This window comes from Schistocerca nitens, chromosome 2, assembly GCF_023898315.1.
Source record: "Schistocerca nitens isolate TAMUIC-IGC-003100 chromosome 2, iqSchNite1.1, whole genome shotgun sequence".
Classification (NCBI taxonomy): Eukaryota; Metazoa; Arthropoda; class Insecta; order Orthoptera; family Acrididae; genus Schistocerca; species Schistocerca nitens.
The window spans coordinates 913,169,076-913,241,164 of record NC_064615.1 but is presented as its reverse complement, the minus strand read 5'-3'; the positions used below and the strand labels follow the sequence as shown (position 1 = coordinate 913,241,164).

At 40.0% G+C, this 72,089-nt stretch overlaps 1 protein-coding gene across 1 annotated transcript; it reads right to left on the bottom strand.

Annotated features, from left to right (window-relative positions):
- Window positions 1-13,004: 13,004 nt before the first annotated feature.
- LOC126234708 (glutathione S-transferase 1-like) lies at window positions 13,005-42,384 on the bottom strand. Its single transcript, XM_049943454.1, has 6 exons — window positions 42,337-42,384; window positions 34,817-34,968; window positions 29,995-30,053; window positions 28,624-28,762; window positions 14,873-15,034; window positions 13,005-13,212 (listed from the first exon to the last, which is right to left on the bottom strand). Exons 2-6 carry the CDS (start codon window positions 34,958-34,960, stop codon window positions 13,072-13,074), a joined length of 645 nt encoding a protein of 214 aa, XP_049799411.1. The 5' UTR covers window positions 34,961-34,968; window positions 42,337-42,384; the 3' UTR covers window positions 13,005-13,071.
- Window positions 42,385-72,089: the final 29,705 nt, after the last annotated feature.

Here is a 72,089-nt window from a genome sequence, read left to right as displayed (position 1 = left end):
CAACTAGACCCAAAAGGAAGCAGAATGCAGCAAAGTACAAAACTACTGCCCGTTACACAAGGCCTCGCCATGTAATCCATGTGTGGACCTGCCCCCTCGTCGTTTATTGGGTGCCGAAAGGATGCTGCTTTCGCAGGCAGCTATAGAACAGTTCAAGCAAATCACATTAATAGTTTGTACTACAATATTTAACTTTCAATTTACAATAGTGTCGCAAGCGATGGGCGACTTGCAAACAAAGTCCTTTGCTGTATACAAGGTCCATGTAAGCAATTGATATGGATCACTAATAACCCCTATCGTGGTTCTCTCTGCTAGGCCGGGTCTAGTACTGAGTTAATACTGTGCAGCCGAGTCTGGCAGGAGCGGCGCTTATATTCTCTTCGTATAGAGGCCGCTCCTGTCGTGGTGCGGTCCTTGTCAGTGTGTTACTGGCTGACGTCGTCTCACAGCCTTCTTTGCTGGTGCCGTCGCTTATCGTTACTCCGGAACAGTCCGCAATATAGGAGGCGCACAACGGTTCGCCAAGCAGGCTCGCTTCCTCCAACGGTAATGTAGCTGACAGTTGAAACTCTTACCAGTCTGAAGGTGTCAATAACACTCTACAGGCCACGCCGCCACCATCCAGGTTTGTTCAGCCCGACATGTCATCGGTGAACCCAGAGCTCCAACTATCCAAGCCGCAGACAGTAAGTCACCTCCCGCCTGACTCGAACACACCCCAATATAGCGCGTCCTCTGCTGCCTATGTACTTACTTGTCGCTTTACGTTATTATGTGACCAACATTTCGTTAACAGTCATAGTAATTTTGATATTTACGTGGGAGTAAGACACTTGACGAAATTCGAAGACGTTTGCAATGAAAAATAGGTGTTGCTATGAGTTTGGCTTTGGTATACTGTATATTACATAACATGTTGCTTTGTGTGAAATTTAGCTAACGTATTGAATTCCTCTTTAGACTATGATGAAGGTCTCTATCTGCCACCAATTTCTAGAAAATTGATCTGATGTAGCACACTCATTTGCGATTTCACCACGCCAGCGATAAAGCTAGAGAGAAATATTCACAACATTCCTCATATTTCATAAACGGTCTGAGATATCGAAATGAGTTATTCGCAAATGATAGCACACGAAGAGGAGATTATTTTACCATATGGTTATCATGGATAACTTCATTATCTATCATGTTATTCCACTAACAACAGATGTTTTCAATGAAAGAATTCTGTTTTTGAGGGTTATCGAAATCTGGTGAAACGAGATATGCTTTGGATTTTAGAACAACACAACTGAAGACATTACACAGTTATTTTGTACTGAAGATGAGCTTTTTCATAAGATACTGACCTTACTTTTCCTCAGTTCCTCACTTAATAATCCACCACTGTTTCAGAATTTTCTCAGAGTTGCATTTGCACAACATTTTAGTGAGGTGAGACTATGTAAATGCTGCTGTATTTTGGAAAAAGAAGCAGGAGAAATGTGTAGTTTTTACTCAAAATTCGCCACTCATGATCGCTTCTTAAAGATATAAATGGCTAACAAAATTAAACTAAACTGAACTCCACCTGAACAGTGTGAAAGCCCAACGATACCGAGGGCCGCCGTGTCATCCTCAACCCACAGGCGTCATTGGATGCAGATATGGAGGGGCATGTGGTCAGCACACCGCTCTCCCGGCCGTATGTCAGTTTAAGTGGCCGGGACCGCTACTTCTCAATCAAGTAGCTCCTCAGTTTGCCACACAAGGACTCAGTGCACCCCGCTTGCCAACACAGTCCTGCAGACCGGATGGTCACCCACCCCAAGTGCCAGCCCAGACCGACAGCACTTAGCTTCGGCGATCTGACAGGAACCGACGTCACCACTGTGGCAAGGCCGTTGGCATGAATGACTAAAAAGCCAGGCAAAAACAAATCGCTGCATTTTCGGAAGAATGCTTTTTAGATATTAACCAAAGCAGAGGTGACACACTTTTTTGATTGATCACCATGCAAGTGGAGGGGCCTCGCTTAAAATTTACAAAAACTGTGAGTGTAGGCTTCAGTTTAGAACGGCACTTCCCCTCCAGCGTTCGGCATTTCCTCTACAGCTTCTTCCCACAACCCCCACCAACTACCTGTATTCCGACACGTGTCCTGTCATCTGCACATCTAGAGGCCACAGTATTCTCTGCGGACTCCATAATCGATTACCTAGCATTAAGGATGTCGTACGCGCACACGGCACAGTTAGTTTGCACTATGTTTCAGATGACTGGTGTCTTTGCGGCTACAAAGGTGATAGAATAATAATGTGTAAATATGAATTGACGTATTTGTTATTTAGTTTTCCATCACAGTTGAGTGTGATTTTAAAAGGTGTAAATGTGGTGGAGAACTAAATAAATAAACTGAGTTACTGGTCCTTTATGCCAACGCAGTCTAGCAATTACTCAAATAGTTTATATTTTCTGTTGCCGAAATGGTATCAACGTAAACCAGAAATAATGCAACAATGGACGCATGTGGAAACCATATTGTACCGCCATGAATGGAATAGCCTGCCATAATTTTAGTTTCCTATGTATGACATCTTTCCAGAAGTACTATTATCTAGCGCAAAAACGATTGCTTTAGGCGGTTTGGAAAAAATGATGACCATTGTGGTGATAACAAGAGTGAGTGTTAGGCAGCTTATAAGTAAAAACCACAATACGTTCACCCGCCTCATTAACCACTTCTGGTCACATGTGAAATTTTCCTGTTCTGTAATACACCTAAAAGATGGAGCTTAATATCTGTAGGTTCTCCGAGACACGATTCGTATTCAAGGGCGTTAGATCCAATGGGTACTGTTGTGAAGATGACCTAATTTTGTAAACGTTCTGTGAAGTACAAAAATCTAGCTACTCTGTGCACCTTGCACCTACATCTGTTCGTATAGATTAATTCACAATGCTCTAACACAGGATGGTGAGACCAGATCAGATTAAATAGACCAGATGAATTGTAATGGTACTGAGTCTCCCACAGGGAAGATTTGTCTAGTAAAATGGTGTACTCATTAACCATTTCTGTAGAGTTACAAAACGAATGTACACACATCCAACTTTATACAATTCCGAGAGAGATAGATCACACGAATTTCCTCACTTAGTGTACCTGCCAACAGGGGCAACGGCTAGACCAACATCAGAAATTAAAAGGTCTTTTCTGAACGTTATCGTGGTATTGCGTTGCGTAACGGCATTTTTTCCGCGGGGGGGGATTGAATTTTCCGATATTCCTATTCCCTGCTTTGCTTATAACAAAATGACATCCTGGATAGGGTATATAAAACATAAATTGCTGTGTTTAGTAGGGAAATAAGGCGTTTTTCTAAGTTCTTAAATTGCAGTCGCCCAGCTTAGGCAGAAATCATAGAATTTTTTTTATCTTGCCCAGCTACACTACGTTATGAATAACTAACACATTACGTTGAATTGTTTTTTATAATGAGCTAAAAGTACGCAATTGACACCAAAATTAAAAAGGCGCAATGAGACAAGCCATTGTTGTTGTTGTTGTGGTCCTCACTCCTGAGACTGGTTTGATGCAGCTCTCCATACTACTCTATCCTGTGCAAGCTTCTTCATCTCCCAGTACCTACTGCAGCCTACATCCTTCTGAATCTGCTTAGTGTATTCATCTCTTGGTCTCCCTCTATGATTTTTACCCTCCACGCTGCCCTCCAATACTAAATTGGTGATCCCTTGATGCCTCAGAACATGTCCTACCAACCGATCCCTTCTTCTGGTCAAGTTGTGCCACAAACTTCTCTTCTCCCCAATCCTATTCAATACTTCCTCATTAGTTATGTGATCTACCCATCTAATCTTCAGCATTCTTCTGTAGCACCACATTTCGAAAGCTTCTATTCACTTCTTGTCCAAACTATTTATCGTCCATGTTTCACTTCCATACATGGCTACACTCCATACAAATACTTTCAGAAATGACTTCCTGACACTTAAATCTATACTCGATGTTAACAAATTTCTCTTCTTCAGAAACGCTTTCCTTGCCATTGCCAGTCTACATTTTATATCCTCTCTACTTCGACCATCATCAGTTATTTTGCTCCCCAAATAGCAAAACTCCTTTACTACTTTAAGTGTCTCATTTCCTAATCTAATTCCCTCAGCATCACCCGACTTAATTCGACTACATTCCATTATCCTCGTTTTGCTTTTGTTGATGTTCATCTTATATCCTCCTTTCAAGACGCTATCCATTCCATTCAACTGCGCTTCCAAGTCCTTTGCTGTGTCTGACAGAATTACAAGGTCATCGGCGAACCTCAAAGTTTTTATTTCTTCTCCATGGATTTTAATACCTACTCCGAATTTTTCTTTTGTTTCCTTTACTGCTTGCTCAATATACAGATTGAATAACATCGGGGAGAGGCTACAACCCTGTCTTACTCCCTTCCCAACAACTGCTTCCCTTTCATGTCCCTCGACTCTTATAACTGCCATCTGGTTTCTGTACAAATTGTAAATAGCCTTTCGCTCCCTGTATTTTACCCCTGCCACCTTTAGAATGTGAAAGAGAGTATTCCAGTCAACATTTCTACACTACGTTATGAATAACTAACACATTACGTTGAATTGTTTTTCATAATGAGCTAAAAGTACGCAATTGACACCAAAATTAAAAAGGCGCAATGAGACAAGCCATAAAAGCTTCAAAAATTATCTCTCAAGACTCAGAACACGATCGCTACGACGACAGTAAGTTTCAAAATTTGCATGTGTAAAGTTTCTTGCCTCAATACATGTTTGTAGGAAATCACGGATTATACCTAACTTTCGATAAATTTTATTGTCTGAGCATAACTGTGTTGCAGATATTACGCTGTATGTACTATACAGGAGATTCAATAACATGTGAGACAACACTCTGGAATGAACAGAGGACTTAAAAAGAAGCAAAAAAGTCATGTGCAACATGGTGACTTTTTTAATTTCTTAGCTACAGACAATTTTTTTTTTTTTGTTACTCATGTTGTTTGTTTTGGGAAGTGTTAACTCAAAGCCTTCTTACATTTATTTTAGTTGTCATGGTATTAGTCAATAAACAAACGGTTTAATATGCTGCTCACAATCAGTAGTGGACGTTTACTCTACAGTTATTCTACTGTTGTTTAGTGTGTACGAAACGTTCTCCTCCGCCACTGGCCATTCTACGTTTCTGGTTCAAATGTATTATAATCAGCACATGACGGACATAAAACTGAATGCGTTTGAAGACAGAGGTTTGTATGCTAAAATATATCTTAACAGACATTTGCGAATAAGAAGTCCTTTCAAAGAATAGATGAGCATATTTTGGAGACAGGCTCTTTTGATAAAAAGTTCCTTTCATTGTGCAAGAGAAAATATTGTTAGAACACTTGATTTAGAAGGACGGGTGCTTCATCATATTGAGGACAATGGCAACAGTATCAGAGAAATAGCAGACACTGAGACTGTGAGTCATGTGATAGTGTGGAAAGCGTTACGGGATCAGTTCCTTTATCCATATCATTTTTAGGGTGTGCAAGGGCTTTTGGAAACAGATTTTCAATTCAGAAGAAACATTTTGTACTTTGTTGCTGCGGATACACCCTCAGGACCAACATTCTCTATTTACCATAATGTTCACCGATTAAGCTAAATTTATCAAGAATGAAGTGCAAGATTTTGACAACGCTCTTGTATAGGCGGATTAGAATCGTTTTGCAGTTTTGGAAACAAGACATCAGTTTAGCATTAATGTATGGCCTGGCATAATATAAGACAGATTAATTGGATCGTTCAGTTTCAATGGAACATTGATTCGAGCATCATACAGAGAATTTTTAACGGAACATTTAATGGTATTGCTGGCAGGCGTTCCAGTACACTTACGTCAGAAGATGTGACTCTTGTACGATGAGTCACTACCTTATTTTGCTCTCCAAACAAGAGCAATTAGATCGTGTGGCAGCAACATCTTGGCCTGCTCCATCTCCTGAAAAGTGTACTGGATTTTTATTTTTGGGGCACTTAAAGGACACAGAGTTTTCAAGATCTGCTTAGAAGGTCGATATTCTTCACCGGCACATTCTAGAAGGATTTCATCACGTGCAGTAGACACGTGAGATATGGACACGAGCACCACAATCCATGATGAGGCGTTTAGATGCTTCTATTTGAGCTAATTGCAATGATTTGGCGAATTTCATTTAGCCATTAGAAGACTGCTTTTAAAAACAAAAATATCTGTAGATCCAAGCTAGAAATCTGAAAACATGAAGCTAGAAACTAAGCTAACATGCAACAAATAGCGTCTGTAACAAAGAAAATAAAAAAAATGACAATATGTGTAGCTGAACAGTTTTCTTCTTTTTAAGCTTTCTATCGATTTTCCTGAATTTTCCCAGGTACCAGTTAGCACTCTGTATACAGTGCTACCCAGGATAACTGGTCAGTATTCAGGGACGTGACAGAGCCTGTCCTTCGAAGTAAAAGTCTAGTAAACGTGGACTCTAAGATGCATACCTTACCTTAAGATCTATGAGCACTTATTCATATTCACCACTGTGAAACACTTTTCACTAAACAAGTGCCTATAGCTCTTAAGATATGCACTTTAGAGCCCATATTTCCTGGACATTTTTTTCTTATTTTGGTCCACAGTACCGCCTCCCAAAATTTAGATGGCAAGGAAATTTCCGTAGAACAGGTCTGTTTCACATTATCGACGATGAAGAAGAGCTGACAGCTCTTAACGTATGCATTTTAGAGCCCATGTTTACTAGACTTATTTGCCTTGAATGATCATTCCTGTCACATCCGTGAATACTGATCATTCCCCCTGGGACACGCTGTATGTATGGCGGAGATAGACGGCAGCAGAGAAAAACTAAACGTACTCGTAAGCTGCAACAGACGTAAAAATAATATTGATAGTAGCAATAACGAAGTATCCACAAATTACAGACATACGGAATTTCAACCATTTATTCATTTGAAATTTCCTGGTGGAATTAAAACGGTGTACTGGGCCGAGACTCGAACTCGGGACCTTTGCCTTTCAAGGCAAAGGTCCCGAGTTCGAGTCGCGGTCGGGCACACAGTTTTAATCTGCCAGGAAGTTTCATATCAGCGCACACTCCGTTGCAGAGTGAAAATCTCATTCTGGATTTATTCTTTCACTTATGTGATGTAGAGAATTTATTGTGGCCTTTAACGTACATATTTCAGTCTCTTCAATGATTAAGCAAAAGCCAGCATACCAATTTAATATTTCGTAGGAACGTACTGTAAAATTTTGTATAGCCACATTTTTTGCTTCCTTTATTTATTCCATGAATTTATGTCTGTGAACACGAAAACAAAATGTTGTTTGAGTCGTAATACAATTTTCAATGTAACTGTAAGTAACCTCTGAGTATTCTTGAAATTTTATCCCAGTAGGAAACATATTTTATATGTAAAAAAATACTGTGAGTGCGGAAGTGGCAGTCGATGAGCTGATAGTTCGTGGTGGGATTCGAGGGTGCTTGAATTAAGAGTTGAAACGTTGAAGATCAATTAGTTTATGGGAAGAAAAACGGTTTTATCAGCGGTGGGATGAGGATAAGATGGTAAGATCTCGATGATAGTGTATTGAAACGCAGAACACATGTAGAGACGAGCGGAATTTAGAGGCATCTGGAAAACGATTGCTTCACTATTGCTGCAGTAATTTACCAATATTTCTGAAAGAAGTTTATTTTTTCCGAAGATCGAAGCAGAAGAGGCAAGTACAAGTGGGAAAGACCTAAGAAGACTTAAAAGTGAGAAGATTTATTTCAAGATCATCGCAGAAGACGCTGGGAAGAAGACGAAAGCAAAGATTCATCGAACAACCTAGAACCAGGAGCAGTGGCTTTAATAAAAGCAAATACACTGTGACTCCTGAAGGAAGCTAACCGAGAATGACACTTCCAGTATCAAGAGACAGTTAATGCCTTATCTACTGAAGCAACAATCATGTCTACCTTGGTCCCTGTAGACATTCATTACCCTATTACGTCCTTCCTTGCAACCAGATCTTCCTCACTGTAGTCTACTTAAATTTTACTTGCTCAGAACTCGATATACCAGAAGATATCATTTTTGTATACCAATAAATACTTTTTGTATCTGCACTAGCACTACTACTATTACAGTCATCGCCATTATTATCGTTACTATTATTATTATTAGCTTATGCGCAGTAACAGTTATCGTAATGGTAGTAGTACCGCTAATATTAACTTTTTTACTTCTTAGTCAGTGCTATGTATTCACTTTACCTCTTCATACATTAAAAATGGTTTGCAATTCTGTGACTGCTATTTTTATTACTATTTTTCATATTAAAATTCTTATTATTTCTGTTGTAGCATGAAAAATACTATATCTGTGAAACCCTGGACCGACGTAAGAGAGAAGATGAAGCCCATAATCCGATCAGGTTAAAATACCCCGTCACTACTCGTAAACAGAAGTTTTTACAGTGTATATACGATCACAAAGTATGTGTCGGAGCAGCCGCTGGAAATTGATTTTAAATTTTGGTAATTAATTTTCTAATCAACCATCTTGCCACCGCTATTCTGCTGTGGTCCAGTAGCCATCGCAACAGCAACAAGGAACATCCTTCACTGCAGCGCATTTCCAGGTGAGCCACATCTGCGATTCAGCAATTACCATTCAGACGGAATCGTCGTTGTTATGTAGTGTGAAAAGCAGAATTTTGACAAACTGTCAAATTAAAGTGAACAAAGGCCATGCAGCACTGTTAGTTTTTCCTTAATAAAATGATTGACAGTATTCCACAGCACATAAAATACATTAGCATCACTAGAATTCTCTCTCTCGCAGTTGGAACTCTCAGTAATGCACTATAAGAATGTTTATGTAAAATTTGTGGTTGTATACGGTGTAACTTTTGTTGTATACTGCGTAAACCCAACGAACTACACAGCATCATTGTTTATTACGAAAACGAGATAAATTGTACGATTTTGTATGAAAGATTGCTATGGAATGACAGAAGCGTTGATTTCAGTTGTCATGCAAGTGCACCGTAGCCCTTCACCACAGACTTTAGTGTTAAAGGTTGTATACGATGTAACTATTGTTGTATACTGCGTAAACCCAACGAACTACACAGCATCATTGTTTATTACGAAAACGAGATAAATTGTACGATTTTGTATGAAAGATTGCTGTGGAATGACAGAAGCGTTGATTTCAGTTGTCATGCAAGTGCACCGTAGCCCTTCACCACAGACTTTAGTGTTAAAGGTTGTATACGATGTAACTATTGTTGTATACTGCGTAAACCCAACGAACTACACAGCATCATTGTTTATTACGAAAACGAGATAAATTGTACGATTTTGTATGAAAGATTGCTGTGGAATGACAGAAGCGTTGATTTCAGTTGTCATGCAAGTGCACCGTAGCCTTTCACCACAGACTTTAGTGTTAAAGGTAGCAAAAGATTACTGTCACGTGACAGGAACCTTGATTTCAGGGTTCATATAGACGTCCTGTAGCCATTCACCACACCAAGTGCCTTTCTGGTACCACAATAACTTGACTCTGCACATATATACGCGATCGGTGGATTTCTGGTAGCACAATAACTTGACTCTGCACATACATACGCGATAGGCATTTACGATAGTCAACAATTTTCTATTACGTACAACCTGAATATCAAGCAACACTGAGCAGCTAATACAAGTCCATAGAGTATTTTCATTTACTTGTCCTTTGCACAACAATTGCGTCAGATGTAATTGAGATACATGTCCACATACCCATTTACAACAGGAAATAGTTAACATCTCAGTAATAAGCATTACAGCATACCTTCCGGTATACGTATCTTTTTATCTATGTACGTATATATTTTGCTTCACAGGAGTGATTGGACGTTTGTGAATGTGTTGCCTTGCTCATCTCAGTTTAGTAAAACAGGAATGCTAGCGACAAGGCGATTTCAGGGATTTATTTAGTCAGATTTGAACCATTCTGTGTTAAGCTGAGTCTGTCAAAGGAACTTGGTAGCTCATGCTAAACTTGGTCAGGAAGGTGTTGTTGCGACCATTCCATGTACTACGATGTTAAGTACTTGTGACAGCGTCATGCTATCAGAGCGTTACAGACAATGTGAGGCGAAACATTTGGTTCCTTCATTCTAACTAGTTACCGCAAGAGGCACTGTACTTTACGGCAGTGAATTAATACTTAATTAAAATGTAGTACAACTCTCTTAACTGATAAAGTACCCATAGTAGTAGTGATAGCTAGGGTTGGTCGGAGGAATAACAGAGAAGTAATGTGATATCGTGGCAGGAAGTTACTGATATCCGGCAGTTCTCCCGTGTTTTTATGGAACAACAGAGAAGTAAATTAGAACCGATATCAGTCCTTGTGTGTAAAGTGTAAATTTTGTAGGAAAAGATCTACTAATGTTCATTGCAGCTTGGACAGCCGGAGAGGCGAAAACATATCGAGTACCTAAGGGCTACATTAATTAATATCTAGATGCAGAACCTTGTTGAGAGTCCATGGCAACCAGTTCAGTTCTTTGGTGAAGTGCCTACCGTAACTCAACGATGCGGACAGTCGTACCATAGGTGCAGTCACGTTTTTTGAAATTGTCATCTTCTGCACACTAAAGCTACGTACAGTATCAATTTGCTGCATAAATGTAGTGGTCACGAGAATCTACAGTCGCAAGGAGACTGGGCTCCAGAGTGTCACATGGCGTTACCGAAATGGAAGACCACCATTTTTGGCATATGGCTCAGGCGCATCGTACTGCATCTGCAGCAGCAATATGAGCAGTAGTTGTCGCCACAGTTACAAATAGGTTACTTGAAGGACAGCTCCAAGCTGGACGCCCTGTAGCGTGCATTCTACTGACTCCAAACCACCGCCATTTGCGGCTTTAATGGTGGCAAGCGAGGCTCACTGGAGGACAGGGTAGAGGTCAGTGAAAGTTGGATCTGCAGCGTCAGTGGTGGCCGTGTGTTGGTTAGAAGGAGGCTTGTTGAAGGCCTGCAACAACCCTATCCGCATGCTACACCTGGAGTTCTGGTCTGGGATGCTATTTCTTATGCAGCAGAGCACTCTCGTGCCCACGTAACAGGACTGCCAATTTGTACGCCAATCTGGCGATCCGACTCTCACTGCTGTCATTCTTGAACAGCATTCCAGGGGGTGTTTTCTAACACTATAAAGCTGGCCCCCACACTGCTACTGCAACCTGACATGTTCTACAGAGAGTCGAGATGTTGCCTTGGCCTGCTCGATCACCAAATCTGTCTCCAATGAAGCACATGTGGAACATCATCGGAAGACAACTCCAGTGTCATCCACAACCAGCATTGACCGTCCCTGTACTGATCTACCAAGTGCAACAGGCATGGAACTCCATCGCACAAACTGACATCAGGCACCTGTACTACACAGCGCATGCACGACTGCACGCTTGCATTCAAGTCTGGCGTTGCAGCGGCTATTAATGTACCAGCATTTCACATTTGCATTGGCTTATCTCGCGCTAAAACTGACCTGTGTTCTTGCAATGTTAATCACTTTAATATGTTACCTAGACAAATGCATTCCCAAATTTTCATAAGCCTACATTAATTAATTTTTGGTGTGTCGATTTCCTTCCGTCAGTGTAGTTTGTTCAGAAGTGGTGCCTTTATACTTGAAAATTAGCACTGCCATTGCCGTTATTATGGAATCGGCGGGTACATGTCTCACCTTGGAAAGACGCAACGACAGCTGTAATACAACCGCATCAACAACCACGCCGTATAATACAATATTGGTAGCTTCAATCCTTCTGGCTTCTATTTCTAACCACGAACACTACGATTCTGAACCTGAGCTACTACTGGCTTGAACCAACTGCCGACAAACGAGCCGTCAACATTATTTGCACAGTCACCTAATCAGTTGCATAGTGCTGTTACGCGTACAATACATGCAATAGCTTGTACTGAGAGTAACATCTGTGTGACTTAAGATTGTTAAAAATCGAAACCAGTTTTAATCGTGGCACATTCGTTTCTTTTTATTTATACATTTCTATAGTGGAAATCAATCCCTCATTAGTGAAACTTGGATTATGTTTTGTAACTTTACGTAGGGCCGTAATACAGAGATACCTGTAGTGTAGTTTATCGTTCTGTATGTCACTATACTTTATTTCCTATGTTCTGATATTTTAACTAATAGTATGTTACCTATCAGTTGCAGGAGAACTTATAGTGCTCTGCTTCTGCCCTAGTGCCTAAATATCGTGCGCAGAGGGATACTCCTTAGATCAGCGGGACGTAAAGAGTTGTTTCAAGCTTAATTAAGTTTTAGTGTATTGGAAGCTAACGGTTTTCATGCGAGCAGATCAAGCGATATTTTACAAGGAAACATCGATATGTTTCCGCTCTTAATGATTCTGTAAGCAAAGTATTTCACCATAGTTATGCTTTGTGTTGTCGAAGAACGCTTTGAAGGCACTAGGGATGACAGATTACCGAACAATAGTGAATGTGTAACAGAAGTAGTGATGTGACATAGTTCGATCGTAGGAACACATGAAACAACATGCCTTTTACTATCTACCATACTTAATTTTGAGTATATATCTTTCTATTACCCACATGTTCAACATTGTTAAAAACATTGTGGCAAAGGCTAACAAGAATGGAGCAGGAAACAGAGACCAGTACCGAATATCAAGTAGAGACCAGTACTTCAGCTCTTCGTTGTAGTAAATATATGGAATTATTACGATGAAGAGAGAGAACTCGGTCAGGCGTGAATGTATTTATCTTTAATAGCACAAATAACTTGTCACACGCGTTTTGAACGTTCCCTTAGATGACAGAAACATGGAGAGTATGAGGGTCACAATTTGGATCTAATGACGCATGTTAATAAAATAATGACTTTATTTGATTAGAAATCTTGACACTTTTACTATTTTCACACATATACAATACGAGTACATATTAAATGCATTCACTTCTGCATCATTTTCTTCAGGGCTTCATGATATTCTTTGACGATCTTCCCGTATACTGGGTGAGAACTTTCCACACGTGGAAGCCATTGCTTAACGTTAGGTTGCTTCGTAGCATCAACTCCACTCTTTGGGTTTAACTGAAAAAGAGGTACCGACATCGTACATTAAATAATTGGTGAATATAATCTTATGTGTTGTATAAATTAGCTACTTTTGCTTTCTGCGTTTTCACACGTTGTGTCTAATGGTGTCAGTCAGCCTTCCCAGACGATTTAGTTCAACAAATTTCAGTATATAGGCAAAGGTCCCGAGTTCGAGTATCGGTCCGCCACACAGTTTTAATCTACCAGGAAGTTTCATATCAGCGCACATTTTGCTGTAGAGTGAAAATCTCATTCTGGAAACACCCCCCAGACTGTGGCTAAGCCATGGTTCCGCAATATCCTTTCTTTCAAGAGTGCTAGTTCTCCAAGGTTCGCAGGAGAGTTTCTGTAAATTTTGGAAGGTAGGAGACGAGGTACTGGCAGAAGTAAAGCTGCGAGAACGGGGCGTGAGTCGTGCTTGGGTAACTCAGTTGGTAGAGCACTTGCCCGCGGAAGGCAAAGGTCCCGAGTTCGAGTCTCGGTCCGGCACACAGTTTTAATCTGCCAGGAAGTTTCAAATTTCAACATAATACTGCAGCCACTATAAGTACGTGTTGGGAAAGTTAATTTTTTTTAACTGGTAACGGTAAGGAGAGCCACATATAATGTAATACACTGCCTGAGGGGACATAAAATATCTTTTACTAGCTTAGCGACCGCTGCAGACTGTATGGTCTGCACAGATATTTGTTGTTTTTCTTCAATCGAATTTACATGTTTTTTACAAATTGTAACAACATCTAAACTATTCATGCTAATTAAGGCCATAGAAGCAGTGTCGTTTTCGAATATACTTCCGACCAAAACGAAATTCTGGTAGCTGGTGTTGGAGATCTTTGTTAATTCATCCTTTTGACTTCTTGTGGTGATATCCATAGAAACTTTCATTCCTGTCACATATTTTCTAATTTCCTAAGAAGTCAAACACCAAATACGGTAAATTTAGCTTAGCTTTAGATATATTTTAAATATACCGGTAACGAAATATTTTCATTAACACTTTCATCCCCTGTTCACCCGCATTAGAGATTTAATTTAGAAAAAAAAAATTCATACTGAAATATCTCCATAAAATTTTTTATCCTTTAGCAGTAAAATTTCCAAAAGCATTGAAACGCTTACGTGTTTGTTACTAACCGAGAAGTCGAAAACGTATTTTCATACATAAAGCTTTAAAAATGCTTTAGTAGTTGTTTAATAATAATTATCACCGACTATTTCATCCACAAAGGGGCTAAATTTCCAAAAATGCTGAAATATGTATTTCTTCGTTTTTGACCGTGAAACCAAATACCAATTTTCGTAGTTCGAGATTAAAAAATGCTTTCATAGAGTCATATTTTCAAAATCCTTTGGTTCCCTATTTCACGTTCTTAGACGCGGAATTTCGCAAAATCCTTTCTTGAAAGATCCCTACAGTATAATATCAACACTCTCTCCAGATTTCAAGTTTCTAGCAGCAGCTTTTGGACTGGGTGAGGATGAGTCAGTCAGTCTTTTGTGTATAGACGGTGGTGTAATAAGAAAAATAAAAATGGAATAGATGTTTCCAGTAAGTGAGCAAAATAAGCTTTTCTACATCACAATTGACAAGTTTTTGACTACATCACATTTTCTCAACTTTATAATTGTAAATTTGACAACTTCACGTTACCTCCAATGCCAACAGACTATTAGCGACGGCGTAATCAGCAATAGTAACCTTATCTCCCGCCAGAAACTGTTTGCTGTTCAACATTCGGTTCAAAGTTTCCAGACCGTCGTTCGCTTTCTCAATGCTGCTGGGTTCCACTTCTTTGCCTTGAAATACTGGCATCTGTAGACATGAAATTAAAATCAATGGAAACGTCAGTAAGTGCTACGAAATAGTAAGAAGTTGGAATACAAAATTGCAACCCATCGAAAGCATGGCTCTATACACTCCAAATCACAATTTTGTGTCGTGGGCTAAATGATGACATGCTTTGCACAAGCCCCACTTATCTTCACAGCATTAAATAAACATACGGCACAGGTTAAAATTATAGAGTTAGTATACACATCACTTTAAAATCCTAAAATCTACCAAATGATGACTCAGTCGAAACTAGCTTCACAAAATATTGGCAGCAGTGTGGTGTTTGATACATAACAATATTATTTATACAAGTTGTGGAATATAATTTGAAAAAAAAATATCTTTCATGAAATGAGTTTCATTGCTTTGTGCATTCTCCTTCAGTTGATTATGCCGATCGTTCCTCCTTTTGATGTCTCAACTCCTCCTCCGTCACTGACAAGGTTGTGACCTCTTATACACCATATTTCTTCGGCGATCATTGCTGATGGTCTATATCAAGTATCTAAGGTCGAACTAAGATCGATACCGTGGCCCAGGATGTTTCGATTAGCAGTCAAATAAAGCCTTTCCGCTCTCTCGTCATTGTCGGCTTCTTCGCCATTCTAATCAACTCGGAAACAAAATTGTGTTATAGGGAATATGTCTTCTTCCACTACATAGACCGTAACTTGGAGCACTTAAAAATGAACTCTGACGCAAACTCGCTGTAGGTCTCTTCTTCGTCCCCGAATAAGGGTGTAAGGATAGTTAACAAATGTAGATTAGTCCACGATGGAACAGAAAAATCATTCAAAACGTTTAAGTAAAAGGAAGAGAAGTTATAAAAATAAAATTAAAATTCTTAGTGATGGGTCCTCTTCCGTGACAAAAGTTAAGAAATTATTCTGAGAAACTTTATGTGCAGTCTCTCTGACAGTCCTATTGGCAGATATTTTTGTAGGGTGACACTGTATTTGTCATGCAACTGACATTTCAGTATCCAACTGTTCTCAAAGTGATAGCCCTGGTAGTCCTACTGAAAAGGGTGTATTACGTTCAGCTTTTAGTAGAGGTAGAATCCTACCAACCAACTGCATCTTGATGTTTTGCGCTTGGATGTAACTAACTTCCAGTCTAGCTGTCGCACGGTCGTGATCCCAGTGTCCTGAGGGGAGTCGCCCTTGCTGTCATTGCCAATTTCTTCATCATTCCTAGAGGTTTCGGGCTTACATTCCGAGGATGTAGACCTCTTGCCACCACATTCCGGCTGACAACCATTCAGTCATCTTCAGGTGAGTTTGCAGCCGTAGCGCTCACAGGGCCCCGAGCTGTAGTGGTGCTATTTCTCTTTTAGTTTTCTGCACCGCTGCCTATTCTTTCACTATTCTTTGCATCTATAAAAACAACTCTTCTACTATCCATCTATCTAGACAGTAGGTAAACAATAACCGGATTTGACTGTTTTACCCGAAAGTGACTTTGGAAATTACCATTTGAACTTACTGTATCTTCAGCAGCATTCATTCGTAGCTTAAATGAAATTTTACCTGTTTATCTTCGTGACAATATTACTTCACATGTTGACGATATTCGTACTGTTAAACGTTCTTGGAGTGAGCATAACATTTCGGAAATTACCATTTGGACTTACTGTATCTTCAGCAGCATTCATTCGTAGTTTAAACGAAATCTTACCTGTTTATTTTCGTGACAATATTACTTCATATGTTGACGACATTCTTATTGCTAAACGTTCTTGGAGTGAGCATAACAAAATTTTGGATTCATTATTACGTATTTTTGCACGAGTTGGCATGACAGTGAACTTGGAAAAATCTGAATTTGGTCGTTCTCAGGTGAAATTTCTCGGTCACATTATTTCTACAGAAGGTATTCTCCCTGATCCAGAGAAATTAGACGCTATTCGTAATTATTCTGTTCCTACTACAAAACGTGATGTTCGTAGTTTCCTTGGTGTCTGTGATTTTCTTAGACGCTTTGTTAGATTGGATGATTTGGGCACACCTCGTTTTCACATTTCAGTTATGCGCACTTTGGTCCCAGAAAATGCTTTCATAAATTACGAGAAAATTGCTACTTCATTAATATGGAAAAACGCATTCGATTTGTTCTTGCCAAATGCAAATTATGTCAACAGGCTAAGCCGCCAACTGTTTCTCACAGAGCACCGTTGTTTCCTATCATTCCAGCGAAATTAAAGGACATGGCTGCAGTCGATTTGTTCGGTCCAGTGGTTCGTTCTACTAATGGTTTTGCGTACATTTTCGTAGCAGTGGAATTGACATCAAAATATGTGTGTTTTACACCTTTACGCAAAGCAACAGCTCGTTCAGTATCTAATGCTTTCATCAAACATTTTCTTAAAGAAGTTGGTCATGTTGACAAGGTTATATCAGATAATGGATCACAGTTTCGCTCTAAAATTTGGCTTCGTACTCTACGGCGTCGTAAAATTAAACCAATCTTCATTTCACTTTTTCACCCTCAATCTAACGCTTCAGAAAGATGGATGAAGGAAATCAATAAATTGTGCCGTCTTTATTGTCATCAGAATCACAGAACTTGGGATCAGTATCTTCATATTTTTCAAAACATTCTGAATGAACTTCCTAATGACTCAACTTCTTTACCGCCTCTATTGATATTAAAAAATAAAGTACCAACAAATCGCATTTCTGAAATCGTTCCTTTTCCGCCTTCACGGAAACTGCGGCATTCTGAAGTTGTCAACCTGGCTCTACAAAATATTGCATCGGCGGCTGCTAGAAGAGAGAAATCAGCTAAGCGTCCTGGTCGTTTAAAAATCTTGTCAGTTGGCCAGAAGGTGTTAATTAAGTCCCACCGTTTGTCTCATAAAGGAAAAGGCTTGTGTCGCAAATTTTTTCTGCTTTATAACGGTCCATATAGAGTTCGCAAAATTATACATGATAACACTGTTGAAGTAGAAACTCTTAAATCTCGACGCTCTAAGGGAATACATCACATATCTAACGTAAAAATTTTTGTGGAATGACATACTTGTGAGAAACCAACAGTTTACGTAAACACGCAGAGAATACAAGGATACCGCGCTGTGTTTTGGCAGCGGCACATACTCAAAGCAACAGTCAAGTCGGCGCGCCGCACAAGGCAGTCGTTGACCGCAAACAATCACTTCTTACGTCACGCGCCTACAGCTGATCGAGCGCCCAGTGTGAATGCACTGACAGCCGTAAACAAATACACAGTCTAATTTCTCGGATTAAATTCAGTATAAAACTATAGTGATTTGGTAAATTATGTTATTAACGTTCAGTATTTTTCAGGATACGGTTGTGTAAAATATTTAAGACCTTCAGGTAAATTCTGTGCGTGTCCGACGTTAAGACGACTTGCTTTGGAGAAAATTTTCAGGAAGAAGGTCATTTCGAAGATGAAACTAATAAACTAAAAAGGGTAACTATTAATTGAGTTTATTTTTCAGGTAACATAATTTCACTTAGGTACGTACTTTAGACGTAATTTGCTGCTCGCGACTACGTGACTCATACTTTGTGCTAAATTTTATGTTCTATGAAATTACTTGTGAAGCGACGTGCTTGTGTACATTTACTGATTTTGACAATTATTGATTAATGAACAGTGTTATTACTTGCGTATATTATGCATCGCTTGGCTGCTATGCTTTTTCACTGACGTCATATTTTTTTTATTATGTGCCTGCTGTGCTTAGTTATTTAAATTATAATTGTCACCTGATTAATTGTGCTGATGTGGTTAGATATGTAAGTTATACTTTGTGATTTATCTGCTTGCGCCTTCATGTTTACTTATTAAGATTACATATGAAGATTTATTTGCTTATGGCGATGTGATTCTAATGACCTGTTTATTGTGTAAGGCATGTTTGCTGCTGTGCGTATGGATTGCATATTTACACATTTCTGTTTTGTTGTCATAACTACTCTTCAATCTAGTATATAGAAATGCTGATATACTGTGTACAAATATAGAGTTTAGGTTACACTATGGTATTAATTGTAGATTGTTCGCTTGGCAGAGCCTTGTTATAGGGATTGTGCTGCATCCACTTGTTGACATTCTGTTCTCTACTGGTATATTTACTCGCTATTGCATGTTTTGCTTACGCTCAGTGCCTTATATTTTTAAGATAAGAAAATGAACTGCTATAATCCGACGAACGACATTAGTACAAGAAACTTCATAGAAGTCACATGAGCTGAGGTTTTAGGGAAGCTGTATAAATTTATGTTACCAGGAAGGAAGCTAACGACATGACATACCGAAACTAGGTATAGACTATTGACAGTCATTACACTGCATTTTTCGTGAGCAATTGAAATAGGAAGTGACACTTGACACAAGGAATACTCCACATGATTGCTTCTGCCATGATTCTTGAAGTGGTGTACACACTGTGAAATATTATGATTATTCACACTCCGTAATCGTACTTAATTACTGAGAGTTATTCGAACTAAGTCTGTTAGAGGTCATGTATGCATTTCTTTTATTTAATGATGGACAAGGAACCAAAATGTATCTTATAATTTATAATGAGTAGAAAATTTGGGTCAGATGGAATACACAGAGGTTGTGTGTGGACAATGTGTCTTCGGATTGTATGGGATGCTGAATTGAAGTTGCACTAGGATTTTATCTGTACTTGTTCGAGGAGACTGACTAGAGGAAAGAGTTGTTATGGAAGTGAAATGATATTGGTGCTGTGGTTTATATGTATCGACGTATTATTGAAGTATTAAGATTAAGTGATGATTATTGGAGTTTGGTGGATAAGAGGTAAAGTAAGTGAGGAGCATATTTTTTTTTTGTTGGTCCATATGGAACAAGGAGGATGAAGATGGCAGACTAGAACACTCAAGTAGAAAGAAGATTGCCTACACACACACTTTGTTAAATCAATAAGCAGTATACATTTTTTTTTGAAGAGAGGAAGTATTTGCATATCTTGGCTCACTGACAGTTGTTCAGCAACAGTACAATTTGATCTGGCTTGGCAAACATTGGTCTTGACATGATGACTATGACGTTGACTAACTATTATTGACTGTTATACATTGCTGCCACTACTACTTGGTACACATGATGAACATCAAATCTTGGACAGAGTTACATTTACACAGTTAACACTATTCAATTACACAGTAGCACTTAATGAGGATGAAAGATGAGTGGATGTGTTTTGTGTGTTTTCCTTTCCTAATCCTAGCCACCTATCTCCTAAATATTATTTTATTTGTTGGTAGTGGCTTGCACTGACACCCATAAATATTATAGGTTAACTGTTATTGTGTACTGTAATAGTTAATGTGACAATTAACTGATATCATTTGTGTGTTTATTATGATTTGTATGTTTAGTGTAAGAGCATTGATTATATTTTGTTAAAGAAATTGTATGTGCATTCAAACTATTGTTCATGACTGAACTGTCTCAGTAGTTATGGTGAATAGTATGGACTGTTACTTGCACTTTTTCTACATGATTGGTGCCACAAGGACATGTTTAATTTCTGCTGATGAACTGTGTGATCAGTGATTGTAAAAAAAAATTATGGACTGTTACTTGTACCTTTTCTACAATATTGGTGCCACTAGGACATGTTTAATTTCTGCTTATAAACTCTGATGAACAGTGTGATCAGTGACAGTGTATTTTATTGAACTGCTTCTGCTGAGAAATGTGACTTGTTGCTGTGTGCACCTGATCAACATTGCTGGTGCCACTAATGGACTGCTTCTACTGAAATGGTGTTACTTGTTGCTGTCTGCACCTGCTCAACATTGCTGGGTGCCACTGATGGATTGCTTCCACTGAAATGAAGTCACCTGTTGCTGTGTGCACCTGATCAACATTGCTGGTGCCACTAATGGACTGCTTCTACTGAAATGGTGTTACTTGTTGGTGTCTGCACCTACTCAACATTGCTGGGTGCCACTGATGGATTGCTTCTACTGAAATGAAGTCACCTGTTGCTGTGTGCACCTGATCAACATTTCTGGTGCCACTAGTGGACTGCTTCTACTGAAATGGTGTTACTTGTTGGTGTCTGCACCTGCTCAACATTGCGGGTGCCACTGATGGACTGCTTCTATTGAAAAAATGTTACTTATTGGTATTTGCACCTGTTGACCATTGCTGGGTGCTACTGCTGGAACTGTCAACTGCTTATTCTTGGGCTATGGAAAGCGTTTATGTGAATATTTGTATAAACTGATTTATTGTGTATTACTGTTTGTGGAAAGTTATGAGACTCTTACCTGCACATATTCGTCATTGCTGACGCTATTGATTGAACTGTTTAACCACATAATACTTGTATAAACTGTTATGTAAAGTCACATGTATGAAAGAATTTGTATTGCTTACTGTATTCTATATAATAGGTTATTGAAAGGTCAGTGCAAAGCCAAAATTTTATCTAGTTATATGATATTTACGTATTAATATTATCTTTTATTTTTGTCTGTATTTTTTTGACGAATTTGGTGGTATTTTCACCACCAATGCTGGCAAAAATACCATCAAATTCTAGCCGTGGAGGAAGGGCATATGAAAGGTGGCTACACTGAGCCACAGCGCCAGAGATCGCTAGAGAGCATTGTTCCGCCGCCTCCACGGGCTGTCATTATTGAGATGTGCTAGAGATCACTGCTTGGGGAGAGCTCGTAGTAGTCAGTTGGTGTTCAGATGTGCTAGTAGGGAGTGCTTGCTGAGATGTGATACTGAAAGGTTCTTGTTCAGATGTGGTAATAGCGAGGCGGTGTGGAGATATATTGTAATTATGAGAGTGATTTTGGTCAATATATGAAGGTAACGAAACTCGATTTATTTTTCATTATTTCCATGTTTTAAATAATGTGTCATTACAGGTTCAGTCAACAAAGCATCTGGCTTGGGTTCTTGGATTAGAGTGTAATTGTGGTTCTCTTGAGTAATTATGGTATTTGTATTTTCTTTAATTAATTCAGTATAATGTTATTTAAAAATTGTTGTGTTGTTGAAGAAGAACCGTGCCAGATGCGTACGTTGAGTCACACTCCCACACACAGAACAGTTACTCTTGTGCTTGTTGTTGCGTTGGTTTTATAGTTGCTGGGGGCTTAATTAATTAACTGTGTTAATGAAAATTTCCATTTCATTCTTTGTTATTGTTCTAAGCAGTCAGATTGCGTAACAATAACAGTCAGGGCCAACCGTTACGAGACTTCGTAATCGGACAGACAGCTACTAAAGCAAAAAAAAAAAAAAAAAATTAAAATTATTTGCATTAATATTTTTATTAAGCCCCCATCGTGCATGGGGGCTTAATAAAAATATTAATGCAAATAATTTTAATTTTTTTTTTTTTTTTTGCTTTAGTAGCTGTCTGTCCGATTACGAAGTCTCGTAACGGTTGGCCCTGACTGTTATTGTTACGCAATCTGACTGCTTAGAACAATAACAAAGAATGAAATGGAAATTTTCATTAACACAGTTAATTAATTAAGCCCCCAGCAACTATAAAACCAACGCAACAACAAGCACAAGAGTAACTGTTCTGTGTGTGGGAGTGTGACTCAACGTACGCATCTGGCACGGTTCTTCTTCAACAACACAACAATTTTTAAATAACATTATACTGAATTAATTAAAGAAAATACAAATACCATAATAACTCAAGAGAACCACAATTACACTCTAATCCAAGAACCCAAGCCAGATGCTTTGTTGACTGAACCTGTAATGACACATTATTTAAAACATGGAAATAATGAAAAATAAATCAAGTTTCGTTACCTTCATATATTGACCAAAATCACTCTCATAATTACAATATATCTCCACACCGCCTCGCTATTACCACATCTGAACAAGAACCTTTCAGTATCACATCTCAGCAAGCACTCCCTACTAGCACATCTGAACACCAACTGACTACTACGAGCTCTCCCCAAGCAGTGACCTCTAGCACATCTCAATAATGACAGCCCGTGGAGGCGGCGGAACAATGCTCTCTAGCGATCTCTGGCGCTGTGGCTCAGTGTAGCCACCTTTCAAGTTTTCCATTGGAGAGTGCCAGTACACATCCCTGACGTTGTACCAAAAACTGGCTAGGCGGCTCATTCGCAACTCGTCATCCAGTTGCAAGCCCGAATAGTTATTACGGCGGGTAGGCCTTAAGACTGTATGTACACACCAAGAGAAATGCATGCTATAACTTAAATGCATATGTTAGCCAAGCCTGCAAGTTTCACTGTTGTATTTGACCACGAACGGCACTACTGAAATGTCCTTAACACTTTGCAAGTGTCAGCCACAGTCAGAACAATGTTCTATGCAGTTGTGAGTGCAATACGTCGGAGCCAAGTGAATTCGAACCAAGCAAATTTTTGGTGGTCGTATAGTCAGTGCTTCCGTAACCAAGATAGCTCAAGTATTCGGTGTTTCCAAGGGAATCATATCAACGATTTCCATCGCGTACAGGGAAAGCGTACAGTTCTGACGAAAGTGTGTATTGGGTGATCGTGGCGGGAGGTCATTGAAGCGGATTGTGGAGAAAAATAAGAACACGACAGCTGCAAAAACCGCTGCATAACTGAATTTGCACTCACGAATCCTCTCAACACCAAACAAACTCGAAGGTCTGCTCCAAAGCAGAGAGCTCAAGGGCGAGTTGGAATTCCAAAAGCCCTCATCAGTGATAGAAATGCCCGTAACAGGAAAACGTGGAGCCGAAGTCATAGATCCTGCAATATTGAGCAGTGGAAGAATGTCATTTGGTCGGATGAGTCCCGTTGCACATTGTATCCAACTTCTTGCCGAGTTTACGTCCCAAGAGTGAAGCACGATGGGGCTTCGTTGACGACCTGGGCAGCCATACCGCGGTATTCCATGAGCCTCATGGGTTGTCTGCAAGATCTCATTACTGCCAAGTACTATGTGACAATTTTGGCTGATCAGGTCTACCTATGGTATAGTGTTTGTTCCCTAATGGTGATGCTGTGTCCCACGACTGGCAGGGCCTCTGTACAGACAGCTCGCAACGCCCAGGACTGAGGATGAACTGTTGCAGCTGCTCTGGCCGCTACAGTCACCAGATCTGAATATTATTGAGTCTTTGTGATCTTCTTTGAAGAGAAGGATGCGTGATCGCTATCCACCTCCATCATTGTTACCTAAGCTCGCCACTATTTTGCAGGGAGAATGGTATACGATTCCACTGGAATTTGAAAACCATACGGAACCTATATTTATCGATTCCAAGACGACTGGAAGTTGTTTTGAATGCCAGTTGTTTTCCTACACCATATTAGGCAGGGTAATTTGTGTTTGGGGGTTCCATGTTTTCATCCACCTACCTTAGCTTCTTCACACAAAATTTGTGGGAAATAGTTGCAAGGGTTACAAAATGACCTTGACATCAATTTTAGTTTAAATTTACTTTCAGTTTCTGGTAATGTTTCCTAGACTATGGCATAACATCCCCATGAACCATGGACCTTGCCGTTAGTGGGGAGGCTTGCGTGCCTCATCGATACAGATAGCCGTACCGTAGGTACAACCACAACGGAGGGGTATCTGTTGAGAGGCCAGACAAACGTGTGGTTCCTGAAGAGGGGCAGCAGCCTTTTCAGTAGTTGCAAGGGCAACAGTCTGGATGATTGACTGATCTGGCCTTGTAACAATAACCAAAACGGCCTTGCTGTGCTGGTACTGCGAACGGCTGAAAGCAAGGGGAAACTACGGCCGTAATTTTTCCCGAGGGCATGCAGCTTTACTGTATGATTAAATGATGATGGCGTCCTCTTGGGTAAAATATTCCGGATGTAAAATAGTCCCCCATTCGGATCTCCGGGCGGGGCTACTCAAGAGGATGTCGTTATCAGGAGAAAGAAAACTGGCGTTCTACGGATCGGAGCGTGGAATGTCAGGTCCCTTAATCGGGCAGGTAGGTTAGAAAATTTGAAAAGGGAAATGGATAGGTTAAAGTTAGATATAGTGGGAATTAGTGAAGTTCGGTGGCAGGAGGAACAAGACTTCTGGTCAGGTGACTACAGGGTTATAAACACAAAGTCAAATAGGGGTAATGCAGGAGTAGGTTTAATAATGAATAGGAAAATAGGAACGCGGGTAAGCTACTACAAACAGCTTAGTGAACGCATTATTGTGGCCAAGATAGATACGAAGTCCACACCTACTACAGTAGTACAAGTTTATATGCCAACTAGGTCTGCAGATGACGAAGAAATTGAAGAAATGTATGATGAAATAAAAGAAATTGTTCAGATTGTGAAGGGAGACGGAAATTTAATAGTTATGGGTGACTGGAATTCGAGTGTAGGAAAAGGGAGAGAAGGAAACGTAGTAGGTGAATATGGATTGGGGCTAAGAAATGAAAGAGGAAGCCGCCTGGTAGAATTTCGCACAGAGCACAATTTAATCATAGCTAACACTTGGTTTAAGAATCATGATAGAAGGTTGTATACATGGAAGAACCCTGGAGATACTAAAAGGTATCAGATTGATTATATAATGGTAAGACAGAGATTTAGGAACCAGGTTTTAAATTGTAAGACATTTCCAGAGGCAGATGTGGACTCTGACCACAATCTATTGGTTATGACCTGTAGATTAAAACTGAAGAAACTGCAAAAAGGTGGGAATTTAAGGAGATGGGACCTGGATAAACTGAAAGAACCAGAGGTTGTACAGAGTTTCAGGGAGAGCATAAGGGAACAATTGACAGGAATGGGGGAAAGAAATACAGTAGAAGAATAATGGGTAGCTTTGAGGGATGAAGTAGTGAAGGCAGCAGAGGATCAAGTAGGTAAAAAGACGAGGGCTAGTAGAAATCCTTGGGTAACAGAAGAAATATTGAATTTAATTGATGAAAGGAGAAAATATAAAAATGCAGTAAATGAAGCAGGCAAAAAGGAATACAAACGTCTCAAAAATGAGATCGACAGGAAGTGCAAAATGGCTAAGCAGGGATGGCTAGAGGACAAATGTAAGGATGTAGAGGCTTATCTTACTAGGGGTAAGATAGATACTGCCTACAGGAAAATTAAAGAGACCTTTGGAGATAAGAGAACCACTTGTATGAACATCAAGAGCTCAGATGGAAACCCAGTTCTAAGCAAAGAAGGGAAAGCAGAAAGGTGGAAGGAGTATATAGAGGGTCTATACAAGGGCGATGTACTTGAGGACAATATTATGGAAATGGAAGAGGATGTAGATGAAGATGAAATGGGAGATACGATACTGCGTGAAGAGTTTGACAGAGCTCTGAAAGACCTGAGTCGAAACAAGGCCCCCGGAGTAGACAACATTCCATTGGAACTACTGACGGCCTTGGGAGAGCCAGTCCTGACAAAACTCTACCATCTGGTGAGCAAGATGTATGAAACAGGCGAAATACCCTCAGACTTCAAGAAGAATATAATAATTCCAATCCCAAAGAAAGCAGGTGTTGACAGATGTGAGAATTACCGAACAATCAGTTTAATAAGCCACAGCTGCAAAATACTAACACGAATTCTTTACAGACGAATGGAAAAACTAGTAGAAGCCGACCTCGGGGAAGATCAGTTTGGATTCCGTAGAAATACTGGGACACGTGAGGCAATACTGACCTTACGACTCATCTTAGAAGAAAGATTAAGGAAAGGCAAACCTACGTTTCTAGCATTTGTAGACTTAGAGAAAGCTTTTGACAATGTTGACTGGAATACTCTCTTTCAAATTCTAAAGGTGGCAGGGGTAAAATACAGGGAGCGAAAGGCTATTTACAATTTGTACAGAAACCAGATGGCAGTTATAAGAGTCGAGGGACATGAAAGGGAAGCAGTGGTTGGGAAGGGAGTAAGACAGGGTTGTAGCCTCTCCCCGATGTTATTCAATCTGTATATTGAGCAAGCAGTAAAGGAAACAAAAGAAAAATTCGGAGTAGGTATTAAAATCCATGGAGAAGAAATAAAAACATTGAGGTTCGCCGATGACATTGTAATTGTGTCAGAGACAGCAAAGGACTTGGAAGAGCAGTTGAATGGAATGGATGGTGTCTTGAAGGGAGGATATAAGATGAACATCAACAAAAGCAAAACGAGGACAATGGAATGTAGTCGAATTAAGTCGGGTGATGTTGAGGGTATTAGATTAGGAAATGAGACACTTAAAGTAGTAAAGGAGTTTTGCTATTTGGGGAGCAAAATAACTGATGATGGTCGAAGTAGAGAGGATATAAAATGTAGACTGGCAATGGAAAGGAAAGCGTTTCTGAAGAAGAGAAATTTGTTAACATCGAGTATAGATTTAAGTGTCAGGAAGTCTTTTCTGAAAGTATTTGTATGGAGTGTAGCCATGTATGGAAGTGAAACATGGACGATAAATAGTTTGGACAAGAAGTGAATAGAAGCTTTCGAAATGTGGTGCTACAGAAGAATGCTGAAGATTAGATGGGTAGATCACATAACTAATGAGGAGGTACTGAACAGGATTAGGGAGAAGAGGAGTTTGTGGCACAACTTGACCAGAAGAAGGGATCGGTTGGTGGGACATGTTATGAGGCATCAAGGGATCATCAATTTAGTATTGGAGGGCAGCGTGAAGGGTAAAAATCGTAGAGGGAGGCCAAGAGATGCATACACTAAGCAGATTCAGAAGGATGTAGGTTGCAGTAGGTACTGGGAGATGAAGAAGCTTGCACAGGATAGAGTAGCATGGAGAGCTGCATCAAACCAGTCTCAGGACTGAAGACCACAACAACAACAACAACGGCATAACATATAGCTCTGATGTTTGAAGCCAATACCGAAGCGCGAATGTTTTTCCGGACTTGTGTTCCAGTTATTCGTAGATGGTTGACAGATATGGGGAGCCTGGGATTGTTCATTATTAGGCACTGATATTTTAAGTCTATGATTTGAGGATTTGTTCACCGACATTACTCATCTCTAGACAGTAATTTTTAACCTAATCTCGTTCACGATTACTGTTGGGTTAGTGCTGATAATTAGAGACTTACAGTTAGTGGCAGCTGGAAGTCACGTGTTCCTTTGCCTTATGAAGCCTTCTGTAACACATACAAAAGGTGAGGAGTCACTGATACTTGCAGATTCTAAAGACCCGTATGTCGTCGGACGTGATCAGGGACATTCCGTTTATAAACGTCCCGATACCCACTCGTGTGCTCAATATACTAGTGTACAAGCGAGCTGGTTAGCATCTTCAAGCGGACATGGGTGAGTGAAGAGGCTTCTCATTGAAACGCTAAGTGGATATCTTGACGAGTAACCGTAAAGGAAGCAAACCTTATCGGCATAACCTTAACATCAAACGGTGTGTTCCAACTGCGGCTTTCTCGCAAGCAGAATTAAAACATTCAGAGAGGTAAAACCAGAATGAAAATGTAAACCATATCATAGAGAATATAAAAATGCTGCAGTTTGCCATATGAAAATCACGATCTGTTTATCGATGTTCAGTAAGTCCTTGCCCTATCGAAAGAATATAACGATATATAAGAGAATCCACTTTAGGAAGCTTAATGACGTCATACTTACGAAAACATTCAAAATTCTGTTGAACAAGTCTTGATCAAAAAATAACCTCTGGTCGACGAGAACACGTTTGTTTACATCCTTCGGGTACAGAGAATCATCCTTTGCATACTTTGAGACGAGGTACATGACAATGGCACGGCTGTTAACAAGACACGAAAACATTAGTGACATACAAGCTCAGACATATCACTGTACATTCTGACACATTGTGAGATCGTTACTATAGGTTTGTGGATACCTGCTGAGAGCTTGAACTGATACGTTTTCTGATGGGCTTCCTGAAAGCCCAGACTGTATTGAAACTTGTTTCTGCAGAAAGATTTGGCATGATAGCAGTGTTCGACTACAGAAAATGCAGCAACAGTTACTATGCCATGACGACAGTAAACGATGTTGCAACCAACTGACGCAGATAAATGTACTGCGGCCATTTGATCATTTCCTGCCTCACTTGGAAACCAGTAGTAGTGTCACACAATAAAATTATTTCAACGTTACATTTACTTAGTTTCCGGTAATTGATCTACTAGTTGCGCAATTTTGTTCACGATATCTAACATTTACTAATGACAACGTAAAATTTCGTTAATGCGTAAAACTATAATCATAATATTATAACCATGCTTCTGGAGATGGTTTTAGTGCTGAAATTAGCTCATGGAACTCATTGTCATCAAAATAGTGAGATTACCGTCATCTAAACAATTGCACAAGTGTACAAATTCATTGTTTAACCTAACTTTAATTTACTCAAATTTAATTTAATGTTAACATTTAACACAGGCGGCATCTGCAATTCTCCTTTAGTTGTTTCAGTTGAAATGAACATAGTTTTTTTTATTTTTATTTTTTTATTGGCAGAGCAGAACGAAACTTAAGTTGAGATACAAGCTTGCTTAATTTATTATCTCCTATCTTTCCATCAAGTGCATCGTGTATTTTGCATATAACGCTCTCCTTTTTGACAACTTGGAAAAAGATACTAAGCACATTACTATGTTTCCAGAATTATTAAAACCAAAGAGCTACTACCTACTCCATCAATTTTCCGATAAAGTTTTCATTTTATCATGTTCTAGTACGTAACTGTAGTTTACTCTCTGTTAGCCCGAAAATAACTCAGATAAATGTCGCAGTCTGTAACAGTGACAGGTGATTCCTTGCAATGTACTTACCAGATTGAACAGACTGTCTCTAACATGGCTACTGAAATGTTAAATAATATCTCGTTTTGGAATTCAGCAATAACTTTTCATCAATACCTGTTTCGTTTTAGTAATTGTGCTTATATTTTTACTGCATCTGAATCAGTCATTAGGTAATGGTGAGTAGAGATCTGATGCTTACTTGTAACTCATTATTAATGCTTACCTTTCACTAATGTACAGGTCATTATCTACCAATACAGGAACTGTGTGTTGGGGATTTTTCTGGAAAGATCGAGAAAATGTAACAAATTAAAGATGTTTTCAGTGTTAGTGTTAGTAGTATCTAAAACAATAAAGAGACGGAAATTTGAACGAAGAAAGTTACCTGTCAGTTTAGGTAGTCATATAATATTCATATTAGTCATAATTTCAAAATATGAAAACAAGTCAAATGTTTAAATACAAAAATAACAACCTCCTATTTTCCTATACATTCCAAACAGCGTGACTTTCATTAATGATAAGAACTTTATTTTGATCTGCAAACGCTACCACATACATTTACTTCTTTGCTCGTATTTCGATCGTTTGCTACAATATATGGATGTATGAAAGACGAACGAAATTAGAGGTAAAGTCTTGTTAAGGAGAAAGTGGTACTTCGATGCAGCAGTTGAACATGAAGTCATTTGTGTGGAACTCGCAGTGCGATAGACTAAATGCTATCTTTTAGCACATTTTATGACGTCCTTATCATCGGAATCGTGTATACCACACTTTATCTCCACTTACACTCATACGTTGAGTCTTTCATGGGCAGCGAGTGGCTGGTAGGCCGTGAATACCTACATATATGTGAAGTCACCACTGTCAGGATTATATGGTGTGGTAAACAACGTGCATGCCTCGTTTGTCATCAGCTGACTGTGATTGTAACAGGAAATCTATGTGTTACTGAGCAACAATTCCCTCAATAACTCACTGCCACTGAAAAACAAAAATTCAAGCAAGAGGCATATCCCCACTATGGATTGTTCACCTCATACTTTGTATACCTGCTAATTACTAAGCACAGCGTTCATCACAGGCGTAGAATCATCAACACTGGACGCTAGAACATGAGAAAGGTCTGCCAGAAAAATGAATTACTTGTTGGTACATGGTGATGGTGAGTTAGAAGCTAAGCCAGGGTGAGCGACCTCTCTAGCATCTTAGATGGAGGACTGGTTATATAGAATCAAATGTCAAAAGAGATGTTTCAGACCTGGAGTAAGTCAGATATGTGTTACACATTTCAAAATGTTATTCGTTATTCTTTTCTCTTGCATAATATTTGAAAAGGTAATACATGGTGCCAACACTGCAGAATTGTGGTCAGTAATATTGAACAAGAGGGACGATTATTACCACTCTATCTAGACACGTCTTCGTAAATGTGCGGGTAGTGCTTGTGAGGCCAGAGAATACTTTGAAATGATCACACTCAAGTGTTAGTCCACAAAGTGAGTACATTATGAAAAACTAAATAGTTTGTAGAGAACGAAGCTAGGTTCATGAACATATATCTCAAATTTTTTAGAACGACAGTTTGCGGTAGTTAAGAGAAATGAGTATTTAGATGAACTCTTCTTGATTATTTAAAATGAGCTTGTATCACGTCTTGAATTCAACGAAAATTGTTTTCAAAATGTCTCTTTTGTCTAAATGCATGGTGAGCTAACAGTGACCCAGACCAAATTTATTACGGTGAAAGCAAATCAGTTTTCGGGTAGTGCGTTTCTACAATTAAAGAAAATTCCAGTTGGACAATATGATTGTACAGAAAAGTCAATCTCGTTTATTTCTTCCTGCAATGTTGGATATCACTAACACTGTTATATTCATAACTGGAACTAGTGAAAGAGCCAGATTAAGTTTCAGATGATTTCTGCGATGAAAACGGTGTAATATTTTGAATAATCTTCTTATCGTCAGGATGGCAGTACTACAATCTGGAGAGGTTCAGCGATATTCACATCTTTTACAAACGTCTAACTATTTACATTAACAATGCTACTACTCCATAAAGATCAAAATACGTACAGACATGTCGGTTTAGCGGATAGAGAGTACGTACTATGTTCCATGCAGACAGTGAGCGCTGATAATGTCATTCCTCACAAGATGGGTATGACTAATCGAAACGGGGAGTAATGATGTCAGAACGCGAGCACCACTCATAAAATCTTGGAGATGATTCAGGGACGTTTCCTGAGTTTGTTATAAGGCCCCCGTGGTATCCGATGCATGGTTACAGAGCAATAGTGTAATTATTATTTCTCCGATTTGTTTTCCAAATATCCATTGTTTTAGTGGAAACGCGAGAGGCTTTCGTTAAGTAATGCAACACATTTTCCCGACCAATTTCGGTCGGAAAAATCAGAAATTATTAGTGATTAATTTGTGGTAAGGTCTTATGGGACCAAACTGCTGAGGTCATCGATCCCTAAGCTTATGCACTATTTAATCTAACCGAAACTAACTTACGGTAAGTACGACACACACACCCATGCACGAGAGAGGACTCGAACCTTCAACGGGGGACTCGAAGCTTCAACGCTCTAGACCGCACGGCTATACCGCGCGGCCAGAATTCATTGATGGACACCGTGGAATATTCACACTTCAGCCACTATAGTTCCATGAAGTTCCGACAGTGGCGGCACTATACGTGGCCTTCAGAATGAGGTCTCTAACCAAGGTGCTTTCGAAGCAGACAGCTCTCACTGAGTTACATTTTAAAATGCTTTCTAACTAACTACATGAAACGTGAAATTATGCACTCAGTACTTAGGGGTACTGATGCAGACGGTCACTTGCAATGCGTTTACAAAGCTATATTTTGTGAAGGCTGTACAGTATGAGGTGCTGGTTAGTCGCGAACCAGATAGTTGACACTACTGTATTCACCTTTTTTTATGATGTTACGAGGGACCTTCAGTATGTAATGCAACACTTTTTTTTGGCTAGCTTCGGTTGAAAAACTCTGGAATTTGTTTTGGGACATCGATGAATATTTTCGCTTCAGCCCCTATATTTTCATGATTTATGTGGTCGCGCTATACATAGACTTCAAAATGGCATCTAAGTAGACAGCTGTCACTGAATTTCTTTTGATGCGAAAGCAGACCATCGCAGATATTAATCGATGCTTGCAGAATGTCTACGACGACCTGCCACTCCATGCCACATGGGTCCCTCCCGTTTCCGGCGCAACGGCCAGAACTCGTGCCATCAGATCCTTCTCTGTCTCTACAGGAGTCTCGAAAAGTACGACCCTACAAGAAATAATACACAATACCCTGTCCACCCCATTATACACCCGGAAAAGAAACTCTGAGAGTTTTCTCTTTCCCTCAGCAGACGTGGATGTGTTGCACATCTGAACTAAAACAGTCGTAGACCGGAAATGGAACATTTGTTTGTTTGTAACAGGAACTTCCGATCACTCTGTGTATGATGATGCGGTAGGAATAAGTGAAGTGACAGTAGTATCTGTTTCACTTCAAACAAGTACGTACTGAGGTTTTTATCCTGAAGGTTGGTTTCAAAATAAAATCCATAGTGCTTTGTCTTGTTGGAGGTGGCATGTCCTTGGCATCATCCAACCACTGAATCGACTTACCCATAGACTAAAAGGGGAACGTACTTTCTGACATTGACTCGAGAGCAGCCGGCCGGTGTGGCCGAGGGGTTCTAGGCGCCTCAGTCTGGAATCGCGTGACCGCTACAGTCGCAGGTTCAAATCCTGCCTCGGGCATACATGTGTGTGATGTCCTTAGGTTAGTTAGGTTTAAGTAGTTCTAAGTTCTAGGGGACTGATGACCTCAGATGTTGAGTCCCATAGTGCTCAGAGCCACTTGAACCTATTTTTTCACTCCGGAGCACGCCGCGCTTTCCTGTTTTTCACGGATAATGACATCGATCCCGCTACAGAAAATATCGACGTTTTCGAGTGACACAGATCGCAGTGCACGCGACTGACGACAGGGTCGCTTGTATTGACTCATCTGGTGCCGTTACTTCGAGGCCAAAATGCCTTTATAAGCAGGGGGCAAGAGCTCCATTGACATTGTGTTTGCTAAGCGAAGACTGTTGACATTCTCTCATGACGCACTTGAACCTGGCTGTCTCTAATGGTTTCGGCTACAGATTGCTATACGGACTTTTACTTGCAGTGCCGATAGTGACTTTGTGAGGATTCACGGAGTTTCCGGTACTATTCTTCCACAATAAAGTGCGCTCGCTGCGCCGCACCCATCGCGTTCAAGTTTTATCAATTTGATCGTTGTTCTGTGTCTGTTTAAAGTGTGAATTAATAAAAGCTGTGCACATTGGTACACATGAGCCGAACTTATGCTTACAAAATCTACAAATCACTGCCAGATGTGAAAGAAGCGAAAAATAATGGAAAAAAGTTCTTGTGCCATCTCAGCATTGCCACAGACACATTTGAATATTTAGTGTAACATGTGCCCACTTAACCACCGAAACATTCTGTTATTACTCACTGTTAGAAAGGTGATGGCGTGATTTGTCTACTTTCAGCACAGTCAGTAAGTGCATCTATTGAGTTCTGCTTTTCTGGCTGAAAAACTTGAATGTCATTAAAATGCAAACCACGTGATCTTCCACCATCTGAACGCGATTAGAATACAACAAAACCAAATTCCTCTGATGGTCCCACGTAAAGAAGTCCGCTGGTGTCAAAGCTAACGATAGTTTACGAGCATTTTCTCATCTAAATCATTCGAGTGAAGAGAGGCAGCTGCGAGTCATCGGAATCCTATATTGGGATACTATACAGAAAATGCTTTCCATTAATTCCCTACACAACTAAACCGAATGCCTGGATGTTTCCCATGAAATTTCCTTCCCTCATCGGAAGCAATTTAAATAGTTTTCTTCCATACAAACTATCATCTTCGAACTTTTGTGAAAGCATATTCTTGCGCTCAATAAATAATGAATTAGGCAACTTAGGTAATCAGTAACACACAGTTTACCTTCAACATTTCAGGCGTCTTCAAGTCCTTATAGAGATCCTTTACATCCTCTATTTTGAGATCAACACCGATGATACCGGCGACCAGTCGTACCAGACGGCATGGAGGGCTCAAGGGATGGTTGTAAAGAATCAGCGGAGCCATTTTGCTTTCTGAAAAATAAGTTTAACAATAAAAGATTAACTTTCGCAAAAACAGCCCCATCTCCACAGCACATTGTCACTTGGCGCATTGTGCAGCAAACAGGAGAATACAAGTAAGTTTTCTCAGCTTAACGAATTTGTTAAGAAAATACGAAATATACGAATAAATGTAAATAAATGGCTCTGAGCACTATGGGACTTAACTTCTGAGGTCATCAGTCCCCTAGAACGTAGAACTACTTAAACATAACTAACCTAAGGACATCACACACATCCATGCCCGAGGCAGGATTCGAACCTGCGACCGTAGATGTCGCGCGGTTCCAGACTGTAGCGCCTAGAACCGCTCTGCTACCTCGGCCGGCGGAGTAAAGCTTATTTTGAATTAGCGTTATAATAAGCCGGTGATTGTGGATACATTTTCAGTTTGGTTTACGTCACATTGTCACCAGTCTGATAGTCTGTAACAAAAGTACGTCACAAGTACTCGTATTAATTCCGCAATGATGAAACTTACAGTTCCTCAGCTGTTTTCTCATTACAGGTTGTAGTTATATGTATGGAGGAACGGAGGGCTCAGCTAGCCACGTTTAAAGGCGTTACTAGATACAGGAAAGTATTTAACGGCGCATCTAAGGAGGACAACTAATGACGTTCCTTGAACCTCTAAGACTTGCGTGCTTGTGACAAGCACATTCTTTCGCAGCATAGCAGAGAGTACTCGGAAGAAATGCAAAGACTGTTTGCAGAAATAGAATTTCGGTTATTAACACTCCCGTCTTTGAATTCTAATCAACACCAGCGCCGACAGAAAAGCTTTTTTAACTCAAAGTATTCGAACACTTTTCTATTATAATTTTTACTTAAAATTTATTATGCTGAGTATGTTGAGTATTAATTGAAGCAGCAAAATTTGTCCCTTGACAGGGAGGTGACATCTTCAGATACGAAAGCGGCTTAGGGCGTATCCGTATGGAGTGTTATAAGACCATTACCGGCCATGATACATACGACATGGTTGATGAGTGGAAGTAAATACTCGTGTTAAGATTCTTGGCATGTTTTAAATGTAACCACTGCCACACACTATCGGGACAAAGATCTGTAGAACAGTCCTTTTCTGCTTACAAAAATGTTTTGAGTGATCAAAGACACAATCTTACTACCGAACATTGGATCAGTAATTGGTCGTCGTTTATGTTTACAATAGTAAAAAATGTAAAATAAATTGTAAATGATGCTTTGGTCAAATAGTATTAATTAAAAGTTAATGCTGCTCAAAAAAATTCATATTTAAATAAAATATTACGGAGCTCTTGAGCGCGCCCCTCTCCGTGTGTTGTATCTCGAAGTTGGTTTCGCTGCGACTCACTCGTATGGCATCCGTTTGTTACCGACAACAATAGCAAAGCAGGAACAATTCTTGAAACACGACATGTGTCCCCATTTTGCAAGTTTTTAGATAATAATACCAGAAAGGCCCTTCCCAGCTTCTACCAGAATGTATTTAGAAAATGATATCAGTGTTCTAAATGTACTGATTTCTCGCGTGGCCAGCGCTCTTCCTAGTAATTGATATGCACAGCTTCGACTTTGGGATTACTGCAGGCATTAACCACCATGTTTTTTTTCTTATTTTTTGAACTTGCTTATTTTTCATGCATATTTGCAAGCATATTTTAAGGTTTTTATGATATATATAATCCAGTTTCTACTGATGAGCCAGAATATTATGACCACCGATCTAATATCGATATAAAACCGTCCAAGCGACAGCAGCGTCACCTGGCGAGGTATGAGTGTTAGACACGCACGGTGCGTGTATTATCAGTGAGTATGCTGTCTGTATGTAAAATGGGGGCGGCGTGCGGTTCATCTGAATATGACGGAGGGCCGATTTTGATGGCCCGGAGTCTCGGCGTCACAAGCATTTCGGAAGCTGCACGACTTGAATGTCCGATGAGTGGTGTTGTGAGTGTCTTCAACACATGGCAAAACCAAGGTGACACCACGGGGTTGGGCGGCCACCACTCATTACATTTGTTGGTCACCGCAGAATGGGCAGACTGGTGAAACAAGATAGGCATCAAACTGTGGCGGGACTAACATCAGACATTAGTTAGTGTTGGTCAGAGTAAAAATGTGTCCGAACACACAGAGTACCTAACACTCCTAACAATCGACCTCCGCAACCGATGACCCATGCATGTCCCAATGTTAACAGCACAGCATCAGCAACTAGAAATGAAATGGGCGTGGTTCCTTCGGCGCTGGACGTTGGTGCAGTGACAGACCGTTGAATGGTATGATGAATCCTGATAGCTTTGGGATTCATTATACCATGCAACGCTCTGCCACAGCGCCAATAGGAGGACGCGAATCCGTCGTCTTCCAGGGGAACAGTTCCTTGCCACCTTTACGGCTAGACAGAGACAAGCTCATGGCGGCTCCATTATGCTGGGGAACTTCCACGTGGGCATCCAGTGGAGCTCGTGCAAGACACCATGACTGGGATGTAACTGAATGTGGCGTCAGAACTCGTCAAACTTCCCCGGAATTTATTTGAATACGGTGATTTGTGTGCCTATATGTGGTGCCAACTCCCACCAGCGATCTATCAAGGCCTCTTTGCTTCCATGCCACGACGTGTCGCCGCTGTTTTCCTTGTCAAAAGTGGACATACCGGCTGTAAAGTAGGTGGTCATAAAGTTCTGGCTGAACTCCTGGATCGATTTCAACCAAACTTGGTACGCATACTACTTAGTATTTACCATCTAGAGAGAAATACTGTGGGTGAAAGAATCAGCGACCTCCTAAGGGGGATGCGGTGCTAACATGGAGAGAGAATGAGTGGGAGAAGATGAACAGACACAGAGAGAGTTTGAAGAGATGAACAGAGAGAGGGGGAGATGGATAGAGAGAGGCGAAACGAGAATAGGGATTTACGTGAGGTGTGGAGAAGATAGAGATGTGGAGGAGATTGTCTTAGAGGGTTCGATAAGGAGATTGACAGAGGGGGAAGTACAGATTGACAGAGGTAGGGTGAGCCAATGGACAGAGACACAGAGAGGGGAAGAGGAGGAGATGATAGAGAGAGGGGAAGGAGTTGTTGTTGTTGTTGTTGTGGTCTTGAGTCCAGAGACAGGTTTGATGCAGCTCTCCATGCTTCTCTATCCTGTGCAAGCCTCTTCATCTCCAAGTACCTACTGCAACCTACATCCTTCTGAATCTGCTTAGCGTATTCATCTCTTGGTCTCCCTCTACGATTTTTACCCTGCACGCTGCCCTCCAATACTAACTTGGTAGTCCTTGATGCCTCAGAACATGTCCTACCAATCGATCCCTTCTTCTAATCAAGTTGTGCCACAAATTCCTCTTTTCCCCAATTCTAATTTGTACCTCCTCATTAGTTGCATGATCTACCTATCTAATCTTCAGTATTCTTCTGTAGCACCACATTTCGAAAGCTTATATTCCCTTCTTATCTAAACTATTTATCGTCCATATTTGATTTCTAGACATGGCTACACTCTACACAGATACTTTCAGAAAAGACTTCCTGACACTTAAATCTATACTCGATGTTAACAAATTTCTCTTCATCAGAAACGCTTTCTCTGCCATTGCCAGTCTACATTTTATATCCTCTATACTTTGACCATCAACAGTTATTTTGCTCCCCAAATAGCAAAACTCGTCTACTACTTTAAGTGTCTCATTTCCTAACCTAATTCCCTCAGTATCACATGATTTAATTCGACTGCATTCCATTATCCGCGTTTTGCTTATATCCTTCTTTCAAGTCAGTGTCTGTTCCGTTCAACTGCCCTTCCAGGTCCTTTGCTGTCTCTGACAGGATTACAATGTCATGGGCAAACCTCAAAGTTTTTATTTCTTCTCCATGGATTTTAATTCCTACTCCAAATTGTTCTTTCGTTTACCTTACTGCCTGCTCAACATGTAGATTGAACAACATCGGGGATAGGCTACAACCCTGTCTCACTTCCTCCTCAATCACTGCTTCCCGTTCATGCCCCTCGACTCTTATAACTGCCATCTGGCTTCTGTAAAAATAGCTTTTCCCTCACTATATTTGACCCCTGCCACCTTCATAACTTGAAAGAGTGTATTCCAGTCAATACTGTCGAAAGCTTTCTCTAAGTCTACAAATGCTAGAAACGTAGGTTTTCCTTTCCTTAATTTATCTTCTAAGATAATGCGTAAGGTCACTATTGCCTCACGCGTTTCAACATTTCTACAGAATCCAAATTGATCTTACCAACTGCGACATAATGTCGGGTACAAACAGTGATCCAATACTGTAAAATGCTTTTTTATTCCAGTTCTGATCACAAATGAATTCTTTAGACAATGACCGGTTTCAGTCTGTAATGACCATCCTCAGATCTTTTTTACACCATGTCCTAAAGTGATACGGCCATAATGGCATCGTCAAAACATATAAATATAATCAGCATAGCATCGTCACATAGATTTAAAATATGGTGTAGAATAGGCCACATCGTCCACATGGTGAAAATTACCAACTAGAATAAAAAAGCATTTTCCAAATTGATCTTTCCCGAACACGGCTTCTACCAGTTTTTCCATTCGTCTGTAAAGAATCAATGTTAGTATTTCGCTGCCGTGACTTATTAAACCGATAGTTTGGTAATTTTTACACATGTCAACGCCGGCTTTCTTTGAGATTGGAATTATTATATTCCTCTTGAAGTCTGAAGGTATTTCGCCTGTCTCATACATCTTTCCCAGCAGGTGGTAGAGTTTTGTCATGGCTGGCTCTCCCAACGCTGTCAGTAGTTCTAATGGAATGTTGTCTACTCCAGGGGCCTTCTTTCGATTTATGCCTTTCAGTGCTCTGTCAAACTCTTCAAACAGTACCATATCTCCCATTTCATCTTCATTTACGTCCTATTCCATCTCCATAATATAGCCCTCAAGTACATCGCCCTTGTACAGACCCTCTATATACTCTTTCCACCCTTCTGCCTTTCCTTCTTTGCTTGGAACTGGTTGTCCATCTGAAATCTTGATATTCATACGAGCGGTTCTCTTTTCTCCTGTCCTGTAGGCAGTATCTATCTCACCCCTAGTGATGTATGCCTCTACATTCTGATATTTGTCCTCTAGCCATCCCTTCTTAGTCGTTCTGCACTGCCTGTCGATCTCATTTTTGAGACGTTTGTATTCCGTTTTGTCTGCTTCATTTACTGCATATTTATATTTTCTCCTTGCGTCAGTTAAACTCAATATTTCTCCTGGTACCCATGGATTTCTACTAGCCCTCGTCTTTTGACGTATTTGATCCTCTGCAGCCTTCAATATTTCGTCTCCCAAAATTGCGAGTGCTTCTTCTACTATATTTCTTTCCCCGTTCTTGTCAATCGTTCCCAAATGCTGTCTCAGTAATTCTCTACATCCTCTGGTTCTTTCAGTTTATCCAGGTCCCTTCTCCTTAAATTCCCACCTTTTTGCAATTTCTTCAGTTTTAGTCTACAGTTCGTAACCAGTAGATTGTGGTCAGAGTCCATATTTGCCCCTGGAAATGTCTTACAATTTAAAAACTGGTTCCTGAATCACTGTCTTGCCATTATACACTGTATCTGAAACATTCCAGTGTCTCCAGGAAAGGAGACAGACTAATAAATAGAAGAGTCGAGTATATACATTGACTGCAAAAATTCCCAACACCAAGAAGGAGTTATGCGACATAAACGAAAGTTGGTATGCAAATTTCTAAATCAGAAAGGTTATGCCTATTAAAATTTCTCACCTATAGTATAAGAGTGACGCTAGTAGTGCAAATCAGATGAGGATTCAAATCACGGTTGCTTTAAATACACACTGTTGGTCGTGGTTAGTTGATGTTAGTCAAGAATGCCTTTAACGCAACAAAGAAGCAGTTATAAACACCTCACCGAGTTTAAACGAGGCCTCGTAATAGGGCTACTGAAAGCTGAATGTTCCTTCTGAGTTATTACAGAAAGACTTGATATGAATGTAGCCACTGCACATGATAGACGGGATGGCCACGGCGCACTACGATTGTAGTCGGCTTATCGCTCTGGCACGCCGTACTGCATCTGCAGCACCAATTTCAGCAGCAGTTGGCATCACAGTGACACAACGAACTGATGTAAAAAAGGATACTTCAAGGTCACCTCGGATCTAGTGGCTCTGTAGCGTGCACTCCACTTGTCCCAAAAACCACCGTCATTTGCGACTTCAGTCGTGTCTAGGGCGAGCTCATTGGCGGGCAGCGTGGAGGTCTGTTGCGTTTTCTGATGAAAGCTGGTTCTGCCTCGGTGCCGGTGATAACTGTGTTGGCTAGAAGAAGGACAGTAGAGGGCCTGCAACCAACCTGTCTGCGTGTTAGATACGCTGGACCTGCACCTGCTGTTTCGTTCTGGGGTGCGATTTCGTATGACAGCAGGAGCACTCCTGTGGTTATCCCACTCACCCTGACTGCAAGTCATTCGCCTTGTTGTGCCGCTATTCTTGAACAACATTCCAGGGACTGTACTCCAACAGGATAACTGTCGCTAACATACCGCTTTCGTAACCCAAAATGGTCTGCAGAGTGCCGACATGTTACTTTGGCCTGCTCGATTACGAGATCCGTCTCCAGTTGAACACATGGGATATTATTGGACGACAACTTCGGCGTTATCCACAAACGGCATTAACCGTGTCCCTTTATTGGCCGACTAAGTGCAACAGGCTTGGAACTCCATCTTACAAACTGACTTACGGTACTTGTACAGCGCAATGCATGCACGTTAGCATGCTTACATTCAAAATTTTGGTGGCTACGCTGCTAATTAATGTACCAGCATTTCCCATTTCCAATGGCATTTTTCACGCTTACATTAACCTGTAATCTGGTAATGTCACTGGCTTATATAATCTACCTAGACAAATTTATTTCCGAAATTTCGTTACTCTACGTTAATTAGTTTTTCGTGTTGCGACAGTATACGTAACCGGGCAATTCCGCGTGCTAAGCTAGTGTCTCATATAAAAGATTAAATTGGCTTTTATGATGACTAGTTACTCCTCTTGAAAACCAAGCGAGGTGGCGCAGTGGGTAGCACACTGGACTCGCATTCGGGAGGACGACGATGGTTCAATCCTACATCCGGCCATCCTGATTTAGGTTTTCCGTCAATTCCCTAACTCGATCCAGGCAAATGCCGAGATGGTTCCTTTGAAAGGGCACGGCCGACTTTCTTCCCTAATCCGATGAGATCGATGACCTCACTGTTTGGTCAGCCCCCCAAACAACCCAACCACTCTTGAAACATGTAATTATTTATGTGATACAGCTAGGAGAATTGGTGTCGGTACATTACATACCAGGTGTGGCGTCTGGCTGCGATGAGCTGGGGAAAGATCTGCTTGCGATGCCTTGGAGTCTATATGGGCATGGGAGGCTACGGCCTGCCTTTATAGCGGTGGAAGTGCAGCGTCACGGTGACTACAGTTGCTACCGCACTCAGGCGATAAAGAGACAGATACTGGCGAATCATACTGGCTCGCTTCACGTTAATTCGTACCTTGTCTCCTCACTAACCGGATCATTTTAATTATAAACACGGATGTGAGACAGTGAATCATTTAGTCCGCCCTTTATCACTCATCAGCCTTTCAACTTTTTTGATGCTGACCTCATGTCTTCACCTATACACTCACACCTTGCAACACTGATAACTTGTTTTAGATTTTGTAATCATCGCCTGGTGCTATATAACTTTGCTTCTACACTTACTTTCACAACCAGTTCGCTATTCCTGCAGATTACTATGCACTGGCTTAGTCATTATCTGCAGCTGATTTATGTACTACATATCGGTTTGTAATTAATGGAACTGACTTTTCCACCTGCAATGACCTGGCTGCAGAGTATAAGTAGACCTGTGGTCACATGGAGAAAAAACGGCTAAACTCGTCAGGATATGTGAATGTAAATTTTAAAAAAAAGTAGCATTTTACACACAAATCAAGATGCGAACTGCTTTAAATCTGTTATTAGTTTTGTAAAAGTAAAAGTGTAATGTATCTGAGCATCAATTGAATAATAAAGCGCGAAACGTTTCTTATTGCAAATAATGTTGTTGCAGCACACAAAAGACTTTTTCGTTACTGTAAAGAAAATCAAAATTCGTTTCTAGATGTCGTCGCATACAAATTCGCCAGCTATCTTTCCTGCACAGCCTATGAAATTCCTTCAGTTCCTGCATCCATCTCTCTTCCTCCTTGCTGGAAGTATCCATATCCACACATTTCTAAAACAAAAATTGAACAAAATTTGAGTTTAATGTACCGTTGACAATGAAGTCATTAGAGACGAGGAATAAGCTCGGTCATGCCCTGTCGTAAGATCTATCTCGGCATTTGCCGGGAACGTTCTAGGGAACTCACGGAATATCTGAATTCAGTTGGTCGGCGGCGAATTTGAAGCGCCGTCCTCCCGAATGCGAGTCCAGTGTTTTAACCACTGCACAACTTCACGCCCTACGATTTTTGAGATATTCTTTTACCATCCACATGTCTCATATGGACATACCAGTAGGGAATGTATTTCCATCGTTCATTTGATATTTTCATTCCTTACCACCTCCATTACTGTGGTTTTCCTAGTACTTCCCCATTTCACCTTTTATTTACCTTTACCCAACATTACCATATATTTGCAGCAACATAATTCAAACGGTCCTCTTCCTTCTTCATCAATTTTCTGAAGCACGTCACAGTTATGCATAGTGCTGTGATCCTGATATATTTATTATCTCAGGGATATATTTCTCAAGCCGTAACTGACGTATTACACTAACGATAGAAGGTATAGATAGTATCGGAAGAAGAGCGGTTTTTAATATGTTCCACGAATACCCGCCAAAAAGAATCAGAAATTATGGGTTAGAATTAATTACTGTGAAGCAGGCGGGCTGGAATATCTGCCACACACTTAAGAGGGTCGTAATAGCACCAATGCTAGAATTATATGGCTGTATCTTTTGGCTATACCCGCATGACGGTTAATGCTAACGCCTGTGAAGCTCAAAAACTCAGACATATTCCTGAGCCTTTGTAAGAGCATTTTATCATTCGACCACTTCTTCCAAAGAATATGTACAGCCCGTACTGTGCCTCTCCTGGATCAGCTATTGGACTAGGAGTAAGTGGAATAAGATGACTTGGTAACTGACTTAAGAAAGTCATGCGAATTTCAGTACCAGCACGACTGGAATTACACGTAAATATATGTAAAACACTCCTCTAATTCTCAGACGTGACAACCATTTTACTGCACCTGAGAACAGACTTCTTTTAGGTAAAACACTTTTGTAATATAGTTGTAACTTGAAGCGTTTGTTTGTATGTTAATCATTAATACTTTTCTAACTATTGCTTCATGATAGTTTAATTCTGTTCCACAATAATAACTATAGTAAAGCCACGGCACTTATATCTTGATTTTGAGGCCCCATTGCATTACAAGAGGTGAAAAAGACCAGAGAAACAGTATGATGATTACCACTATCGTTTCCTCCCTATGCTGTCACTTTGGTACGAACTGACATTCCAGATTTGTCCAGCAGGTTTCCCTAAATGACGTTCGATTCCTAGAATAACATTAATATCGTCGCAATAGAACACGCAAAAACAAAAAGTTACCGTAAAAAATACTGAGAAATATATGAAATATCTGTGCCATGACGAACGACAATACATGAAACAGTTGTAGCTGATGAAACAATTGTAGTTGAAGAGTAATACAAGCACAATACTAGTTACAATGAATCTTCCGTAGAAGTGTGTGATGCAGCTGTGATTGGAATTCGGATGACAATGGTAGTGATTTAACATCATAAAGGGCAACAGTTGAAGAGGTCGGTAGAAACACTAACGTTCAGTTTGGTAAGGATTAGTCTGATCAGTTTATCTGTTGTATATTCAAATACCTCACACGTTTGTAATAAGAATTTACAAATATCTTCTATACCAGTTATGTTTTCGTATTGTATTTATGTTCTTGTCTATGAGTTTAACCAAACACAAAGTAGTAATATATCTCCAGTCAATGGCACCTAATTCCCAAAATTTCTGTGGGTGCTTGTCAATGACGGGCTGCAGTATAAGTTTTCTGGGGAGTCTCGGTGTTTTTAAAAAGGTTACCTTTCATTTGTACACTTTTATTCACACTGCCTTTGTCATAAAGATCTGTGCTGTGATAAAGAAAAAGACACCTGTGCTGTAAGCATACGTTGAGACTACCATAGCTCAGTCGGTAACACAGCTAACTTAAGAGCAACAGGAAAGAGATCAAACTCGCCTTCACATCTTATTGAGCTTACCCACAGATCCAGAGGCGTAACGAATGCGATAAAGGCCCGCCTGCAAAAACAAAAATCCTTACCCCCTATCATTACAGCAAGTAGAAACAGAAATTTAATGGAGTGTGTTGTAAAATCCCATCTAATATGAACAGAGGGATTATTCGTTTACTATATTCAAAGCATCAAATAAAAATTATTAATACCGATAAATGTTATTGAAAATTAAACATATTGACAGTCATTGTCAATAAGCATAGGCCTACAGTTCTGTATGTTATTTGAGTGATTTGTACTTATAAAGCCACACTGTACTCACCATGACCGCTAGTGAAATTGGACCATGTGGCGTACTTTCTGTGATGGAAGGTACTGATTATTTCACTGGCATCAATAGATCATATGGATACTGTGGAGGCCGAGTTCACTAGCTCTGACTCGCGTCATAGAATTCTACAGGTAGTTCTTTCTAAGTATGGGCTCCAAAAATAAGCGTTCAGGAATAGAATAATCAAAAACATGAAACTTTTTGAGCATTAACCTGGAACTCTACAGCTACAACAGGATTCTCCGTTGCTACTATTTTTGTTAATCAGGTACCAAGGTTAATGGCACTATTTCTTTTTTCAGAACCTTTTTGGTCTTGGAATTTACTGGATGAATCCTCCTCACATGCATTTTGTAGAATTACTACTGCGTAGTGAATCTTTTCGTCGGCTGAAGATTTTACAAATTTTAGGAAAATGTTTTTCAAGAAATGGTCAACATTATGCATAGCCTCAAATTTACTGTTTTACTTGGCCACAGTGATGTCCAGACAGCCATTAAAATGTCCCATTTCTTTGTTAAAGATGTATCAGATGACATTGCTTCCTAAAAATTGTGTAAATGTTGCATCTGAACAAGAGCTAATCTGTAACAATTGGCTTCCTTGTATCTCGGATTATTCTTTATTATTGGCAGTAATTATTGACGAATAGTGCACGCGTATTGTGTCGCATCACTTGTTAGGAAACATGAAACGCCCGCATCTCGTGGTCGTGCGGTAGCGTTCTCGCTTCCCACGCCCGGGTTCCCGGGTTCGATTCCCGGCGGGGTCAGGGATTTTCTCTGCCTCGTGATGGCTGGGTGTTGTGTGCTGTCCTTAGGTTAGTTTGGTTTAAGTAGTTCTAAGTTCTAGGGGACTTATGACCACAGCAGTTGAGCCCCATAGTGCTCAGAGCCATTTTTGAAACATGAAAGCAAGCCGAAAAGACGGGATTCCATTCACAGTATAGTGCGACTGTTATTCTGGGGAGAGCCTTTGACTTGGCCAGAGGAAGGCAAGGAACGGGGTTGTGTTGCTTGGTTGCTTTTGCACAAATACATGTGAAACAGAAATGTTTTAGACATCAGAAATTTTAACTTCCATCTCAGTGTTTTAATAGTTCATTACATTTTGATTAAGGCAAGAGAGAAATATTTATTTTGTATTGTTTCAATTAAACTAAAGTTCCGTGGGTGAGGCGCACCCACAGGATTAGGCATGTGGGTGCTCGAGCCCTGGCGCACCCATGTAGTCGGTCTGCATGTCTACAGTGACTTTGACCCACTTGCTGCGGTGTAAACTAAGCCAGAATAACGGTTATATTGTATTCTTCATATTGCTTCGTTGGTCACCTGTGGTGACATAATGTGGCCCAAATAATCAAGAAGTATGTGCTGTGTACTTACTACAGTTATTATTATGGACTAGAATTCAAATATAATGAAACAATATTTCGAAGGGTATAAAATGTATGCAGACAAAATAATGAACACATAAACAAATGCTTCAGGTATCAACAATGCTACGAACACATATAATCCAAAAGTAGATATGGTGTAATGCGGTAGCACAAGACGGATATCTGGTAACTATTCGCCTTGTGGTCCATATAGCCTAATTTTGCTATCCAACTGACACCAGACACTAGGTCAGTGTCCAACAGACACCAGATTTTCAACAAGTTATGAAAATTTCACAAAATCGCATAATAGTGTTTCTACAGTGACTTTGACCTACTTATTACACTTCACTAAGTGGAAACCTCAGGCCCCACTTTCCTTATCTATACCATAACATAACAACACGTCCCTCACCCAACCATCCACTCCCCCTGACTCTCCCACCTCCCCAACACCTCCTTCTCCCCTCTGTAGCCAAACACAGTTTAGTATTTTAGGAGCTATTACAATGAAATAGTCAGTCACAGTGTAACTTCAGACATTAAAATGAAATAGCCAATCAGAATCCAAGATGAAGGAACTAACCCGGTTGTGGTAGAGGGAAATTAAAAAAAAATTTTAAAAAATGGGAAACAAACTCAAGATGATGCAAGTACACTAGTAGTGTTTGCATGCCCTTCCCTCACCCTTTCCCCTTCCCCTTCCCCTTCCCCAGCCAATCTCAGTGTAGTATCAAAATGAGGCAACCAGTCACAGAACTATAGTAGGTAGCGTCAGAATGTAGCTGTGAAATTATGAAAGCTTCGTTTGAATTGCTTAAAAATGGTGCTGTGTTCGAAGATATGCAATATTTCCGAAAACATTATGTAAGCTTCACCTCTGTATTTGTGATGGAGGGGGAAGGGGGGCAGGCAACGACATTCAGTTTACAGTGTGGCCTTCACTCCCCTCGGGTGACCACTATTACGTCAAAAAATTAATTTTCTTTTCTTCGTACACACATACACACACACACACACACACACACATACACACACATGCATACAACACACACAAACACACACACATTTTCTACCTGTGTAAATACTGCATTGCTTTATCATTGAATTTCATTTACATGTGTGTAGACAATATTTCCATATCTGCCACATAATCATCAAAGCACTGATTTATACAGCTCTGTAAATTTCCTGTCTTTCTCTCTCTATCTTTCCACCACTTCCACATCATTAAATTTCATTTCATATGTGTGTGCACACTCCAGAAAAGATATTTACACACCTGCTTCATCATCATAACGCTTAGATAACGACGTTTCGATATATTACAGAGGAAACGGAACGAAAAAAGACAAAAAAGAACAGCAGATATAAATTTTGTTATAAAAGGTTTTCTCACAATAAATAACAGTGAACTTTGGCTAGCTGTCACACAGTGAAAACACACGAATTTAATGTACATTCTACTTCATCTTCAACATTTTTTAGAATGTTTTCTGGATTTTATGTGCAAAACAACAATGCAGTGGATGATGATGGCCATGTCTCTTTCTTTCATTGTTCAACAGCAAGCTCCATTCTACTCACTGGCGTCACGTTTTATCTGAGTACTGTCCTCAATACGTATTATGCACAGCCTATTCCAGCAACGTATAGGATGACCAGACATATAATATCCGGCCAAATAGCTATTTGTTTCATCTCTGGTTAGCACTTTCTTCCACTGACCACTTCATCTGTAGTGGAGAAATCGTGATCAGCGCAATTAATTAAATTTGATTGCTAATCTTCATATTTTCGCTTTTTAATGTGCCTTTCTGCGGTTAAGAAACATACTCCTCCATCTCTATGCTTTGAACACTTGCCTGTCAAATGTCCCATGATTAACATTGCTCCATAACCTTACTACACCTTGTTTAGTTTACATGCTCCACCATTCTGATTACGCTTAACGCTAGTGTCGAATGAGGTAAGTCCTCACCTCCTCACACAAGACAGAGGTATTCAGTTGAGAGGAGCAGTCCATTTCATTTTTCTGTTTACCCTCTGCAAGGGATGAAGTACGGAAAGAGTGAGACTCATTACATTATAATACACTCCTGGAAATTGAAATAAGAACACCGTGAATTCATTGTCCCAGGAAGGGGAAACTTTATTGACACATTCCTGGGGTCAGATACATCACATGATGACACTGACAGAACCACAGGCACATAGACACAGGCAACAGACCATGCACAATGTCGGCACTAGTACAGTGTATATCCACCTTTCGCAGCAATGCAGGCTGCTATTCTCCCATGGAGACGATCGTAGAGATGCTGGATGTAGTCCTGTGGAACGGCTTGCCATGCCATTTCCACCTGGCGCCTCAGTTGGACCAGCGTTCGTGCTGGACGTGCAGACCGCGTGAGACGACGCTTCATCCAGTCCCAAACATGCTCAATGGGGGACAGATCCGGAGATCTTGCTGGCCAGGGTAGTTGACTTACACCTTCTAGAGCACGTTGGGTGGCACGGGATACATGCGGACGTGCATTGTCCTGTTGGAACAGCAAGTTCCCTTGCCGGTCTAGGAATGGTAGAACGATGGGTTCGATGACGGTTTGGATGTACCGTGCACTATTCAGTGTCCCCTCGACGATCACCAGTGGTGTACGGCCAGTGTAGGAGATCGCTCCCCACAACATGATGCCGGGTGTTGGCCCTGTGTGCCTCGGTCGTATGCAGTCCTGATTGTGGCGCTCACCTGCACGGCGCCAAACACGCATACGACCATCATTGGCACCAAGGCAGAAGCGACTCTCATCGCTGAAGACGACACGTCTCCATTCGTCCCTCCATTCACGCCTGTCGCGACACCACTGGAGGCGGGCTGCACGATGTTGGGGCGTGAGCGGAAGACGGCCTAACGGTGTGCGGGACCGTAGCCCAGCTTCATGGAGACGGTTGCGAATGGTCCTCGCCGATACCCCAGGAGCAACAGTGTCCCTAATTTGTTGGGAAGTGGCGGTGCGGTCCCCTACGGCACTGCGTAGGATCCTACGGTCTTGGCGTGCATCCGTGCGTCGCTGCGGTCCGGTCCCAGGTCGACGGGCACGTGCACCTTCCGCCGACCACTGGCGACAACATCGATGTACTGTGGAGACCTCAAGCCCCACGTGTTGAGCAATTCGGCGGTACGTCCACCCGGCCTCCCGCATGCCCACTATACGCCCTCGCTCAAAGTCCGTCAACTGCACATACGGTTCACGTCCACGCTGTCGCGGCATGCTACCAGTGTTAAAGACTGCGATGGAGCTCCGTATGCCACGGCAAACTGGCTGACACTGACGGCGGCGGTGCACAAATGTTGCAGCGCTAGCGCCATTCGACGGCCAACACCGCGGTTCCTGGTGTGTCCGCTGTGCCGTGCGTGTGATCATTGCTTGTACAGCCCTCTCGCAGTGTCCGGAGCAAGTATGGTGGTTCTGACACACGGGTGTCAATGTGTTCTTTTTTCCATTTCCAGGAGTGTAGTTCTCGAAGCCTGATAGCTGTTCGTTTGTATTAGTAACAATATAACAAATTCAGTGCTGGTATTGTGATACTGTTTACATTTCCTACATTAATTTCGAGTTCAACTACAGTGAGTCTGAAGAGCTTGTTTGCCAATTTTTCATGCATTCTTTAAAATCCACCTTTTCCCATACTCCAGTGTCCTCAGTCCCTCGCCCGAGATCTCTCAGTGATAAATTTCGAGATTCCGCCTCTCAGTACAACATACATCAGGCTTTCCCAGTCAGTGTGTTGCGGTATTTTAATTTATGCCATAGACCATTTTGAGAAATTTTGCTGCACCCAAAAGACAATGCGAGGGATATTACTTTTTTTACGAGGGTTGTAATGGGTTATAATGGATTTCGAGACGGTCTGGACAAGTCACCTCCTGGAACTGGGCTTAACTGTCAGTTGCGCTTGTCGGTAACTCTAAAGATGGTGTAAGTTCGGTACATTGGCTCCTTTACTCTTCCCACTTACTGGAAGCAACAGTAAAAACATGCTGTTCACATTTTTCAGTGGATGCATAGTACAAGCGGGTAGCGTGCTGAAATTTTATTTTAAATTTGAGATGGAGAGACTTATTCGTAAACAGAGCTTTTTTAAATGAAATTAATTAAAATCAACTGTGACGGACAGTTTTAGTGCACCAAGCTATTTTTTATGTTGGTTGGGTAATGCTCTAAAAACCAAAGTTTGCAACATCTGTTAGCGCTCAAATTAATGAAATAAAAACTAAATTACACGTTACATTCACATAGTTCGTGGAAATAAAATATTGTTGTGGTCTTCGGTCCAAACGCAGATTTGATGCAGCTCTCCACGCTAGTCTCTCCTGTAAAAACTTTTTATTTCCAAATAACTACTGCAACCTGCATCCATCTGAACCTGATTACTATATTCAATCCTTCAGCTCGATTCACGACCCCATCCAGTCCATACTTCCATTCATTACCAAATAGACAATTCTTTGATGCCTATAGATGTACCATATCAGCTGATGTCTTCTGTAAGTGAAGTTGTGCCACAAATTTCTTTTTTCCTTCAATTTGTTTTAGTACTTCCACATCAGTTACACCGTCTATACACCTTCCATGCAGCATTCTTATTTAGTACCAAATTCTTCTCTTCTCTTGTTAACTTTGTATAGTCCACGTTTCACTCCCATACAATGCTACAACTTGTACATATAGCTCTAGAGAAGGATTCTTAACATATAAATTTGTATTCGATGTTAATAAATTCCTGTTTTTTAGAAATGCCTTTGTCGCTGTTGTCAATGCGCATTTTACATGCTATCTTCTTCTGCCATCATAAGTTATTTTAGTGCCAAAATTGCAAGACTAATATACCACCTATAGTGTCTCATTTCCTAATCCAATTTCATCAGCATCTCCTGATTTAACACGACCACATCCCATTACTCCTGTTTTACTTTTGCTGATATACATCTCATAATTTCTTTTCAAGACGTTATCCATTCCTCTCAACTGCTCTTCCAAGTCCTTTGCTGTCGATGACAGAATTATAATGTCATCAGCAAACCTCACTGTTCTTATTTCATATCCCTGAACTTTTGTTTCCTTACCAAATTTTTCCTTGGCTTCCTTCAAAGCTTGCTCAATGTACAGAGTGAATAACATCCTTCAAAAACTACGAGTACAACACTATCTCACTCATTTCTTCCTTTTCACGTAATTCGTATCTCATAGTTTCAGTCTCGTTTCAGTGCAACTAACAGATAACTTTTCGCTTCCTGTATTTTATCCCTATTACCTTTAGATTTTCAAATAGTGTATTCCAGTCACAATTGTCAGACGTTTTCCATAAATATACAAATGCTGTATATGCAGATTTCACTGTCTCCAGTATATCTTCTTACATACATCACAGAGTCAGTATTGAGTCACATGTTCCCATTTTTCTGGAGAATCCACACTGATTTGCTCTAGCTGCTGCAAGTTTTTCATTCTTCTGGTGATAAAATATTTTGCGACCATGACTTACTAAACTGAGTGTCCGGTAATGTTTACGCCTGTCAGCATCTGCGCTCTTTGGAATTGGAGTTATTACATTCTTCTTGAAGTATGAAGCTATTATGCCTATCTCATTCACAAAGTGGAATGTCAGAGATAGCCGTTTACACCAGGAGACTTGTTTCGACTTAATGTCTTTCAATGCTTCATCGCATTCTTCTCACAGTATCACATCCGCCATTTTACCTTTATCCACTTCCCTTTGTTTTTCTGTAATATTACCTCCAAGCTCATTTTCCTTGTACAGCCATTCTATATATTCCTTGCAGCTTTCAGCTATTCCTTCTTTGCTTAACGCTCGCCTGGCATCTTGATATCCATACAGCTCCATATCGTTTCCTTTGAAGGTCTATCTAATTTTCCTACAAGTGGTATTTACCTTTCTCCTAGTCATGTATGGTTTAAAAACCTTGGATTTGTAATCTGGCTGTTCCTACCTAGACATCTGTCACTCTCATTTTTCACATATTTCTTTTCCTTTTTCATGCTTGATTTGCTGCATTTTCGTATTTTCTCCTATGGTCAGTTAAATTCAATATCTCATGTGTTTTCCACGGATTTCTAGTAGGTCTTGTCTTTCTGCCTACTTGATCATCTGCTTCCTTCGCTATTTCATCTCTCAAAGCCACTCAGTCAGCGTCTGTTGTATTTCGTTCCGCTACTTCAGTGAATCGTTGTCTAATGCCCACTCTGAAACTCTTAACAGCCCCTGGTTCTTTCAATTTTTCCAAGTCCCATCTACTTAATGTCTTACCGCTTTGCAACTTCTTGAGTATTTATTTGTGATACAAAGCCAATAAATTACAGTCAGGGACTACTTCTGTCCCTGGAAAAGTTCTGCAATTCGAAATCTGGCTTCGAAACATCTGCCTTACCTTTAAGTAGCTTGAATCTTTCGGCATCTCTCGGTCTCTTCCACACACAGCTTACTTTCATGATTTTTAAACCCAGTGTTATTAATAAACAAAATGTGCTGAAACAGGTGACTTACACTATCACTTCTTTCCCAAAGTCCATGTTCACCTATTATGATTTCTTCTCTTACCACCGAATTCTACTCCCTCATCACAACTAAATTTTCGCCCCCTTTAACTACTGAATTATTTTTTTTATCTAAGCATCCAGTCTTAGAGTAACTTCAATATCAGGGGAGCTTTTTTCCATATAATTCTTTGCTACTGTATTGAGTGTAGCCTTTGTGTCTATCTTGTCTACAGTAATACAGTCAGTATGCTGTTCATAGTAGCTTACCTGCAATGCAGTTTTGTTACCATTTATTAGACCTACCCCTAATTGATTTTCTATTTGTAACATTGCACCAACCTACCAGAAGTCCTATTCCCCGTGCCCCTCCATTTCACTAATTCCCACTGTATCTAACTTCAATCGATCCCTTTTCATTTTTAAATTCTCTGACTTACCTACGTGAAGTTAACTAATGTTCCATGCACCGACACGTAAAACGCCAGTTTCCTTTTGCCAGATGACAACGTCCTCTTGAGAAGCTCCCATCTAGAGAGCCGACTGGGCGACAATTTTAGCTCTAGTTTATTTAATGATTCAGCCACACAGTAGAGCTTTCCCCTTGCTTTCAGCTGTTCGCAGAAACGTCACAGAAAGGCTATGTAGGATAATGTTACGATGCCTGATCGGTCAACCACCCATGCAACTACTCAAAAGGCTGCTCAAACTCTTGAGGAATTACAGGATAATCTGACATTTCCGCATGTTATTCAGTCTCCTTGCAATGTGTTTGCACCTACGGTATGGCTTACTTTATAACTGAGACACACAAACCAACCACCCTTGGCAAGGTCCATGGTTCGTTATGAAGCAAGAGGGGGTGGGGGTGGGGGGTGAAAGTGGGGTGACATAAAATAATATTTTTAAACAAATATATTTAATTGTTTCTGAATGAGGACCCTGCATTCATCACTGCTACTGCCCCAACGCCAAGAATGTCTGCAATTCTTCGTGTAGCAATATCCTAGTTCACACCAGTGAAGAACTGACTGAGCGGCCATCCAGTGCTTTCGAGTCAACTGTAAGAAGCAGCAAAACGTAAAACTCTGGTAATCACAGCTAGGACTGAGTTCTTGATTAGTGTAAAATTAAAAAAATAAAATTTTAAAGCAATTGTTCCACATCAGTGAAATTTTTTCATGCATTATGAGTATTATCACTACGACATGTGGTGCAAAGTTATACGTTATGCATCTGTTGTTGTTGTGGTCTTCAGTCCTGAGACTGGTTTGATGCAGCTCTCCATGCTACTCTATCCTGTGCAAGCTTCTTCATCTCCCAGTACCTACTGCAACCAACATCCTTCTGAATCTGCTTAGTGTATTCATCTCTTGGTCTCCCTCTACGATTTTTACCCTCCACGCCGCCCTCCAATACTAAATTGGTGATCCCCTGATGCCTCAGAATATGTCCTACCAACCGATCCCTTCTTCTGGTCAAGTTGTGCCACAAACTTCTCTTCTCCCCAATCCTATTCAATACTTCCTCATTAGTTATGTGATCTACCCATCTAATCTTCAGCATTCTTCTGTAGCACCACATTTCGAAAGCTTCTATTCTCTTCTTGTCCAAACTATTTATCGTCCATGTTTCACTTCCATACATGGCTACACTCCATACAAATACTTTCAGAAAGGACTTCCTGACACTTAAATCTATACTCGATGTTAACAATTTTCTCTTCTTCATGCATCTATTAACATTATATTAATATCGTAGTCATACTAATAGTAGCTGCGGGATGTACTGCATGGGGGCTTAATTAAAATATAATGCAAATAATTTTAATTTTTTGCTTTAGTAGCTGTCTGTCCGATTACTAGTATTATTACGCAATCTGACTGCATAGAACAACAACAAAGAATGAAATGGAAATTTTCATTAATACAATTAATTAATTAAGTCCCCAGCAACTATAAAACCTACGAAACCAAAGCACATGTGTAACTGTTCTGTGTGTGGGAGTATGACTCAACGTACGCATCTGGCACGGTTCTTCATCAACAACACAAGAAATTTTAAATATCATTTATACTGAATTAATTAAAGTGAATAGAAATACCATAATTACTCAAGAAAACCAGAATTACAATCTAATCCCAGAACACAAGCCAGATGCTTTGTTGACTGAACCTGTAATGAAGCATTATTTACGACATTAAATAATGAAAAATAAATCAAGTTTCGTTACCTTCATATATTGACCAAAATCACTCTAATCATTACAATATATCTCCACACCGACTCGCTATTACCACATCTCAACAAGAACTTTTCAGTATCACATCTCAGCAAGCACTCCCTACTAGCACATCTCAACAAACACTCTCTGCTACGAGTTCTTAACAAGCACTGACTACCACGAGCTCTCCCCAAGCACTGCCCACTACGACATCTCAATAATCACTGCCAGTGGAGGCGGCGGAACAATACTCTCTAGCGCGATCTCTGGCGCTGTGGCTCAGTGTAACCACCTTTCACATGCCCTTCCTCCACGGGCTAGAATTTGATGGTATTTTTTGCCAGCATTGGTGGTGAAAATACCACCAAATTCGTCAAAAAAATACAGACAAAAATAAAAGATAATATTAATGCGTAAATATCATATAACTAGATAAAATTTTGGCTTTGCACTGACCTTTCAATAACCTAATATATAAAATACAGTAAGCAATACAAATTCTTTCATACATGTGACTTTACATAATAGTTTACACAAGTATTATGTGGTTAAACAGTTCAATCAATAGCGTCAGCAATGACGAATATGTGCAGGTAAGAGTCTCATAACTTTTCACAAACAGTAATACACAAAAAATCAGTTTATACAAATATTCACATAAACGCTTTCCATAGCCCAAGAAACAAGTAGTTGACAGTTCCAGCAGTAGCACCCAGCAATGGTCAACAGGTGCAAAAACCAACAAGTGACATTTTTTCAGTAGAAACAGTCCATCAGTGGCACCCAGTAATGTTGAATAGGTGCAGACACCAACAAGTAACACCATTTCAGTATAAGCAGTTCCATTAGTGGCACCAGCAATGTTGCGCAGGTGCCGACACCAACAAGTAACACCATTTCAGTATAAGCAGTTCCATCAGTGGCACCAGCAATGTTGAACAGGTGCAGATATCAACAGGTGACATCTTTTCAGTAGAAGCAGTCCATCAGTGGCACCCAGCAATGTTAAATAGGTGCAGACATCAACAAGTAACACCATTTCGGTAGAAGCAGTCCATCAGTGGCACCCAGTAATGTTGACCAGGTGCTGACCGCAGTCCATAAAATTCACTATCACTAATCACACTGTTCATCAGCAGAAATTAAACATGTCCTAGTGGCACCAATCATGTAGAAAAAGTGCAAATAACAGTTCATAATATTCCCTGTCACTAATCACACAGTTCATCAGCAGAAATTAAACATGTCCAGGTGGCATCCACCATGTTGAAAAGTGCAGCACCATCACTAATCAGACAGTTCAGGCATGAACAATAGTTTGAATACACATACAATGCTTTTACACTAAACATACAAATCATAACAAACACACAAATGATATCAGATAATTGTCCTATTAACTATTACAATACACAAATACCAGTAAACCTATAATATTTATGGGTGTCAGTGCAAGCCACAACAACAAGTAAAATAATATTTAGGAGATAGGTTGGGATCACTTCTCTGGGATTATAAAAGGAAAACACACAAAACACACTCACTCATCTTTCATCCACATTTAGTGCTACTGTGTAGTTGAATAGTGTTAACTGTGTAAATGCAATTCGGTCAAAATTTTATGTTCATCATGTGTATCAAGTAGTAGTGGCAGCAATGTATAACAGTCAATAATAGTTAGTCAACGTCATAGTCATCATGTCAAGACCAATGTTTGCCAAGCCAGATCAAAATGTACGGTTGCTGAACAACTGTCAGTGAGCCAAGATATGCAAATGCTTCCTCTCTCCAAAAAAAAAGTATATACTGCTTATTGATTTAACAAAGTGTGTGTGTGTAGACAATCTTCTTTGTACTTGAGTGTTCTAGTCTGCCATCTTCATCCTCCTTGTTCCATATAGACCAACAAAAAAAATATGCTCCTCACTTACTTCACCTCTTATCCACCAAACTCCAATAATCATCAGCATTACATAATCTCAATACTTCAATAATACCTCATTTACCTTACCTCTTGTCCACGAAACTCCAATAATCATCAACTTCACATAATCTCAATACCTCAATAATACGTCGATACATATAAACCTCAGCACCAATATCATTTCACTTCCATAACAACTCTTTCCTCTAGTCAGTCTCCTCGAACAAGTACAGACAAAATCCTAGTGCAACTTCAATTCAGCATCCCATACAATCCGAAGACACAGTGTCCACACACAACCTCTGTGTAATCCATCTGACACAAATTTTCTACTCATTGTAAATTATAAGATACATTTTGGTTCCTTGTCCATCATTAAATAAAAGAAATGCATACATGACCTCTAACAGCCTTTAGTTTGAATAACTTTCAGTAAGTAAGTACGATTACGAAGTGTTAATGATCATAATATTTCAGTGTGTACACCACTTCAAGAATTATGGCAAACAGAAGCAAACATGTGGAGTATTTCTTGTGTCAAGTGTCACTTCCTATTTCAATTACTCACGAAAAATGCAGTCTAATAACTGTCAATGGTCTAACCTAGTGTTGGTATGTCATGTCGTTAGCTTCCTTCCTATTAGCATAAATTTATACAGCTTCCATAAAACCTCCAGCTCATGTGACTTCTATGATGTTTCTTGTACTAATGTCGTTCGTCGAATTATAGCAGTTCATTTTCTTATCTTAAAAATATAAGGCACTGAGCGTAAGCAAAACATGCAATAGCGAGCAAACATACCAGTAGAGAACAGAATGTCAACAAGTGGATGCAGCACAATCCTTACAACGAGGCTCTGCCAAGCGAACAATCTACAATTAATACCACAGTGTAACCTAAACTCTATGTTCGTACACTGTACATCAGCATTGCTATATTCTAAATTGAAGAGTAGTTATAACAACAAAACAGAAATGTGTAAATATGCAATCCATACGCACAGCAGCAAACATATGTCTTACACAAATAACAGGTCATTAGCATCACATCGACATAAGCAAATAAATGTTCATATGTAATCTTAATAAGTAAACATGAAGGCGCAAGCAGATAAATCAGAAAGTATAACTTACATACCTAACCACAGTCAGCACAATTAATCAGTTGACAATTACAATTTAAATAAATAAGCACAGCAGGCACATAATAAAAAAATATGACATCAGTGAAAAAGCATAGCAGCCAAGCGATGCATAATATACATAAGTAACAACACTGTTCATTAATCAATAATTGTCAAAATCAGCAAATGTACACAAGCACGTCGCTTCACAAGTAAATTCATAGAACATGAAATTTAGCACAAAGTCTGAATCACGTAATCGCGAGCAGCAAATTACGTCTAAAGTACGTACCTAGGTGAAATTATGTTACCTGAAAAATAAACGCAATTAACAGTTACCTTTTTCAGTTTATTACTTTTTTCTTCGAAATTACATTCTTCCTGAAATTTTCTCCATAGTAAGTCGTCCTAACGTCGGACACGCACAGAATTTACCTGAAGGTCTTAAATACTTTATACAACCGTATCCTGAAATATACTGAACGTTAATAACATAATTTATAAAGTCACCATAGCTTTACACAGAATTTAGTCGGAAAAATTAGACGGTCTATTTGTTTATGGCTGTCAGTGCATTCACACTGTGCGCTCGATCAGCTGTAGGCGCGTGACGTATGAAGTAATTGTTTGCGGTCAACGACTGCCTTTTGCGGTGCGCAGACTTCACTGTTGCTTTGAGTATCTGCCGCCGCCGGAACACGGCGCGGTATCCTTGCATTCTCCACCTGTTTACGTATAACTGTTGGTTTCTCAAAAGTATGTCATTCCACAAAAAATTTTTACGTTAGATATATGATGTATTCCCTTAGAGCGTCGAGATTTAAGAGTTTCTACTTCAATAGTGTTATCATGAATAATTTTGCGAATTCTATATGGACCGTTATAAAGCAGAAAAAATTTGCGACATAAGCCTTTTCCTTTATGAGACAAACGGTGAGACTTAATTAACACCTTTTGACCAACTGACAAAATTTTTAAACGACCAGGACGTTTCGCTGATTTCTCTCTTCTAGCAGCCGCAGATGCAATATTTTGTAGAGCCAGGTTGAATACTTCAGAATGCCGCAGTTTCCGTGAAGGCGGAAAAGGAACGATTTCAGAAATGCGATTTGTTGGTACTTTATTTTTTAATATCAATAGAGGCGGTAAAGAAGTTAAGTCATTAGGAAGTTCATTCAGAATGTTTTGAAAAATATGAAGATACTGATCCCACGTTCTGTGAATCTGATGACAATAAAGACGACACAATTTATTGATTTCCTTCATCCATCTTTCTGAAGCATTAGATTGAGGGTGAAAAAGTGAAATGAAAATTGGTTTAATCTTACGACGCCGTAGAGTACGAAGCCAAATTTTAGAGCGAAACTGTGATCAATTATCTGATATAACCCTATCAACATGACCAACTTCTTTAAGAAAATGTTTGATGAAAGCATTAGATACTGAACGAGCTGTTGCTTTGCGTAACGGTGTAAAACACACATATTTTGATGTCAATTCCACTGCTACGAAAATGTACGCAAAACCATTAGTAGAACGAACCATTGGACCGAACAAATCGACTGCAGCCATGTCCTTTAATTTCGCTGGAATGATAGGAAACAACGGTGCTCTGTGAGAAACAGTTGTCGGCTTAGCCTTTTGACATAATTTGCATTTGGCAAGAACAGATCGAATACGTTTTTCCATATTACTGAAGTAGCAATTTTCTCGCAATTTATGAAAGCATTTTCTGGGACCAAAGTGCGCATAACTGAAATGTGTAAACGAGGTGTGGCCAAATCATCCAATCTAACAAAGCGTCTAAGAAAATTACAGACACCAAGGAAACTACGAACATCACGTTTTGTGGAAGGAACAGCATAATTACGAATAGCATCTAGTTTCTCTGGATCAGGAAGAATACCTTCTGTAGAAATAATGTGACCGAGAAATTTCACCTGTGAACGACAAAATTCAGATTTTTCCAAGTTCACTGTCATGCCAACTCGTGCAAAAATACGTAATAATGAATCCAAAATTTTGTTGTGCTCACTCCAAGAACGTTTAGCAATAAGAATATCGTCAACATATGAAGTAATATTGTCACGAAGATAAACAGGTAAAATTTCATTTAAACTACGAATGAATGCTGCAGAAGATACAGTAAGTCCAAACGGTAATTTCCGAAACTGGTAACAGTTACCAAAGGCTAAAAAGGCAGTATATTTTCTACAATCATGGTGGAGTTCTATTTGCCAAAAACTTGCGCGCATATCAATCGTGGATAAAACTTTAATTCCATGGAAATGTTGAAGAAGTTCATCTAAATTTTGTGGACGGTCAGTTTCAGGAATAATAATATTATTTATCTGTCTGGAATCCAGAACCAAACGAATTGATCCATCCTTTTTAAGAACGACATGTAATGGGCTGGTATAAGGACTGACTGCTGGCTCAATAATGCCCTGATCTAACATGTATTGAAGTTCATTCTTAACCTTGTCTCTGTAAGCCAAAGGAATAGCGTACGTTTTCCCGCGAAATGGTGTGTGTTCTTTTACTTTAAATAAATATTGTAAGCCTTGTATAATTCCTGTGTGATGACTAAACACTCTAGCATGTGAAGTCAAAATATGGTGCAGCTCTTCTCTTGCAACGTCATCTGGCACTTCAGCTTTCTTGACCTTTTCATTAATTAATTCTTCGCTACTAATTACATCCTCCATCGCGTCTCTGTATCTATTGTCATTGTCATGAATAAACACACTGTCGTCATAATGCTCAACGAAAACATCAGAAGTAAGAAACCTTAAACATTTTGTATCTGATTCAGATCTTGCTAAACACTCGAAAAATTTCAGACATTTCGGCATTCCGGCGACAGTCAAATTCACACTTCCTTCTTTAAAGTTCAAAATTGCCTTATGTGTGTTAAGAAACTCCATACCTAATATAATCTGTGTACTGAGTAATGGAACAATAATAAAATTAGCAGAAAATTCGTATCCTTGACAAATGAAATTTAGGTTGGTCTGTTGTTTAACTTCCACACCTTTTCCAGAAATCGCTCCTCGAATTGTAGTTTTAGAAATAGGTAACACAGGACAGGCAATAGTTCTTTCACATATACGAAAAACTGATTCACTAATGACGTTCAATGGGCTCCCAGAATCTAGAACTGCAGTGAACTTATTCTTACCCACACATACTTCAATAACAGGATGTAAAAATGCGTCTACATTATTTTCCTTTCCGCCTAGCAAAATGTCTCTCATATCTTCCAGGCGTACGTAGTGTAAAGTTGTAGTGTCATTACTTTCTGAACCGTCTATATTGCTGCCAGAAGCCGAAGCTGCAAGTCATGGTCGATTGTTTGCGTCACGTCTTTGATTATTCCCGTCATTTCGCGGATCAATTTCTACTATTTCCACTTGTCTCTCTGAATTTCTGTCACGCGGAGGATGCCAATTAGGTCCTTCCTGTCTGTTAGAGCAAATTCTTGGTTGTGTCTGTTATTAAAATTTCTGTTTTCCTGTCTGTCTGCATAACTACTTCTTGTATAATTTCGACTGTCACTTCTGAAATTACTGTTAGACCTACTACCCTGATTATTTCTGTAGTAAGAATTTCTATTACTGTATGGATAATTTCTGTCTTGATGATACCGATTACTGTTTCCGTATGATTGATCATTCCGGTAAGAATTACCGTTATTATAATTGTCTGTGTAATTTCTGTTAGAACGTCTGTTATTGTCATAAGGCTGGTATCTATTGTCCTGTCTGTTACGTCTGTCATTCTCAAAATTACCCATATAACGCCCGTTCCGATCACTATCCCTTTTCTCTGAAAATCTATTGTAATTACTGTTACTGAAAAAGTTACAAGAAGTCCCGTCGTCGTTGTCATACTCAAGTTCTTGCAATAAAGTCTTAAAAGTCTCGATGTCGTCTTTACATCTTCCAGCTAAAGCAATTTGTCTTATGGATTGTGGCAGCTTAGTTAAACAAATGCGAATTAATTCAGTCGGGCTATAAGGGTTGGAAAGGAACTGATTCTTTCGAATCATGTCTTCAAAATATTCCGCTGGCGTGCGGAACTCAGACTGTTTGAAATTACGCTGCATAATAAGACTGTGTTTGACTCTGTCTTGTGTGTTTTCGGACCAATATGCCGACAGAAATGCATGATAAAAATCATTCAGATTATTACAATCTCTAATGAGTGCACGCATCCGCGTCGCCGGTTCATTTTCTAAATATCCACACATAAATTCCAGTTTGTGACTTAGTGGCCAATTTGGTGGGAGTGCATACATAAATTGATCTAACCATGCACATGGATGTATGTCATTCTTAGAATTGCGGAAGATCTTAAATTTCCGAACAGTCAAAAAGTGTTTATAGTCAAAGTTTTCGCCTCGTGGCGACAAAGACCTACCGCGTCTGTCCCAGTTTGAATGTCGATTATTGTCAAGTTCGCGCGCCTGGCGCTCTCTTGTTGCATCCCGTAAATGAAACAAATTATTTTCTTCAAACCCCTCTGCTATCTGTGATTCCAAATTTCTTTTGCTGTCTTTTCCTACAATTTCCCCTTCAATTTGTTTGACTTGCTTTCGTAATGCCTCAACTTCCCTTTTAACACGTTCATTAAATTTTCCCTGATTTTCAACATGCTTATTTATGTTCTGGTACTCTTCGGTTTCTGCAAATGGTAATGGAGCTGTATCATCCGACTCTCTGTCCCCATGTAAACTAAGATTTGTCAATTTATCTGAAATCTCCTCAACTCTTTCCGATAAGTCACCTATTTTTTCTTTCTGTTTATTTACGTCTTCCGTAAGTGTCGCGACTCGGGTTTCAGTATTAACACATTTGGTAGTTAACTGTTCATATTGCTGTGTTAGGTTATTTATTCTGTCATTTGGTACCGATTCCTCGATTCTCTCAAATATTTCTTCCTTATCGTGTGCACGTTGTAAATTTAACTCTGAAAATTTCTGTACTATCACGCGATCTCTTTCTTCCTGTTCTCTATCCTGTTCCCTTTGTCTAATCTCTACTGCAATTAATCTATTATTGTGAGAATTCAAAATCGGTTGTACTTCTTCTCTAATTTCTTTCTTTAATTCAGCCTTCAAATTTTTGAAACATGTCCCTATTCGTGAGTCTAACCGTGTTTCCATTGTTTCCATCTCTGTTTCTAGCCGTGTTGCCACCGTTTTCAATTCAGATCCTAACTGTGATCCCAATGAGTCTAACCGTGTTTCCATTGTTTCCCTATTTGTTTTTAATTCAGATCTAAACAGTGATTCCATTGTTCCCATCTGTGTTTTAAATTCAGATGCCAAATTTAATATTACACCCATCAACTGCTCCGTATTAAGTTGTTCGAAATTCCTTTCGCCCCTAACATTTCCCGCAAAACCAGTTTCATTCGTCATAGCTGAAAGGCTATCTGTGTTCGATGCTATTCCAGAATTTTCTATCGTTAATCTCGTATTCTGTGAATTTTCTGATTGAGAAAAATTTTGAAATGGTTCCGAACTGTCTTCCCGACTTATTAAATTGTTTTCAACTCCATTATTCATCATACTGTTGTCCTGTGTTGGCGAGTTCGCCATGTCGACAATTTCGTCATTCTCACTATTCATCATTTTCGCCTTTTTCATTGATCGCGTAATCATTTACAAAACATACAAAACTCGTTACTGTACGAAAATTACACACAATGCCTCCTTATTTCCAACAATACCATTCACACGAAATGCTTCCCTCAACCACGATTAACGAACAATTGAAATCTTCCTAACTGCACAAAATTGTCAAATCCGTATACAAGATAACAAAATTAAATTCTGCAAAAAAAAATACCATTAGAAGAATGACAGTTACCAAATCTTCACATGCAAAATAGGCTACAATTACTAAACTACAAAGTACTACAACAATACTACTGTCTACTATTTCTACAATCAGAAGAATTCCAAGGGACGATCCGAAGCAGCGGTCGCCACGTGCATGGGGGCTTAATTAAAATAAAATGCAAATAATTTTAATTTTTGGTAGCTGTATGTCCGATTACGCTATGTCTCGTAAACGGTTGGCCCTGACTAGTATTATTACGCAATCTGACTGCATAGAACAACAACGAAGAATGAAATGGAAATTTTCATTAACACAATTAATTAATTAAGTCCCCAGCAACTATAAAACCTACGAAACCAAAGCACAAGTGTAACTGTTCTGTGTGTGGGAGTATGACTCAACGTACGCATCTGGCACGGTTCTTCTTCAACAACACAAGAAATTTTAAATATCATTTATACTGAATTAATTAAAGGGAATAGAAATACCATAATTACTCAAGAAAACCAGAATTACACTCTAATCCGAGAACACAAGCCAGATGCTTTGTTGACTGAACCTGTAATGAAGCATTATTTACGACATTAAATAATGAAAAATAAATCAAGTTCCGTTACCTTCATATATTGACCAAAATCACTCTAATCATTACAATATATCTCCACACCGACTCCCTATTACCACATCTCAACAAGAACTTTTCAGTATCACATCTCAGCAAGCACTCCCTACTAGCACATCTCAACAAACACTCTCTGCTACGAGTTCTTAACAAGCACTGACTACCACGAGCTCTCCCCAAGCACTGCCCACTACGACATCTCAATAATCACTGCCAGTGGAGGCGGCGGAACAATACTCTCTAGCGCGATCTCTGGTGCTGTAGCTCAGTGTAGCCACCTTTCAGTACTTAACGTAAAATACAGCTGTGAACTTTATAAAATCTCCTAATGTTCCTTCATCAGTGCTAAAAATGGACCTGTAAGGTGAGCACTTGCCTTTAGAGCCACGGCCACACCGGCAGGACTTACATACTACCTTAGGAAGAAGCCGACCAGCCGGGGGGCGTAGAACTCGTATATTCCCAGATGCAGGCCTAAGGCATATCTCTTACTTTTCCTCTTCCTTCTCTCTCTCTCTCTCTCTCTCTCTCTCTCTTAGTTGAATTTAAGATTCGTTTCAAAATGAGTATCTTGATGACTGTTTCTATTCAAAAATGACGAAAACAAACACACTACAACAAAAACGTCTGCCAATTATGCTATTTCTTCGGTATTCATAGCTAGTGTGGAATTTCCAATCGGCTAACGTTGCGCAAGCGTATTTAAAGCTGTTGCACTGTGGATTGATATATGGACCTACATTAAGTAACAGTACATCAGTTTATCTCTGTTATTTGTCGTATCAAAAGGATTCCGAGCCGGAACTGGATATGACTTCTTGAGATATCGTTATCGTGTGGCTGTTCCAGGAATTCAGATTTCTTATCGCCGCCACAGATTCATCCACGAGGCACAAAGTAAATATCAAGCTTACTGGAAAACTTTCCGTAGCAGTGCTACAGAGCTTGTGTGTTTCTGCAATGTCAAATAGGTAAATCTAGAAACGGAAGGGAGACATATATCCAACAGCAAATGTGAAACCTTCCCGTCTCTTCTATATCTCTTCTGTTAATGATAACCTTCCCTTTTACAATAACCGATGGAACCTTCACTTAGGATTTCTATCTCTTGCTTAATAATAACAAATGAAATCTTCCCCTTGAAATTTATTCTCTTTCTCAAATTTCGCATGCAAATTTAATTGCTGCTTAGTAAAAGTGATTTCCTGATTATTTCGTCGAAACGTAGAATGTGTCGTCGTCGTGGCCCTCAGACGTTACCTGCAATAACCCAAAACTGTTCCTTACCGTTTTTACTGTTACTAGATCGCCATCTGACTGCTACATCGAACTGCGACATGAATATACTTACTATGTTTTACTATACTCTATTAGCTGCTGGTGAGCTTTCATCATAAGTGGCTGAATTTGTTACCAAAGCTGACGTTATTCTTTAATAGCAAAGATGACGTTATTCTTTAATTAATTTGACTGAAGTTACGTAATTCATAGTTAAACTTTTTCTTGACAACAATAAAATTTTGCGAAGTTTTACGTTTATGGTTTTTGAGATGGATTATAATCATAAATGCAATATTGCTGGTATAAATTAGTTATATTCTGAATGAAATGATTTTACAAACGTTCAAATGGGACTTACTTTTTACAATAATCTTACAACTAGCATTGCGCAAACATATCTTCAGTAGTCTTGAATTTCTCAAAAAAAAAAAAATTCAATAATATTAGTTCCTCTTATGATAACAGTTAGCTGATGTCTCTGTACATCCGTTTCTTGTATATCATAGCTGGTGGCTGGCAGGCACACCGCTCCTCTCAACCTCTCGCTTCAGACCTGCTACCGACTCGCTTCACTTCTCGCTTACTACTGACTTCCTACGAACGCTAAAGTGCGGTCTCTCCTGCCAACAATGCTTTCTGGTGCAGACAATCCCTGCTACCATTACAAAATGTATCAGTGCTCGGTCTTTCCCGCTCTTTTCTTAAAATGTATCCATACGCTGTCTATCCCGCCCTTTTTAAAATTATATCAATGTGCGGTCTCTCCTGCCAACAATACTTTGGTGCAGACTTCCCTGCTACCACAATTATTTCCAAACATGACAAATATTAATTATTCCTACTTAATCCTATTAATAAAATATAAACATCTTTCATAAATTTTGGTTTGACAATAGACAATAGAAATATACAGGTCTTACAAATGTAAACATCTACATTTAATTTACATCTATATGGATACTCTGCAATCACACTTAAGTGCCTGTCTGAGGATTTATCGGTCCACCTTTAGAATAATTCTCTAGTATTCCAATGTCGAACAGCGCGCGGAAAAATGAACACCTATATGTTTCCGAACGAGCTCTGCCTTCCCTTATGTTATTATGATGACTGAACGCCCCTATGGAGATCGACGTCAACAAAATATTTTGCATTCGGAGGAGAAGGCTGGTGATTGAAGTTTTGCGAGAAGATCCCGCCGCCGCGAGAAACACCTTTGTTTTAATAATGTCCACCCGAAAACCAGCATCATGTCCGTGGCACCCTCTCTCCTGTTTCTCGACAATGCAAAACGTGCTACTCTTCTAAGAATTTCTGGATGTGTTCCGTTAATCCTATCTAGTAAGGATACCATACCACGCAGCAGTACTCCAAAGGGGAGCAGACTTGTGTAGGCAGTATCCTTAGTAGATCTGTTGCATCTCCTAAGTGTTCTGCCTATAAAACGCAGTCTTTGGTTCGCCTTCCCCACAAAATTTTCTGTGTGTTCTTTCCAATTTAAGCTGTTCGTAGTCGTAATTCCTAGGTATTTAGTTGAATTTATACCTATTAGATTCGGTTGCTTTTTCGTGTAACCTAAATTTAACGCATTTCTTTTACCACCCATGTTGATTAACTTGCGTTTTTCATTGTTTAGGGTCAATTACCAATTTTTGCATCACACAGATATCTTATCTAAATCATTTTGGAGTTAGTTTTGATATTCCGATGAATTTACTAGACGATAAACGAAAGCATCATCTACAAACAACCCAAGACGGCTGCTCACATTCTCCCCTAAATCGTTTATATATGTGAGGAACAGCGGAGGGCCTATAACGCTACCTTGGGGACTCCCAGAAATCACTTGTGTTTTATTCGATGATTTTCCGTCAGTTACTACGAACAGTGACCTCTCTGACTGGAAATCCCAAATCTAGTTGCATAACTGAAACGATATTCCATAAACAAGCAATTTCATTACAAGCTGCATGTGAGATACGGTGTCAAAGGCCTTCTGAATCAATCTGAGATCCCTTGTCGATAGCACTCAGCACTTTGTGACAGTTAAGAGCTAGTTGTGTTTCACAAGAACAATGTTTTCCAAATCCGTGTTGACTTTGTGCCAATAGACCGTTCCCTTCGAGGTAATTCACAATGGTCGAACGCAATATACGTTATAAAATCCTGTTGCATATCAACGTTAATGATAAGGGCCTATAATTTAGTGGATTACTCCCATTGCCTTTCTTGAATACTGATGCGACCTGTGCAACTTTCCAGTCTTTGGGTGCGAATTTTTCGTCGAGAGCGGTTGTATATGATTGTTAAGTATGGAGCTATTACATCAGCATGCTCTGAAAGGAACCTAATTGGTATACCGTCAGGACCGGAAGATTTGCTTTTATTAAGTGATCTAAGTTTCTTCATTGCACCGAGGATATCTAGTTCTAAGTTCGTCATGTTGGCAGCTGTCTTTGATTCGAATTTTGAAATATTTACTTTGTCTTCTTTGCTGAAGGAATTTCGGAAGGCTGTGTTTGGTGACTGTGCTTTAGCAGCACATTCATCGACAGTATTTCCATTGCTATCGCACAGGGAGGGCACTGTTTGCGTCTTGCCGCTAGCATACTTTACATACCATCAGAATCTCTTTCGAATATTTGCCAGGCTGAGAGAAAAAGCTTCGTTGTAGAAACTATTATAACATCTCACATTGAAGTAGTGCTAAATATCGAGCTTCTGTAAAAGATGGCCAATCTTGGGGGTTTTGCATTCGTTTGAATTTGGCGTGCTTCTCTCGTTGTTTCTGCAACAGTGTTGTGACATGTTTTGTGCACCACGTGGCATCATCTATGTCGTTTGTTAATTTTTTTGGTATAAACCTCTCAATTGCTGTGTATACTATTTCTTTGAATTCAAGTCACCTGTGGTCTACACTTACATTGTTAATTTGGAAGGAGTGTAGAGTGTCTCTTAGAAAGACGTCAAGCGAATTTTTATCTGCTTTTTTGAATATATATATTTTTCATTTTATTTTTGCAGGATTTGGGAGTTACATTATTCAGTCTTGCTACGACAACTCTATGTACACTAATCCCTGTACCCGTTTTGATGCTCGTTATTAGTTCAGGATTATATGTTTCTAAGAGATCAAGTGTGTTTTCACAAACGTTTACTATTCGTGTGGGTTCATGAACTAATTGCACTAAATAATTTTGAGAGGATGCATTTAGCTCAGTTTCTAGTGATGTTTTATGCGGATCCCCGGAGTTAAGCATGTATTTTCGCCAACATACTTTACTTAAGTCACCACCAACTATAGCTGTAGGTGTCTGAAATCAAACTCAGATTTTCTTTGAACCTCTGAACAATTGAATTACATGAGTTGGGTGGTCGATAAAAGGATTCAGTTATTATTTTATGCCGGTTGCCAAGAATGACTTCTACTCATACCAACTCAACTCACAGGAACTATCTACTTTAATTTCGCTACAAGATATACTAATCCTAACTGCATCAGACACGTTATCGCTGTGTTTAGTCTACCCTCTCTGAACACCATTAGGTCCTTCGCAAAAATTTCTGCTGTACTTATATCCGGCTTTAGCCAGCTTTCAGTGCCTTTAACGATTTGAGCATCAGTGTTTTCTATTACCGCTTGGAGCTCTGGTACTTTTCCAACACAAATAACCACACTTTACAACTGTTATACCGATGGCTACTACATCTACGTTCTTCCCATGTTCGACCTGCACCCTTTGAGACTGACGCTCTTTTTATGTTTCCCCAAGACCCTCTAACCTACAAAAACAGCCCAGTTCCCGTCACACAGCCCGCGATAGCCGTATAGTCGCCTTCTGCGTGTAATGGACTCCTGACCTATTTAGCGGAACCCGAAAACCCACCACCTTAAGTCGTGGAATCTGCAGTCCACATGGTCGTAGAACCGTCTGGACGTTTGATTCGAACCCTCCACTCGACTCGGTAGCAGAGGTCCGTAACCAGTCGTGTCGACTATGCTGAGCTCTCCTTTCATTTTGCAAGTAAAAGTGGCACCTTTACCACTTCTGATAACCGCTCAAACTCAGAGAGTATCTCTTCCAACTCAAAGCGTCAAACACCATTGTTCCGACGTAAGCCACCACCTGCAGTTTGCTGCACCCTGTGCTCTTCATGGTATCCGGACGGATCCATTCCACGTCTCGAATGACTCCACCCGGTATGCACAAAGAGTTCACATTGTCTAACCTCCCCTCCTTGGCAGCCATTTCCCTAAGAGGTGGCTAACGTTGGAGCTCCCAACTACCAACAATCCCACCCTCTGTGACAGCCTTGATCTTGCTGGCTGAGAGGTTTCCTCTGAAACAGGACAAGCGACTCCATATGGCAGAGGGATAGCGTCAGCCACAGACAGCACCTAGAACCCGACAGACTAAACGGGAAAGCCTTACATTCGGCCCCCAGGAAGTTTTTCGCAATCTGCCACGCCCCGAGGCGACCTCCCAATCGACCGCATGTGAGGGGTGAGCCTCCATGTGAGCAGTAACTGGGCTGGCCACCGGTGCGGACCGATCGGCGGACTCGTGGATCGAGCTGGACGCCAGTTTGGGCCCCACCACAACAATGATGCCCATCCACTGCAGCCTCAAGCTGTGGGTAACAGAAGCCAACACATCCTGGAACTGAGAGTGAAGTGTCACCCACTCGGCTCGCATCCGCACACAATAATCACAGTCCCTATCCATACAAAAGACCGTGGAAAACTACACTACACAGCAAAACGGCCTGCCAGTGCACGCTGCAGAATTCTACTGTAGACGCTGACGAAAGAACTGTGTCTAATAAATTGGATTAACACTCACAGATTCAAAAACTAAGGTGCCAAAGTACACAGTTTGGACTAATAATTCACTCCTGACTGTAAACTTGTAAAATGTCATAAAAATCAGTTTTCTTTCCAACGAAACCGCGAGAACTGCAAAAATTCAAAAGCTACCGAAGCACACAGATGAATGTATGTAATTCGCTCCGGGTTAGGAACTCGTAAAATGTCAAAAAATCGCCTGCTTGCCTGTTGCTGCTCGATCTTGGCTGGCAGCCGCTGGGTTCTCCCGTTATGGGCCTCTGTAACTCTTTCTTAAGACTCAGTCGATGCAACCGTAATCTGTTAGAAACTTTCAGCTTGTCCATAGAATTTTATTTCTGTTTCATGTGCTCGGCCATCCCGCAGCTACAAACGTGGTAGAATAACGTAAAGATATAACATTTTGCTTCCTGTGGCGGAAGCCGTATGGACATGGCACAGAAACAGAGCCACAGTGGAGCCATTAGAGAGCTTCTCAATCACGACGGAAACGGCAAAAAAGGTGACGACGAATGTGGAAGTGACGTTTACTCACCATGAACGGATTGGCCTGCAGTAATTTTGTTCCCCTAGGTACCACATACGACCAGCAGTACTATCATAAAGTGCTACAACAATTGCTTGAGGCACTGCAGACTG

Bases quoted from the DNA above. Each gene is read 5' to 3' on its own strand.
- LOC126234708 (XM_049943454.1), bottom strand. From the start codon at position 34,960: ATGGCTCCGCTGATTCTTTACAACCATCCCTTGAGCCCTCCATGCCGT. The intron at 30,054-34,816 runs GTAAACTGTGTG...CGATCTTTCCAG, and splicing joins AGACGCCTGAAATGTTGAAG to AAAAATCCCCAACACACAGT. The intron at 13,213-14,872 runs GTAACGTGAAGT...CCTCTTTTTCAG, and splicing joins ATAGTCTGTTGGCATTGGAG to TTAAACCCAAAGAGTGGAGT.